General features: G+C 34.6%; 2 protein-coding genes across 2 annotated transcripts; one reads left to right on the top strand and one right to left on the bottom strand.

Moving 5' to 3' along the window:
- The first annotated feature begins 13,791 nt into the window (after positions 1-13,791).
- LOC143251270 (uncharacterized) lies at positions 13,792-62,626 on the top strand. Its single transcript, XM_076502710.1, has 15 exons — positions 13,792-14,398; positions 18,961-19,047; positions 20,050-20,083; positions 20,165-20,201; positions 21,155-21,273; positions 21,751-21,882; positions 27,117-27,304; positions 27,581-27,699; positions 43,104-43,237; positions 43,913-44,169; positions 44,751-44,897; positions 46,830-46,907; positions 47,822-47,878; positions 48,841-48,923; positions 50,608-62,626. Exons 1-15 carry the CDS (start codon positions 14,342-14,344, stop codon positions 50,957-50,959), a joined length of 1,881 nt encoding a protein of 626 aa, XP_076358825.1. The 5' UTR covers positions 13,792-14,341; the 3' UTR covers positions 50,960-62,626.
- On the bottom strand, positions 62,399-65,191 carry LOC143250476 (uncharacterized). Its single transcript, XM_076501065.1, has 2 exons — positions 64,913-65,191; positions 62,399-62,545 (listed from the first exon to the last, which is right to left on the bottom strand). Exons 1-2 carry the CDS (start codon positions 65,081-65,083, stop codon positions 62,399-62,401), a joined length of 318 nt encoding a protein of 105 aa, XP_076357180.1. The 5' UTR covers positions 65,084-65,191.
- Between the last annotated feature and the right edge of the window lie 2,737 nt (positions 65,192-67,928).

The raw sequence follows: 67,928 nt of genomic DNA, 5'->3' as shown, positions 1-67,928 counted from the left end.
TTGTGATATTTTTATTTTTCTTAAAATGCGCTCAACTTGATAGTTTTAATCAAAAGCTAATTACGTCTAGTGTTATAGTCAGTTATTTTTTTAAAATAGCCAGGTGGGTAAGGAACTCGACTTGTAATCCGAGGGTCGCAGGTTCGAATCCCCGTCACACCAAACATACTCGTCCTTACATAATGTTATAATGTGGCAATCAATCCAAATATTCATTGAAAAAAAAAGAGTCGCACAAGAGTTAGCAATGGGTGGTGATGACTAGCTGCCTTCTCTCTAGTCTTACCCTACTAAATTAGCGACGGCTAGCACAGATAGCCCTTGAGTAGCTTTGCGCGAAATTCAAAACAAACAAACCATCGTACATGTTTGCATTGTGATTGATTGCCTCTGCTACAAGCCGGCTAGAATATATGATTAAAATATGAAGAAATAAAGGTACATATTTCCTAATGAAACCATGTACAAAGAAACATATCGACAGTATATACTAGACTATATACTATATACAATAACTATAGTTATTGCAGTTAAATTTCAAAATTCAATCTGAAAACAACAAACTAGTCATTACTAAAAGTATAATTAATATATTGAAAGTATGAATATAATATAATTAATTATAAAAAATAAATTAAATTTGTAATTTCGTTTTCCGGCTTTTGTGGGAAAACCTGACCTGACACTAAAAACTAAAGTCATTTCCGGATTCAGGGTTATTTTTTCTTATATAAAGAACTGTTACTTTCAAGTCAGCAAAACCTATGCAGGGCGATGTTATATATTACACAATATTGTATATATTGCACTTTATAAATTATACTACATTTATCTTGTCTCATGGAACTTTTCAAGAACTTTCCAGTTATAATATAATAAAAATCCACAATTAGTCACAATACAAATGTCTTATGACAAGTTTAATTAATAATTTTGGACTGCGAAGATTTTACAGATTTATAATGCTAAAATTTGAGGTTCGATTTCCAGAGTGGATACTGCAGATAGCCCAATATGGACTATTTTTAAAACAAACAAGGCCCGGCATGGCTAGTTGGTTAACGCACTCGACTCGTAATGCGAGGGTCGCGGGTTCGAATCCCTGTCACACTAAACATGCTCGCCCTTTCAGCCGTGGGGGCGTTATAATGTTACAATCAATCCCCATATTTATTGGAAAAAGGGGAGCCCAACAGTTGGCAGTGGGTTTTGATGACCAGCTGCCTTCCCTCTAGCTTTACACTGCAAAATTAGGGATGGCTAGCGCAGATAGCCCTCAAAATGCGCGAAGTTCAAAACAAAACAAACAAATATATATACATAATATGATTGTAATTCAGTAGCTTGTGTCTCTTGAGCACTAGAAAAAATGCGGTACCTTCAATTCCACTGGCTGTCGGAACGAGGTTCAAAACCAAGCTAAACGCGTTCAAAAGCTTTTCATAAAATAGAGGCCCGGCATGGCCAAGCGTGTTAAGGCGTCCGACTCGTAATCTGAAGGTCGCGGGTTCGCATCTTCGTCGCGCCAAACATGCTTACCCTTTCAGCCGTGGGGGCGTTATAATGTGACGGTCAATCCCACTAATCGTTGGTAAAAAGAGTAGCCCAAGAGTTGACGGTGACTAGCAGCCTTCCCTCTAGTCTTACACTGCTAAATTGGGGACGGCTAGCATAGATAGCTCTCGAGTAGCTTTGTACGAAATTCAAAAACAAACAAACAAAAAAACATAAAATATTTAACACTGAACTCCTAAAAATGGTATTTAGAATGAAGTTCCAAATAAACAATAATATTTTGCTTGGATGAACTTCTACGATATCGTTATTAACTCCTTAGTAATTCAAAGTATACTCATAGGTTTTAACCTTTTATGGTACATCAATGACAGTATAACTGTAACCTCCCAAGAATGGGCTGGATAAAACTCAGAATCATCAGATCTTCAAAAGAATAATGTTAAATTTCTCAAAACACGGTAAAATTATTTGTTTTTTTTTCTGAATTTCGATATACGAGTGTTATTTGTGCTAACCGTCCCTAATTTAGTAGTGTAAAATTAGAGGTAAGATACAAGGGCGTAGATCCTGGAGGGATGGGAGATACACCCCCTTCATTTTAGATGGAGGGTATGGTGCATACAATCATCCCCCTGCAGCTTGGTCTGTTGAATTGTTCTATTGCATCACAGGCCTACAAATTGTGTGTTTGTTCTTGTGATTCTCGTGTTCTTACCAATCGAATTACATAATTAGGCCTAGATGTAGGCTTTTTCAGAGGCCGAAATGTACATCTTTAACATAGGAGTGCTTCTAAGCTTTTCGATCTAAGCGATATTTCGGAAGTATCAGTCAGTAGGCCTATGTATTCATGCAAAGCTTGCAAGCACTATCACAGAATCTACCTACGTCTTGTACGTAGTGAAAAATTAAGTAAAATTTTCATCATAACAGATTGAACAGAGCATGAAATTCGAAAATATTACTCCCAAGCGAAAACTCCTATGATCTGGATCTGGCAGGCCATTTGTAGCTTGTAGCAGCATCAGTCTTATGTGTATATTGTGCGGTTTTCCTACGCCATTTGTTCTTATGCATGTCTAGCTGGTTTTATTGTCGAACGCCTTACTCACCTTAGCTGCCAAATCCGCTGACCATAGTTTACCTTTAGTGTACAATTAACGACAGGTTCGGGCCGCTCGGATCCAGACGCGCCCTACTTCACACCCCTCCGCTCCTTTTAGTTTGAGCCTCAATTTTACAACATGGCTCATCAGACCTGTGTTTGTGGCCCTCATTAATCCATGAAATTTCAGATTATCACCGCCCTCTAATAAAGTGCTGCTGCTTTATGGTAAAAGAACAATATGTTCTCTTATCATAGATAGTAAAAATATTGTATTTTCTTGTATAATTAGAACACAAAAGAAGCGATTTCTACGGCCTGAAGCCTCTACTCGAATTGTATTGCTAGTTTTTTATAGGTGTTTTTATTTAATAGACGTGCCTATAGACATCATATCACAACGTGTTTGCTTTTTGATGAGCTTTAACAGGAATATAATATATTTGTGATTGTTTAAGTATTTTTCGAGAAACTTGCAATTACTTGTGTTGTAACTAGCACACATTATTGTCCCAGCGATGCCCAGGCGGTCAGTCGGCTCGGTTAGTGACTGTGAGGTTTGTGCGTTCGACTTAAATACATTGCACAGTTCAGTCCTACTTCCATTCTGTTCTATCTTCGTTCGTTGTACGTTAGAGTTTTTCAATAAAGACTGTATTTTAGCCTGTTAAATCATCTGGGAAACAGATTTCAATTATGACAAGCAAGCGTCTGAAACTTTCCGATATTAGACAGTTCTGCAAGCCAGTACTACAAGTGAAAATGCAGATGCAGATAATCCAACAACCTAAAGCAAAGGCAAAAAAACTTACCATTATAGGAAATACCATGTTCATCAGAGGTTGAGTCTGAAAATGCTTGTGCAACTATTGCACATCATGAACCACCAGATAGTTGTGAAACAAGTTTGTGCAGTAATGAAAAATCTGACACTCCACAGATACAGTGTGGAAAGCCATATCATCCAGACGCACAATTAATACCACGACAGAAAGCAAAATCCCAAAATATCAACATCCAGGGCAAGTGGTTTGATGAGTTCCCATAGCTGCACTTCGACAGTCAGACTCAAAAAGTCATATGCTTTCATTGTGCCAAAGCAGAAAATAGAGGCCTTTTTAGAGGGAAATTGGAGAGGCCAGTGGAGTATACCTTTATATCCACCGGTTTTTATAACTGAAAAAAGGCAAAAGAGAAATTCAACGAACACCAATTCTCCTCTCAGCACAGATTCGCTATATCTCCAGAAGGTTTACTTGATGTAACTCCAGTGACTGTTCAGATACATGATGGAAAAAAGAAGCAGCAGGAAGAATGCAAAAGAAGTCTAGCCAAAATATTCCGAAGTTTACGTTTCTTACTGCGTCAAGGCTTAGCATTACGTGGACATACTGATACGAAGGGGATCTTCCTGCAGTTAATGAAGCTCCTGGAAGAGGAAGATCCTGAGTTGACGGCCTAACTAAACAGTGTATTTCAAGCAAAATTAGCGACAGTATCTGCAATGACAGTTGAGCAACTGCGGGTATTGCGAACAGAGGAAAATTACAACAAGATATTTGATAAAGCTGAGAAAAAGGTAACTTCCCTAGATCTGGTGCCTATTGAACTACCACGCATTCGCAGACCCCCAGAAGGGTCACAGGTGATAGCTCAGCACACCATTCTGCAACAGCTAGAGATTACTACAGAAGCCAATATTTTGAATTTGTGGAAACAGTCATAGAATATCTGATCACTAGATTCAATGCAGACAATAATGACTTGAGGCAATATCTGGCACTTGAGAACATGATCACATCTGGCAAAATTGACAACTCGGTTATTAACTTCTATCCAGAAATCTCTACATAACGGCTCGAGTTTCAGTTGCCCATGTTCAAAGGAACAACAAAAGCAGTATCTCTAAAAGGTGCGAAGGATGCTTACTGTAAAATGCATAAAACAAGCCAGCAGATGTTTACTGAAGTGTTTTTTCTCATAAAAATTTTGCTTGTATGTCCAGCATCCAGCTGCAAATGTGAACGCAGCTTTTCTGCATTAAGACTGTTGAAGACGTGGTTAGGGTCAACTATATCTCAGTGCCGCCTCAACCATGTGGCAGTTTGTCACACTCACAAAGATGAGGTCGACAAAATAAATTTAGAAGAGCTTATGAAAGAATTCATAAACAGATCATCACAAAGGAGGTCTAAATGAATCTTACTTCAATGAAAAGTATGAATAATTATGTGCTACATTGTATTGATGTGTAATTTTCAAGAGTTCGCAAAAACATTTTAATTATTTTTATCAAGCAACATGAACAGTTTTTCAGTAGCTATAAACTTATCAAAGGTAATTACTAATTTTATTAATATTTGAAAACGTAATTCATGCATGAAAGTTATTAGTAACCTTGTCAAGTATAATGGCCATCTTTTATACTGTGCAGTGTGCAGGAATAAATTCATGTGGCAGTTAATTTGTGACACATTTGTCTTTATTCTATTAACATTTTGAAAACTGTTCACAACACCTCACTTATACAAACCTACATGAAAACCTTGAAGTATCGTTGCAACGAGATTACTCTGTAACTGCATGTTTACAGCTTTCAGGTTCACGTAATCAGATATTACCAATTTGCAAATTGAAGAGTCCACATAAGTGGTTGCAAAAATCATCCATTCTCACCGGGTGTAAAAAATCTACGCCCCTGGGTAGATTGACCGTCGCTTTATAACGTCCCAACGGCTGAAAGGGCGAACATCTTTGTTGTGACGGGGATTCGATTCGCGATCCTCAGATTACGAACCGAACGTCCTAACCACCTGACTATGCTGAAAAAAAAGTTTAAAATAATCCTAATTAAAAGTCTTACCGACAAGGACTACAGTTTATTTTATTACATCGGAAGATGCAACGCTATGTACAAATACATTTTAATTTTTTACTAATTTCTATTAGTGGCACATTTAACTAGTAAATTCTATTCGAATCTACACAGCGTGCATTCTTTCAACGAACGTTTCAATATTAATATCAAAAGTTAATCTTTGAAACTCTATTAATTTATTACAGACTCCTTGTGTCACGCATTATGATGGTGGATATATACTTTATTTAATGGTATATAACACTTCTTGACACAAACACTCTGCAACGTCGAAATGAATTGTTTACTATTATGATAACCTGGTATGCCAATATTTAAAGTTTCATCCACTTATGTAGTCTTTATGTCATAAATTACAGCACAGCTGTAATACTTTGCTACTCAGCAAACTTTAGCAAGCTGTTTCTAATTTAATGTGATTTCTTACTTATTTAGAATATCTTGACTGTTTTACTTTAATGTAATCTGAAACAAGTTTTCTGTAAATTGGTTGTGGCCCTTTATTTTCTCTTATGGTTTGTAGGGTAGATGATGGAGTACACACGTTTGGTCTTTCCAAATAGATGTGTCTGTTACTATGAAGACACCAAATCACTATCAGAAACAATATACTTTACAAAAAGGAAGCCTTCACAATTCTTGATATCAGTTGATAAAACTTGGTAAGAATATATTTTAAAGTTTTCACAACTCTGTACCTCATGATATTCCTTAATCACGTTTAGTAGTTTGAATGGAAGTTTTTACACACTTTTACACTCATTGAATACCATCACAGCGCCAGTCATTTATTTTACTCCTTACATTAAAAAAAGCCGTTTATTTCACCAAGTTGCGGTGAGTTGGTTGAAATGTTAGTATATTTATTTATTTATTTCTCTAGTTTTAATAATTTCTTTACAAAATCAAAAAGAAAATATTTTTGTTTCAGATAAGAAATACATTCAGCGCTTTGACCTTGAGCACTTACATCCATTTTTGTTCTGTGTTCTGATAAGTGTGACATGTTTTCTCTTATTTCGAAACTTTTCTTGCTCCTTTGACTTATTTTGATGAAATGTATTAAACGGCGTATCTGACCTTATAATATCTTGAATCACATACGCATATTCGCAGTTTGGTTTAAAGTTTGAAACTTAGGAGTTTAGGAATGGGCTTTTTCTTCCTTTATGTTTTTAGTCCTTTTGGTTTTTGTACGAATCCACAACACCTTTTTGTATTTCATTTTCAGGCTATGTGAAACAATTTCCTTTTAGCTGAAGTATTTAATATTTTAGCAGATGATACAAATTTTCCCAAATGAAAATTGCGTTTCAGTGATTTCCTTGTTACAAAAAATATCTTTATGAATTATCACTAAGCAAAATGAGATGCCTTACACACTCTTGTTCACTTGGTTGTTCTTGAACGTTTTATGTCACAGCTAATGTCGAGATTTTATCACCAAGGGAGAGACACCACTAAAGCTAACTCTAAAAAACTAGATTTACAAAACTACAACATCTAGAAGAATGAATTTCCAATAAGAACTATAATTTTGTATGCAAGAGTGCTTGTAAAACAATGTAGGAAACTCTTGATGACGCGAAACCCACTTGAAACAAAAATGTATCTCAGAACGGATGGTATGGGTAATATCACTTTTATTGATAAGGAGAGAACAATACAAGTGTTGTATTCGAATAATCACAGTATTCGAACTTTCTCATTTCAGACGAACAAACACTTGCAAAACATACTCTGCTAACAATATCAGTATTTGTATTTGCTTGAAAGCAGTGGTGGGATTCAAAAAATTTTAAGAAGGGGTTCTCTCAAGGAGATGTTTCCACGACATCAACAATTCGACGGTATAATTGAAGCCATCAACGGGTTCGCTAAGCTCAAAAATATTTAAGAACGGGTTCGCGCGAACCCCTGCGAACCCCCTGAATCCCACCACTGCTTGAAAGCAAGATAAACAATGTAATGTTGCAAAACTATGTCATCGTTTACTTATCAATTGTTTTAATAAGCACGTGAGCTTTATTGTTCCTCATTGGTTAACAACTGGCAGTTCTAAACAATTAAAGGAAGTACCCGGCTAGCATAATTGGAAAACTGTTTTATTATCATATGAACAGAGCGTAATTTGTATGGCCACATTTTCTAATCTAGTTACAGAATACAAAACCTCCACCCCACCTCCCATTTTTATGAGCATATGTCCAAGCACGGCCATGTTTGGTAGTAATAGAAACCTCAATATAGAAAAAAATATAAATCGCCATAAAATAAAGAAATCATTATTAATTATACATTTTCAAAATAAGACCATAAACATTTTTTATGGATTTCTATCCCACCTAACTACAGAACTAACGCTTATACGTATGTTGTTTTACGTGGTGATATCTCAAAATAATGACACGGAAGTAGATGATTTGAAATAGGTAACGTTTTCAATCAAAAGAAGGATCGTGTTAATAATTTTTGACTTATCGAAAACCGTTATCTACCCTACATAGTATTGCTCTTCTGTTCTTTATTATTAAATTTAAAACTTCGTTTTTAACGCTAAAAAGTTACTTGTTAAACTTTGTGGTAAGAGAACGAAAGGCCCGGCATGGCCTAGCGCGTAAGGCGTGCGACTCGTAATCTGACGGTCGCGGGTTCGCGCCCGCGTCGCGCTAAACATGCTCGCCCTCCCAGCCGTGGGGGTGTATAATGTTACGGTCAATCCCACTATTCGTTGGTAAAGAGTAGCCCAAGAGTTGGCGGTGGGTGGTGATGACTAGCTGCCGCCTTCCCTCTAGTCTTACACTGCTAAATTAGGGACGGCTAGCACAGATAGCCCTCGAGTAGCTTTGTGCGAAATTTCCAAACAAAAAAAAAAAGAAAAAGAGAACGAAACAAAGAAAATAATAAAGTCTTGGTAACAAGCGTTAAAATACTTCAGTGATTCGTTGAACTCCGGAGTAAAGAAGAAGTAGTAAATTTCGCTTCAGTACAGATTAGTGTACTGACAGTAAATTTACAAACAACAATTTATATGAATAATTAAAAGTTCTTATATAGAGAACATACCCATGTTTGAAAAGAACATGAGATGTTGAAGCACTGAAACATGTTGTGTAGTTAAGACTGTGAACTGTTCAAATAAAATGAGTTTTATTGTGTAAACAAGAAAAAAACAGTTTATTGTTTTTAGTTTTATTTATTTATGAGTAAACCTAAGTGTCTGAGAAGTATTTTATTGATTCAAGATTAATATAATACTTTGTACATAATACATATCGTACATACATTATAAAAAGAGATTTGTGATGTTGTCCGTCAATCTAGAACCAGATCAGGATTACTCTGTAGGATCAATTATTTGTTTGGAATTAAGCACAAAGCTACAGAATGGGTTACTTGTGCTCTGCCCGCCACATATATCGAAGCCTGATTTCTAGTGGTGTGAGTCTGCAGACCTACCACTACGCCACTTGGGGAATTTAATTATCAAGACATCTATATTAAGCGTTGCTAATATTATAAGCTAGCAATAAAAAAATAAACTATTACTTAGTTTTATTAAAGTATTTGTTTCAACATTTTATTGTGTGTTGATATTACAATATGCAATAAGATTTACTGGTTCTTTCCTTCTCTTGTAATTACCGACGAACAACTTTATTATTCTAAATTTGGCCTAGAAATATCTCAGATATACTTGTAACAACGATCACAGTATTTTAAAGATTGAAAGTTTACGATACTTTATTTTATAGCCAAAAGAGTTGTTATTAGTATCATTTGTGAAGCTAACAGTGCATGTTTTGACTTTTAGCAAAAGTAAAAAAATCCATACTTTCTGGTTCCTGCTTTCACTGCTTATCTGAGACTGTTTGTTTTGTTTTGGAATTTCGCACAAAGCTACTCGAGGGCTATCTGTGCTAGCCGTCCCTAATTTAGCAGTGTAAGACTAGAGGGAAGGCAGCTAGTCATCACCACCCACCGCCAACTATTGGGCTACTCTTTTACCAACGAATAGTGGGATTGACCGCCACATTATACACCCCCACGGCTGGGAGGGCGAGCATGTTTAGCGCGACGCGGGCGCGAACCCGCGACCCACAGATTACGAGTCGCGCGCCTTACGCGCTCGGCCATGCCAGGCCTATCTGAGACTGAGAGAACAAATATGAAAATTTGAACACTGTTACGAAAGTAAACACAGAAATTACAGTATCAATGAAAAAGGAACTTAAGTGAATATATATCAAACATTTTAAACACATAAGATCAACGAGATAAATTCTAAGACGGCGAAAATTATATTAAGAAATAGCAGAGAAAATGGTTTCACAACAAAATTTCCGAAAATGGTGCAAACCCACAGACATGTTCTTAAACTTTTAAAGAATACAACCAACTCATTTCATAAACATGAACATATGTCAAAGCACTGTCATTTGTTTCAAAAACTGAGATATCAACATCAATAAGTTTCCTCCACAAACCGTAGAAAACATTATACGCACACACCTAGACAGAAAGCAAAATCAACCAACAAAAGTAAATATATCTCACGAATCAAAAAATCACGAAACCATATACTGCTGCATGCCATATATTCCCGACATCATCAGACAAATAACCAACATTTGGCAAAAACTAGTAACAAAATATGACATTCCAGTTAATACCAAATTTATTCAAAAACCAGGCACAAAACTGAGGTCTATACTATATAAAAACTACATTGACAAACACCACACCAACATTATTTATAAAACACAATGTGATAACTGCCACGACTTCTATATTGGAGAAACAAGTAGACAAATGGAAACCAGATTTAAATAACATAAAAAGTCACCTTCACACGTTTTCGAACACTGCAAGTAAAATAAACACAAAATAACCATAGAAAACACTCAAATACTAAATAAAGAAACAAACATAAACAAACGCAAAATTAAAGAAGCCTTACTTATACAACAACTTAAACCCAAAATAAACCAATATAAAGGAACGCCTTTATACCTATATTAATATAATAAAATATATAAAATTATATATTCAAACATCTAACACCGCCCTCTACATTCCAACACTCAGTTACACAACCCCTTTCAAACATGTGGTCAGCTTCCGGTCAGTTACCTCTTTCTTTGTGAACCTGACGATGATTGAACAAGGTCGAAACGTTGTTCGCTCTTCTATGTAAAATATTTTCTTAACCCAAACGAGCCATTTTTGCATATAAAAGAGAATTTTTGTTTAATTGTTTCTTTGAAATTTAGGACAAAGCTACACACGAGTATCGAAACTCGGTTTCTAACGGTTTGAGTTTGTAGACAATCCGCTGTGCCTCTGAAGGACACCAATAGAGAAATTAACATAAACCGCCGCAAAATAAAAGAAGCCTTAATAACTGAGTATTTTGAGCCAAATATTTAATAATAATGAATTCTCGTTTTCAGTTGTTTTTTTCCTGCGACAGGCCCGGTATGGCCAAGCGTGTCAAGGCGTGCGACTTGTAATCTGAAGGTGGCGAGTTCGCATCCCCGTCGCGCCAAACATGCTCGCCCTTTCAGCCGTGGGGGCGTTATAATGTGCCGGTCAATCCCACTATTCGTTGTTAAAAGAGTAGCCCAACAGTTGGTGATGGATGGTATTGACTAGTTACCTTCCATCTAGTCTTACACTGCTAAATTAGGGACGGCTAGCACAGATAGCCCTCGAGTAGCTTTGTGCAAAATTCCAAAAACAAACAAACTTTTACTACTTCCACAGCATCCAAAGGCAACCCGCTCCAAAGACCAACCACCTTGTTAGAAAAATAAAACTTGTTTAGTTGGAGATGACTTCTACCTCGCCAAAATTTATATTTTCATCCGCTAGTACTGTGACTCTCATCATTAAGTGCGATAAAAAGATTATGCTTCAACACTATCAGTTCCCCTAAAATATCAAACCTTAAACACTATAATCTGATCTTTTCTAGCTCTTAAACTATCCTCCTGTCACAAACTCTCTACGTCAAGTACCATTAAAGTAGTACTCTTCTGAATCCTTTCCAACAATTTAGTGCACTTTCTAATAAAAAGAACCCCAAAAGGAACCTAATACTCCAAATGTGACGTAACCAGTGATCTATACAGTGGAAAATATAACCTTTTTACACTTGTATTTAATACTTCTTTAGATACAGCTTAAAGTCCTATTTGTTCTACCACTAGCAATATCACTTTGCTTGGATGGCTGATCAATCATTGTACTAGGATCCCTTTTTTCCTGACACTGTAAAAGTTATTCCTCTCCAAAGAGTCCTTAACATGTTAATGCAGTTTCAAATACTAACTAATGAATGTGTATTTAATGTTGAATATCGGTACTGGAGGCTGTTTGTGTCAAGATGTGTTATATACCATGGGGTAGAGCATTTAAGACTTTCACAAATATGTTTTGCTTTGTGACATAAAGCGTCCGTAATAGGTTAATACAGTTTGAAAGATTTGCGGAACATATGTATTTATTAGATTCTCCAGAAATAAATGTCGGAATTCTCCCGATGACATTTAGAAGTTGAATTTTGAGTAACTTATCGTTGGTTGGTTGGTTTAATCCAACGTTTGTCTCTTACAAGGTGTCTTAATTCTCTGCTGTTTCAACTACGCTCAGAGTACGTTTCATGGCAGCATAGACAAGAAGAGCTTTCGTCTGATTTTCTTCTACTACTTCAACTTGAACATAAAACTACTGAAACTACACAGAACATCAACCAGGCATTCGGCTATTACTGAACATACAGTTGAGCGTTGGTTCCAAAGGTTTCGGCATGGAAATAAAGTCTTGAGGAAGGTCGTGGAAGGAAGTCGACCTTAGATGAAAACGCATAAAGGAACGCAGTTAAGACAGACCCTTACACAACAGTACGTGAGTTTGCAGAAAAGCTAGGCACAAGCAAATCAAGCATTGCCAACCACCTGAGTGCGATTGGAAAGACGAAAAAGTTGGATAAGTGGGCTCTGCGTGAGTTGACTGAAGATCATCCATTGTAAAGAATGTTTTTTTTTGAGGTCAACATGGTTGGCCTCTGGAATTATAGGAGTAAACGTTCGTATGTAATTTATGCATTTAATTAAGAGATAGATAAATATTTAAATGATAATGGCTGATTTTGAAATTTATTTTAGGAGTAATTTAATTTAGTGGATAAGGCAGCCTAGATAAATCAAAATTGATGACCTTGATGTTTCTGTGATTTAGTTTTCTTTTTCTGTGTTAATTAATTAGGAAAGAAACTCCTAAGTTGTAAGACTAAGAGACATTAACTTAAAGTTTATTCTGTTTTCTTGACCTTAATTTTAATGTTTACTTATGTTTATTATATTGCATAATGCTAAAACCAATTCATTTAATTTGATTTTAAATTAATGGCTGAAATAATTGCATACTGTAACCTGATTTGTAAGTATGGTTATGTAAACCATAATTAATTATTAAAAAGGAAATTAAAAAACAACCCTTTCAAACACGTATTGGAGAGTGTGCAAGCACTCTCTGAATAGAGATGGCGTAGATGCTTGTATTAAACTTTTATTAAAGTAGTACCAAAAGTCACTTGGATTTTCTTCTGCACAGATCATCTAAAGCTTGCATGTGGAGAATAAATTCCCTACAATACTGGCAAAATAAATTAAACAAGAATTTCATATTATAGAATGTTACTCTGTTGTAAAATAGTCAGGAAAGTAGTATTCTGAAGTTAACTCAAGCAAAGGTGAAATAATGAAAGTTGAGATTCTATGTAAGCACCAGGCTTTCAGTATACAAAGTGATATGTCCACTACTATCCCTACTTGTTTGATTCCTTTTTTTCAAGTTCGGTAGTCAGCTATCAGTAGCCTTTTTCTTTGGCGATCATTTTCTTCTTAATACCTGTTTGCTCACTATTGCTGCGAAACAATAAGTAACAGTCTAAGAAGATAAGATTAGCCAGGGTTCGAAATTTTCTAGTTAAAGCCGGACATGTCTGTTAAAAAATCAAGTGTGACTGGCACTTTCCCATCTATCACCGGTGGTCATATTTCTAACATATCGGACACAAATACACCGTCCCCTCAAAAATAAGTGAGACAAAAGCTGTGTAAGCACAGCCCAAAGATTTTGCTTAAAAGTATATTCTATAAAGAGTGGAAAATAACTTGCAAAATTTAAGATTTAATTTAAGACAAAAAAAAAGCAAATTTTAAAAAACGGTATGAACGCTTACAAAATGCGCTTTTTAGGTCGCCTTATCCGTGTCGTCCCGGATAGTCACGTGACTACTAAACATTCACGACGATCTGTGACCATGGCGTCTGATAGTAAAAAAACGGGAAAGTTTCACGATCTATTTCAGTTTGGTTTCACGAGCAAGACTAATGAATCAGAAAACAATACTATGGAACCCCAAGTGAAAAAAAACCCAAGCTTGTTGACCCAAGCCTAAGTGTTAAAGCAAAAACTGTTACCGCTGGTACTGGCGCTAAGCCTACTCGTCGTTTCCAGGATGAATGGAATAGAGGTCGACCATGGCTGGAGTATAATAACGCTACCGGACTGATGTTTTGCTCAATTAGCCAGGAATAAGACCAAAATAGTGGAAGGCAGAAGAATACCTTCATAATAGGATCTTCCAACCTGAGAGCAAGTGCTGTTAAGGAGCATGAAAACAGTCGCGCCCACAGTCTAAAGTTGTCAAGCTAAGACAGCAAAAGAAACACCTAATTTAACTCCCATGATGAAAGAATTGAGCAAACTTAACCAGACGAAAAAAGATCGTTTGCTTGTGCTGTTCAGGACTGCCCTTTATATGGCTTTGAATGCGAACCCATTCAGCGATTTTCAAGAGCTTCTGTTGCTGCAGGAGCACAACTTTGGTATGAACTTAACAGAACATTATGACAATGACAAACAAGCAATTATCTTTACGAAGTATATTGCAGAAACAATTAGAATTAATGTCAGATCTCGTCTGCACACCTCATTATTCTTTGGCATTATGACTGACAGATCAACAGATACTGCCAACACTGAGCAGGAGATAGTCTATGTAAGATACTTGGACAGTGAATGTTACCCTGTAACTCACTTCCTGTGTCTTCAGTCAGTTGAGAAGGCTGATTCTGAACATTTGCTACAGGCACTTAGTTCAGGTACAGGTTTCTTAGTTACCTGGGATGAGAATTTTCTGGATTTATCCTGAATTCCTAATTAAGAAAAATTAAAATGGACAATATTTGATGTACTTTTGTGTTTTAATTCAGGTTTATGTAGTCATTCCATTTATATGCAAAAACGGCTCGTTTGGGCTGAGAAAACACTTTACATAGAAGAGCGAACAACGTTTCGACCTTCTATGTAAAGTGTTTCAACCCAAACGAGCCGTTTTGCATATAAAAACTCAACAAGTGGGTTTCTCGTCATCAAGTGGGTTTCATTCATCACTGATAGTCATTCAAAAACTCAAGCATTTTTCAATTGATTTAAACCAAGAAGAACCATGTATTTACCACTTCCAGAATTGGAGCTTAACCTAGCACAACTTGCGTAATAGATAATGGAGCAATTGAATTTTCCAAAGTACAGATTTACTTCTTTTTTTTTTTTTTTACAGAAAGTAACTAATATTGGGTACTAATTTTTTGTACTTGCAGCATTGTCCATATATGGCAAGTTTCCCGACTGGCTTGAACAATTGTATGCCTGACAGCTGATGGGGCAGCTGTCAATTTTTGCACAAATAAAGGGCTAGTCAATAGATTGAAGGCATAAAAACGTTATTTGATAAGGATCCACTATGTTAGTCACAGATTGGAACTTACAATTAAGAAGACCATCAAGGACATCCCTTACCTTGATTGTATCCAAACCTTTTTAGAAAACCTATGGAAGTTTTATGACAACTCACCACAGAACTGGGCTAGCTTCAAAGAAGATGGTAAAGCCAACAAAAGGGACAGGAACCCAGTGGATGGCTTACAAAGAACATGCTCTGGAGTCAGTTTCTCATAACTAGCCAGCTTTAGCAGAGCATTTGTATCAAGTAAAGCTGCATGACAAAGGGGAACGTGGACAGAAAGCTGCAGGATTATACAGTACTTTGACAAGCCTTAAATTCATCCTGTACATGGACATACTCTTGGCAGTTCTGGCTGTTTTGACATCTCTTAGTCTCAAAATGTAAGACAATTCTGCTACTGTGAACATTGTTTCTGACAAACTTGCTGTTTGCAAAGAAAAGCTGGGCAATCTGAATCATGTTGAGAGATCCCAGAAAATTGTTAAAGAGCTCACAACATGTGAACAAATTGGCAAGTTGTTACTTAGAGGAAAGATGAATTCTATTAGTGGTCAGACAAAGGCCATAGGCTCAAAAAGTGCCACAAAAGAGACAGTTGCTCAATCCGTGGCTGAAGAAACTGAATGAGAGATTTGAAGAATTTGATAAGGATTTTATTGGTGCCTTTCAAATTTTTGAACCAAGCAAGGAGGCATTGTCATCTTATGGCCATAATGAACTCTAGACACTTTTGGACCACTTTGGTGCTCTGCTAGAAGCTAAGGGTTTCAACATTGCAGTTGATATTTGCCAAGCTGACTTACACGAGACACTGCTCAAAGCTGCAAGATTTGCCAAATCAGAGGAGTCCCTGGCTATTAGTGCAAGTGGATTGTGGGCTCACATATTAAGTCAAATTACTGTTGAGGATGGTAAACCTTTCCCTGGATCAATAGTGTTGGCCTTGGTATGCCTCATGCAGGTGATTTCCATGTCATCTGCTGAACCAGAATGTGGATTTTCCCAGATGGCAGTTATTAAGGATGACTGGTGGTCCAAACTAATAAATGATTCTCTTAATGACTTGATGACAATAAAATTAACTAAGTATAAGAGCTGTGATCTTGCAAGCACAGAATTACTGTGCAAGTCTGTAGAAGGACAGTAAAAAAAACATGATTTGTGAGTCCACATGGAACTCACACACGTAGAGACAAAAGAGATACTGATGTCTTAGTGCTGGATGACCAAATCTACCAGTCTGATTGATGTGTCATTTTTAATGGATACAAGGCTTGTTGCCACTTGCTTTGAAATAATGTTTCAGTGCCATAAATAAAATGATTCTGTTTTATATAATAATTGTCTCTACTTGATTTCTTGTTTTCGGTAATGTCCAGTGACAATTTTGAGGTGTCCTGCTAAAATTTCAAATGTCCGGCAAGTTTCACTGTCCAGCCGGATGTGTCCTGCTGAAAATTTAGAATATTTCTACCCCTGCTAGCAATTGACTTTTAGGTTATTGCTATATTATATTTGCAAGTAGAACTGCTTTTCCAATTTCTACTTTAATGGTATAAAGTGTACTGAAATACATATCTCAGAAATCCATCATTTTCAGGGCAATGCTATTTGGCTTTGGGCCTAACTCGTTTTTCTGGGGTATAAACAAGGACATTGTCATTTTTGCTTAAGGAGCATCAAGGCTATTTGGAAGGAAAAATGACAGACTACAAACATACTTTGAAAAACATTGTCTATACAGCTATTTAAACATCAGTGGTAGTAAGATAAAATGAACAAAACATTTTTAAGTCCTGGAAAAGTATGTTGCAACCTTCTAAATGGATCAACAATATAAACAGATATTTAAGATAGAGACTAGATGCCATATGCATAATTAGAAAATCTTCTGTTCACTTTAAAACTTAGCTTTATATTCAAATGTAGCTGGGTAATTTGTCTTTTTGTAATCAATTATCGATATGTATTTCAGAAACTGTTTTTTGGTGTGCTGTGTTGGCTTATCCTTATGAGTTGTTTATAAATATAAAATATAATTGTTTTTCACACAATATGTATGTATCAGAGAGGAAGTTTTAAGTTATGATTTAAAACTACATTAACAAAGCATAGTATGGTGTATTTTAATAATGTAAAGATTGTATGTTCTGCACTATTAAAATTAATTAAATACAACTAGGTATATAACAAAATAATTCACTCTTTCTGTAGTTTTCGGAGGTAGGTTTTATTATGTTTATGATACCTTAACAAAGTATGTAAAATATTTTGATTAAATTTTAGGCTTATGTTGGTATTCCAAATGGATTCATTGCCATGCTGTAAAATATTTACTTATCTGGCAGCTATTATTAATTGGTTTAAGTTTTACATGGTAAGTTTTTCTCTCAAATGCATATTATTCTAAGTTAACCTATCATTGAAACTGTGTTCTGTCTTAAACATTATGGTTTGTAATTGAAGTTAACATGAAAATGCTTACGTGCAGTAATATCAAATATTAGAGAGTGAAAAAAAATATTCTTTTGCTAACCATTCATCTGAATAAAAAGAAATTACTGCTTAGTGTTTACTGATAGATATTTAGAAGCACAGTTAATTAATATGTATTTTGATAGCTATATTTTCTCTCCTTGTATTTTTGTACTGAATATAAATGGCTTTTTTTATAATTCTAAAGAAAACTAAATATATTTACAGAAATATGTTTACAAAAATAATAACATACAATTCTACATTGCTAACAAGCTAGAATATACATTGTATACAATATACTAGGCATATGTACATGATTACTGGCATGTTATAATGCTAGTTGACCAGCTATTGTAAGATATACTGTGAGGACATTTCATAGAATCAACACAGAGTAGACTCAGTAAGGCCAACAAATATCACCCATCCAGCTTGATGTGAACCTTGCATATTAAGAGGTTGCAGCCTTAAAGAGATTGAGTTTCCAAGGATAATGTTTGAGAATTTAAGATTTGTAAAATTTCTAAAAGAGTTTTGGTTTCACAATTATTTTACCAATTTTAAAGTTCAAGGCTTGTTTTCAGAAATTTGTAACTGAAGCAACTGTGTGGCATAAATGAAGCATATTATTCTAAACAGAATTTAATTATATGTGGTGGACCTTGCATATTGTGTAACCTTTACATGCTTTTCACTTTGAATGCAGAACTGGAACAGTAACTTTGTAGTTATTAAGCTTTCATAATCGCTTTTCACAATTTATTCTATTAATGATGTTACAGGGGCTATGTTTTGTGACACAGCTTTTGTTAATTTGTTTTCAGTGAATACCAGTTCCACTAGTTCAAAACATTCTCTCCTTTTATTCACCAGTACAGTGGTTATGATATCAATGCATGTGATTGTTTTTTTATTATCCCCCCTACAGTCATTAAGGAAAACTTGGCAACAATGATTGTCATGCTAATATAGATACTTCCTTCATTTTTGAAAAATGGACTAATGAAGAATTATTTAACATTTACCTTATTAATCCTTTTATATTTCTAAATGGTTTAAAACAACTATAAATGAATGGTTAGGTATATTATTATAAATGTTTGTAGTTTAATAAACTTGAAATTTCTGTCATGCCTAAGTCCAACAATACACATATTACAGATGACCCTGCTCTTCCCAGATGTTGTAGTTGATCAGTATGGAAACGAGGGGTTTTGGACAGTTGTTTATAATCAAGGCTTTGAGATGGTAATTAACTATCAAAAGTCTTATGCATTTTTGGCATATAAGAACAGTCATGGAAATGTCACCAGTATGCATGATCGCACCCTGCCTGGTTGGTCACATGATGTTTTTGGCAACAACTGGGCTTGTTATGTAGGAAAAAAAATAACTTCATTACCACCAAAGCACTGTGTAGAAAAACTAATTAAGTCCCCAGAAATCTATCATGTATGGAAATGAATATTTACTTAATAGTATTGAAATAAAGTAAAACTCTCACTACTCTCAAACCCTTTAAAAGTGAAATCCTGACATGTAAAGTTATTATTTAAAGTACTTGAAACATTCTTTATATGTTTTATGTTATACATCAAAAAAATGAATTTATATCCTGTTGTCATATTAAATAAATGGTATTGGATTTACTTAACATATATCTTAGTGTTGGTTTTTTAACTTTAAAAAGTAATGTTCAGTTTCTAATGGTGAAATGTCCTTTCAAAGACAATTTCTAGCACAGATAGCCCTTGCGTAGGTTTGCACGAAATTCAAAAACAAAACAAAAATAAAAAATTTTGATTTGGGTGTTTAAAATATGAAACGCTTGGTTATAATCAAGATGGGTAATTAAATGTTGGACTGATAAGAGGGGAAATAGAAATGTGAGTAAGAAAGTAAAGTTTGGAAGTCCACATCCTGACTTGGTCTTCACAATTATATCTCTACTAATTACAAAATTGTGGGATATCGTCCTTGATAATTTAGTGTATAGATTATTTATTTAATTTTTTTCAAATTGGTATTTATACAGAAAGGTTGCATATTGTTTGGGTTAATTTCTTTGAGTATTTTTGGTGAGTGGAATAACATACTTAACCTTGCTTATCCTTATATGAAAAAGTGTATGTTGAACACATACACATGTAGTGATAAATGTTGTTCAGTTACTTTACTCTTTGAATTAAATAGTTTGTGAAAAAAAAATGTTGAATATTAATTTCCATTATGTTTTTTGGCAAAATATAGGTTGGAGAAAAGTTTGCACAAGACAAACTTTGCCTTTCTGCATAAAATCAACAGTAAGTCATCCTCCTGGAAAGCACATTGGTATCCAGAGTATGATAATTTAACCATATCCCAGCTTTTGAAGCAAAGAGGTGGAAGAAAATCTTGTGTTAGTAAGTAATGTATTTTTTTTCTCACAAAGATGAAACTAATTTGTTAGAGTTTGCTTGAAATAAATAAAGCTTTGCTTTGTAAATAAAACTGTATTATTACATTTGGTAGTGTATGCAATAATAAGGAAAGATTTTGAAAAAAATTGTGTGAATGATAAATTTAAAAAAACAACATCCTCAGTGATATCTTGTTTTGTAAATTTTTACAAATTCATGAATGAATCATAATTATAGGAAGTTTTATCACTCTTTGAATTTCCTTGTTTAAAAAAATAAGATTATTTGAGATGCTGATTAAAGCTTGGCAGAGAAAAAGGTAACAGATGATTTTATTCAAGTTTACAAGATTAATTAGTAGAAGTGTAGAAATGCCTCTCATTTCTTTGTGTTGTATTCTGAAAACAACAGAATGAGAGGACAAAAGTTTAATCTTTGAAGTAAGAGACTGTGCTTTAGTCAAGATGTATTTAATTTTTAAATAAATTGCTGTTGGCAAAAGTAGGGACTAACACTTTACAGGAGTTTAACAATGGAATAGATGATTTTCTGAAAAAGTAACAATACTTTTTATTGGTCATTTTGTATTGTTATAATGTTAGGATTAATAACAACAAAATAAATTAGTTCAAGACTCAGTTTGTTACAGAAAACTAATATAATGAAAAATACTAAACTCTATGAGACTGAAAATCTTGATAACAAAAATTTAAATTCCACGTTAACGAGCCAATTTTTAACTATTATATGTAGCATTACTTGCTTAACTTACTATTCAATTAAAATATGTTGTCAGGAAGGATGAAATGTTTTAGGCTGCAAATCAGAAATCATAAAATTTTTTTAAAAGAGTGTTGATGATGTGTAATAGAAGTTCTCAGTGTCTGCTTCTTAAGATAGCCATGATAACACATTTTTCTATACTGTTCTTTGACTATGTAATAATCCTAATATAGCAGGCCTAAGGCAGCTCATGTAACAATTGGAATAAAGATGCTTGCTGCTCAACTATCAGAAGAGTTTGATTGGAGGAACATTAATGGTGTTAATTATGTTTCTTCAGTGAGAAACCAAGGTTTGTCCAAAGTTATATTACTGTAAATTTTTGAAAGTTTTTGACAGAATTGACAGAACAGTTCTGTCTTCCTCAGGTATCGATGTTCTGTTGAAACATACTGTGTAACTCACTATTATGCTTATAAATTGTTTGCCAGTGTATTATTATAGAAGCATAATGTTTCCATACTTGAGAAAGTGTTTTTATTGTGCTATGTGCTTATTGATTTTTACTTATTGACAGAACAGTTCTGTCTTCCTCAGGTATCAATGTTGTGTTGAAACATACTGTGTAACTCACTATTATGCTTATAAATTGTTGCCAGTGTATTATTATAGAAGCATAATGCTTCCATACTCGAGAAAGTGCTATGTGTTTATTGTTTTACAAATTATAAACTGCATGTCATTAACTCACTGAGTCCATACTGGATTATGTACTTCTGTGAGGAGCAAACATTTAGGTACATCACCTTTATGCATTATATTTATACAGGAAGCTGTGGAAGTTGCCACTCCTTTGCTTCACTAGCAATGATTGAATCTCGACTACAAATTATGACAAACAACAGTGTTCAAGTACAGTTGTCTCCACAAGATATTATCAGCTGTTCTGAGTATTCACAGGGTAAGCTAGTTGATTATAGTATTGAGATCTTAATTTTGGTTTTGACTGGTAAAATTATATGATACAAATGTTGAACTTTGATTTGTTATAACACAACTTTGTTACAAAACTAAAGCTTTATGTGAATGTTAACCGGTTTTTTTCTGTTCTGTAAGGAAAATGGTATGGACAACAAGGGACCAATAGTCCTTTAAGACTTTCTCAGTATACTACTTCCAAGAAAAAATGTAAACATTAAATCCACTCTGTAGTGTTGGGAATTATCAATTCTTATTTTAATTCCATTAACTCGCACAACACAGCTTGGTCAATTTGACCTACTATGTGACCTCTTTTTACTCATTTAAAGTCTTTATATACTTAATACTTCTAATTTTTAATATGGTGTATATATCTTCACAAAATTTGGCAAGCTTTCAGTTAACAATATGCCTTTCACTTACAAATAATCATATTTTTATTCAAGAAATAAACTAAAATAAAACTTGGTCCATGAATATATTGAGTATGTTTTAAATAAGTCGGTGTGCAAAGTAATTTTTTTTATCAAGATTAAAAATACTTTCCTAATCTCAAAATATCTTTGTGTAATCCCTAAAATCTCCTAAATACATTCAGGTATTTTTTACTCTAAAACTATATTTTGTTAATTTTTCTCTATCTTATTTCAAAGTGAGATAGGTCAGTTTAATCGAACTTGTAACAACCAAAAGAAAATAAAAATAAATCTAAATTACTCTATATACTATACTATACTAATGCTATACTAATTGGTATAGCTTAAAGAAAGAGTAGTTCAATAATATTTTGAACGTAAGATCTAAAACTGTCATATGCAGTAAAGGATATCTGGAGTGAGAAGGTTAAACAATTTTATTATCATTGTAAGTCTGTTAAAGTCGCATCACAATATAGTTTATAATTCAAATTTTAATTTTTTAATATTAATATAAATATATAGATTATATTTATAGATATATTAAAATATATAAAATGATAAAAAAAGCCAAATATATATTTTTGTGGGTCGTGGCATATATCTTCTTGTCTTAATGCTCAGTTTATGTTATTGTATCTCTATTGTACAATGTCTGTAGTAGTTAATGAATTACAAACTCAAACTTCATATACTTAAAACTAGAATACAAAATTAAAACCTACCACTTGTTTTGATTTGCTGAGATATTAATGTATATTACATTCTTTTGAAACCTCTTGTCTACTCACTCTTACTTTTCTTAAGAATGTCTTTATAACCAATAGAAAATGAACATTCTAAGCTATGTAAATCTGAGTGTTGTTTGTAAGTGCCTTGATGGGAAAACTTCTGTTTGACTGGAAAATTTGAAATCTGTTGACTAAGTCATTACTCTGAATAGAAATTTTAATCCACATGTAACTTACTTAGAAAGCCAGATAATTTGCATTAATCTTATATACCAGTATAATAATTTGATACTTTTTTGGATTTATATGATTTACATTTGAAATTTTCAAAAATTAACCCATTTGCAATGAGTTTGTATATACATTAAATATTTACACTCTAACTTTTGTATATGTATCTTCAAAAAATATGGCAGACTTTTAGTAAAGATTACATATTTTTTGTAAACAAAAAATCAGATTTTTTAATGAAATATTTTTACTAAAGATTTGTTTGAAAATATCTAGTTTGTTTGGTTACTAGAACGAGTGTGAAGTGATTTCATGTTATGATTAAAAACTGTTCTTTGTGTCCAAAACCTGGAATATTAGTATAATCTCTAAAACCTCCTAAATACATTTCAAATGTCTGTTTTCAGTAAGACTTTATATTTTATTATTTTCTATACCCTAACTATTTGGGGTCTGTCAATTGACTGAACTCATAACCATAAAAAAAACAAAAACGAAATATATATAAATTACATTTTTTCATGCTAGAATGACTACATATTATAACATGAAGAAACAAATGTTCGGTCTAAGTAGCTTAAGTCTCATAACATTATATATTTATAATTTTTCATTACATTGACCTTCTAGTCATGCCTAGCTAATATTGCACAATTTGTATTGACATGCACATACACACACATTACCATATCCAACAGTACAAAACTGAAATTTAGTCTCAACATAGTGGCCCATAAGTCCCTCCCCATCCATATGTTGTTATGTTATATTCAATTACACATGTATTATAAATTTGTTTCTTTTTTTTTCTTCAGAGAAATATGGTCAATGTAAGCCCATTTTCACTTGAAGATCATATTGTGACAAGTACGCATAACATTATGCAGCAAGAATGAGGGACAGCAGACAGATACAGTGGATACATAAGATATATGGATGGGTGGGGACTTACAGGCCACCCTGTACATAGTTACCCTGTCTTGGCTGTATTTTAGTGGACTAGTATTTTGTAATATACAGTAACATTTAAATTATTATACAATATATAATTATTGCAAATTATAATAAGTTATTAAACAAAATAAAGAAGTGAAGCGAATGATTATCTCTTCCAGCTGTAACCTTTATACTTGGTTGCTGTTGGGCATAGGTTGCTAAGCTTTTTAAATCTCACAGGTGGGAGATATCAACAATTGTTTTAGGTTGTATATACATTTGAATAACCAAAAATTCATAAATAACTATACTGATACTATAGAATTCCACTATAATTAATTAAGTTTAGTGACTACGTTGTGGCTAGGTCTAATAAAAAGTATGAAACTGCAAGCAGACAAAAGACACAACCAACCTTCTTAAAATCTTGGTTTGAAAGAATGATAGCCTTTTCACAGTTTAAAGTGGCTGAAAAACATATCAGGGAATACATTCTAAGCTGTCAGTTGGTTATTCAGATGTTATATATTGAAGTAAGTGTATGTAAGGGACTGTTTCTAAAAATGGAAAAGGGTGAATAAGGCAACTGTGTTTGATTCAGTACATAAGCCATATCTCAGCAACATAAAAAGATGTTTTTTATTTTATATTCTAGTTTGTCAATATTTGTAGCTTGAGTTCCTAATTGGTACGAAATTATAGATTTAATATTTTGACATAACAAACATTAATTTTAACCAGTGCTGCATTCAGTATATCACACGACTCACTAAAATCTATATTTAGGTGTGTTCTTTTAATATTTACTTTCAAATTAAGAAATTAACTCCAGTATTAAAGTTTGAATTATAATCTGCAATTTGTTTCTAAACTTACTGACATAAATTCATAAAATAATAGATTAATAAAATTTGGAATTTAAGTCAACAAATGCAGTGACATGTCCTTCAACCTGTGGCCCATCACAAAATGGTTAATTTGTCTTTTCTCTTTACTTGAGAGAATAAACAATGCTTATGGTGAGACATGTATGATGTGCAAATACAAATCAATTTTGTAACACTGCATTTACTAGAAGTAATTACTTTTCTATTTTTAGAAAACATGAATAAAAATTAAGTATTTATATCTAAATAATAATATATACACTATTTACCAAAATCTTAAGGCTAATGAACATAAAGAAAAAATTTGCATTTTGCATTGCTAGACTCAACCACTTATTTGAGTAGAACTTCAAAAGATGAAAATAAGTAAAAGGAAAATAAAGATAAAAGTTTTTAGCATTTAATAAGGAAAATGTGAACACTATGAAATTAGTCTAAATACAAGCTGGTCAAAAGTTTTAGACCATAATGAAATGAAGCATTAATCAGTAAACACATAACGAAATTTAGTCATTTGTGTTCAAGCATTAGCATTGTCAACATCTCCCACTGAAATCTCCTGTGTTACATTGGATAAAAACATGGCAAAGGCTAAAAAGTTGGCAGAATTTGAACGGGGCCAGAATTGTCGAGCTGCAAAAGCAAGGTCTCTCTCAACGTGCCATCGTTGGTGAGATTGGGCGTAGTAAAACTGCTGTTGCAAATTTCTTAAAAGACACTGACGGATATGGAATGAGAATTTTAAGTGGTCTGCCCAAGAAAATTTCGCCGGTGTTGAGCAGGAGGATTCGACAGGTTGTCCGGCAAGACACCAGCTGATTGTCAAACCAGATTTAGGCCCTTACGGATGCAGAATGCAGCTCAAGAACAATAAGATAGCATCTTCAAGAGAAAGGCTTTAAAAACTGTAAACATTTTTAAAGGCTACACCTCCTTCCACACCACGAAACAGCTCAGTTAAACTTTTCTGAGAAGCACCAAACATGGGATGTAGAAAAGTGAATGAAGGTTTTGTGTCTCTGCTGAGAAAAAATTTAACCTGGATGGTCCAGATGGCTTCCAACGTTACTGACACGATAAGGATATCCCACCGGAGACATTTTCTACACGACACAGTGATTTGGGGTCCTTTCTCCCTCTATGGAACAATGGAGCTTCAGGTTATACAGGGTTGTCAAACAGCAGCTGGCTACATTGATATGTTGGAGAGAGCATCTTTATTGACTGAAGGCTCTTGCTTGTGTGGAAATGACTGGATCTTTCAGCTAGACAATGCTGCAATCCACAATGTCCACAGGACAAATGACTTTTTCATGGCGAAAAACGTGATTCTTTTGAATCATCCAGCGTGTTTGCCCGAGCTGAACCCCATTGAAAATGTTTGGGGGTGGATGGCAAGGGAAGTCTATAGAAATCTATGTCAATTCCAAACAGTGCATGATCTTCGTGAAGCCATTCCAACCAGCTGTCTGCAAACGCTTATATCAAACATGCCAAAGCAAATGTTTGAAGTTATTTGCAATGATGGCTGTGCGACTACTGAGACCTCTTGTTGGGCATTTCCTACCCTGTTTAGGACTTCTCTTTGGTATGGTCTTAAACTTTTGACCAGCTAGTATTTAGGCTAATTTCATAGTGTTCACATATTCCCTATTAAATGATAAAAATGTTTTTTTATTTTTAAATTCCCTTTTCTTATTTTCATCTTTTGAAGCTATAGTCAAATAAATGGTTGAGTCTAATAATGAGTTACTTAATTATTCTAAATTTCAATTTCTGAATTTAAAAGATGTGTGAAGTGAAAGTCCATTTTGTAGACATTTCTCTGTTAAAGTATGGCTTTAAAATGCAAAGAAATTTATACCTTTATAAGGATATATTTGCTAAAGTTTTGATTAATGTTACAATTGTTCATTCCTTTTGTAACCTATGTTGCTGATTTGTTCATCTCATCATTTTAGAAGAATCAGTGTGAAAGTTACCTCTTAATTCTTTTTTAATTTTAACTTGCAGGCTGTGAAGGAGGATTTCCATACTTGGTAGCAGGAAAATATGCCCAGGAGTTTGGCCTTATACCAGAAAAATGTAACCCTTATAAAGGAAAAGATGAACCATGCAGTGAAAAAAAATGTGCTCGATACTATATAGCTGATTATAGTTACATTGGAGGATTTTATGGAGCGTACGTATTGAAACATTACCAAATCATTTAATACTTTGAGCATTTTTTACAAAGTGAAATTACTGCTTTGGTAAAATATTTTACTTGAATTTTATTAAATGTTTAAAGGCCTTGCTTTTGCTTATTTCAAAGATATTAAAGTCATTTTCCTTTACCTTTCTTTTGTACAGATTTAACTATTTCTAAACTAGTCCAGCAGCATCAGACTGCCTTCAGTTATTTCCTACATTGGACAATCACACATGGGTTTTCTTTTACATTTTTGAAAACCATATGCATGTACTTTTGCCACAAGCAGAGATTGCATCCTGTTCCTGAGCTTTTGCTCAGTGACAGTGTTCTTCACATAATGCCAGAAACAGAGTTCTTGGGACTTGTTTTTGACTGCAAACTGGCTTTTATTCCACATATCAAGTAGCTTCATATCAGGTGTACCAGGGTGATGAAACTTCTTTGCATCCTCTCCTCCATCTTTTGGAACACCTTTATGCTAAAGACCTATCATGCCCTTATAAGATCAAAACTAAGTTACAAGTCTCTGGTCTGTGGTTCAGCCAGGTCTTCAGCACTTAACATTCTGGACCATGTTTGCCATCATGAGCTCTGGCTCTACCTGGGGACATTCTGCACTTTGCCTGTCCAAAGTTTATACACTGAGTCTCATGAACCACCTCTCCATCTTCGACATCTGAGATTTTGTTTTCCATCTTCAGTGGGCTGTTCTATTCAGTAACAGATAATCCATTATTCCCCCTTTTGGTCTCTGCACCTGGATACACATAACCAATTTGAGTTCAGCACTGGATGACATTTCTGAGTCCAGTGTTCAGCCCATTCCTTCATGGTATGTTACCATTTCTACATGTGATGTTTTTCTAAGTCATCTAGAGAAAGTGGATATTCTAGAGTGGAAGTACCACCTTCTCTTATTCAAACATTTCTTGAACTAGTCCTCTGTAGCTATTAATATGGATGGTTCGAAATCACCTGCCCTTGTGGGCTGCCATGGTTTGCCATGGCTTTGTGGTTGCACACAGACTCCCCTTTACAGTATCTGTGTTCTCTACCAAGTTGTATGTTACCTCTCTTGCCCTTGATCATGTAGCAGCTAACCAACGCTTTGACTGTACTGTTTGTACAGATTCTCTTAGCTGTTGTTGCCTTGTGCCATTAAACACCAAACAACCAAATCTAAACTAGTCCATCTTATTGAATATATTGTTACCTGTGGACATGCAATTTAAGAGATATTTAGAAAAATATTTGTTTTTAACTAATCAAATGTTTTTCTGTTATAAAAGATGTAAAATATTGGTTTGTTTTAGAATAATAGCCTCATCCAAAATTTGAGTTTTCAGATGGAGTAAAGTATTTTCAATCTTAAAATCAAAGTTACTTTCACAAATAATCAACATCCCAAAAGAAAACATTTACAAGCAAATCTAATTGGAAAAAAACTGACAGTTGTCTACAAAATCTTTGGAATGTTTACTGACACAGTAAGTGATATAGGGTATTAACAGTAATTTAATTTTTATTGTGCATGTATAGCAACTGATGTTGGAAAGGATAGATCTGAAGAACTAATTCATAAGTACAGAGGCAATTAAGAAAAGGTCTATAAATCATATGCATCAAGGATACTACTGAGGCTTTGTTGTGGGGATATGGTTATAAGTAAGAGCAAGCAGATTGGCTATTTGGACTTGTGGATAAACTTAGTGGTATAAGAAACTCTGTTTCCTAAATGAATGGTTTATATTTAAATATGGTATAGGCTATTTTGTCCAAAAAAGTACTTATCTCCACTGAAAATACAGCTATTTCTCAATCTCCAGGATATCCACTCTGCTTATCCAAGCATTGAAAATACTTGCTTCAGTCTTCTATACCCCACTCAAATTCAGTTGACAAATTTGAAATTTCAAATTTCTCCATCAATTTCAGTCTGCCCCCTCTGTCTCTTGGTATTATATATAATCACATCATTCAGATAATGTAATCACTTAACAAATCATTCAGTACTGGTTTCTATCAGCAGGAGTGTTCTGCTTTTTCACTGTGACTTTCAACACAGTTGGCATTTCTTTTCATCTGTATTTATAAATTACTTAACAACAAAAAAATAGGTATACCCAAAGGTATGAATTACAATGTTAATGTTTCTACTATAGAGATCAACCAGACCTCTTTTCTTTCACTTCTACTGTTTGGGGTTTGTCAGTCCAAGCTATTTGTGATATGATCCATTATGAGAAGGAGATGTATATGTAGTCCAAGGGTGTGTCTCTTGGAGATTCTAAGGTGGCTTTTGCAAGTAAGCCAGAAACGACTGGCAAAAATGTGCAGTCACTTTTTTCTGGCTCCTTCTTTTATTATGTTGGCATCAACTGAGGATCATTCTGATCAGCCTCTTCCATCCTCTTTACTTTAATTGGTTACTTGAATTTGTGAGGTTTTGGGTCTCTCCTGTTGCATTTGACTCCACTACTTGCTTGTTAGCAGAAAATGCAGCAAGTGACTACTTGGATTTTCCTTCTCCTCCTCATTTTGCTGTTCATGCTGGGAGATTTGCTGCTTAGTTACATGACAGGATAGCCATACCTAGTTTCCACATTTATCAAATCAGCTTATCACTGCTAGGAGATTTTACATTCTCAATGGTTGGACCACCTTTTGGACCTGTGAGGCTCTAGATTGGAACCTGTAAGCTCTCTAAACAGATAAGTTTTCTCATGACTCTCTTGAGGTACTTATCTTCAATCCAACACTTGACTGAAGCCTATCAACATTCTCATCAGCCATTTGAGAGTGAGTTGAGGATTTTGTTGATGTATACCTCAGTCATATTCTCTGCTTCATTTTTTTCTTTGGTTTTCTGGCTGGTATGTTGTTGTTTGTAACGTTAGGCAGGCCGAGTGGTTGGTTTGGCTTAACTGTTGGAGCTTCAGCTAATACTACCTGTTACAATATTTATTTAAGTGAGGATACAGTGGACGAATGGAGCACACAGGCACTATCTCAAGGCTTTACAGTTAAAATAAATAAGTTCAAAGCTAAGATTTCATGAATAATTCTTGTATTAACTTTTCATATAATTAAAAGTTACATCCAATATACATCTTTTCAAATAGATTAACTTTTTTTTTTACTTCAATTAACACTTTTACTTAATATTCATTTAACCCTATACTACTCAATATGATAACTGATTCTTAGGAATAATGGCATTAGAATATTTACAAAGAGTTCAGACAAGAAACAGTTGATGGTCTCATTATGGTGATGGAAATGTCAAGATATTGTAGAGAAGTTGCATGAAGTTTAGAGGCAACGCCTTCCTAAGAAGAATTTCTTGGATTCTGGAAACAACTTCTGTTGTTCTGGGAGACGTCTTCACATGTTGGCTGTTCCCTGAGGTTTTTATATGGATTTTTTCTAGCATCCTCATGATCTACTAATAGTGTGCACTTTACCTGTAATTAGTTCTGATACTGGATTCTATTTTAATTGTATGCAACTGCTAACAACTAAAACAATCCCACTATTCCATTGTTCACAAGTGCCGACAATAAATCTCCAGCCTCTTACCTTGTATCTATAGTTGCATTCTTGTCATGGATAGTTAATCAAAGAGCCAGCTGGCTTCCATTTCAGGAACTTTTAAGATTGTTAGTTATCGATGCTTCTTAATTTTAGCCCATACTGTAGCATTGTGAAACTGTCAAAGATTCTTCCTGGTTCCACTTGTTAATGGAGCAGAAAGTTTCTCAACATGTTTTCTTTAGTCATTGTCATTCTACAGGGTGTTCAGAAAGTTACTGTGCACTCATGTATGTTTATTAACAGACAAAACTGCACATTGACTCTCCGAACACCCTGTATAATCATCGTTTTATACAGGTGTGTACTTATACTTCACTATATCCAGTGTCACACTTATTATATAAGGCATCTAAAATATCTAGCGATGCCTAACTCCTGCCTTCCTTAACATTTTTTTTATCTCTGATAAAAATTTCATCGCTAAAGCTCTTTCTTTCCATCCTTCTATCTTACATTGATCATCATTTACATCCTTCTATGAATAATGTATATATATGCCATGTATTCATTATAAACTTGTTCATAGTTATAGTAATGGTTAGTAAACACATTCAATGATACTAAATTGTACACACAGTATTCATTAGCTCTATAACACTTAACTATATACTATTTCATAGTAAAAAAGAAATTCCATAAGAAAAAAGGATTAATATTAGTATACCTTATATTAAGTTCAATCAATACATCGAATTGCAGGCCATTTGTAACAATCAAACAATGTCTTTTACTATTAGTTCTCGCCTGGTCTTTTAAAACTCGTACCAGAATGTCTTCACAGACTAGAGAAGTAATTACTTGTGCACTTCTATTTTACACACACTTTGTTTTCTCACCTAACACTTCTCCACTCATGTTGTCTTGTACTTGAATCTTAATGTCATAATATTGGTTTTCTTTTTATCTGTTATTAACTAACTGTTTTGTGGTAATATTTCATAGCTTCTCTTGTTATAGTCTGTAGGTAATTAATCTTGTTCTTTGCACATTGGTTCACAAACTTTTCATTTCTGGATTCTTCAACATTTTACACAAAAATAAATCCTATTAATTTTCCCAATAATTTTGATCTATATGTTTATTTTATGATTGACTTACCTCGCCAATATGTTAAACTAATTTAATTTTGACATCCAGCTATCATAAATCACTCGACATCCTAATTAGAGAGGTTATCAACACACTATTCAACCACTTCAGTGGCCTCTGAATAAAACAACTCTATATTGTTGCCTGGCTATGTTCTGGTTTCCGTTTTGAATTTACATAGCCCATTTAACTTCCAAAATGTTATTAGAGCCAATCTTTCACGTACTATATATAACATTATACTTTACTAGTATTACTACCAAGCATAATGTTACCATCACTGAATTAGTCCAACTTCCATTTATCTAACCTAATTTCTTCTGCTGTAGCTCTCAAGTCGCCTATATGCTGTTGAACTTCCTTGATACTTAATCCTGCTCTTGAATGGTGTAAGTTCTGGATAGTGTCTAATATGTTTGACAGTTCTTTAAGATTTTAATCTACATTTATATTCTGAATTAACTGTGACTCTTTCATAGTCAGTAGCTCTTGCCAATTGGGTATTCTTATGTTTAATGGGATTCCTGTCTATTTAATTTTACTTCTTTGGCCATGAGCAGAACAATTTGTAGCCAATTATGATTTCCACTATTCTGTAATTTAATTACTTTTGTTCGATAATCAAAGTGATTTAAATTTGATTTAGGGCATACTACCAATAAGGTAAGTTTATCTTTTACGTTAAGTAAACAAGTTCCTGGTTTAGGAACTAAATGGTTTAGGGATAATTTTAATCTTTTTACAAAATTCAGCTAACCTGTTTTTTTATTCCTGCAAATATTGCATAACTACAATAATAACAGGTCATAATAAGTGCTGAATAAATTTCTGAATTAGGGTGACATACTCTAATAGGACCTTTTATACATTTTAGCATTCTAAATAAGTTTGCTGGTCACTTGAAACAACAATATAGAGGTTATTATTTTCTATAGTTAGAGCTAATGAATGGTTTAATGTTAAAGGTAAGGGTACAATCCTATATAACTTAAATATTCTATCTCGTGCTTTCAAAGATATCAATAATATTTCTCAGTTTATCCCTCGCTGCAGCTGTCTTCACATCAGCCCACGTATAATACATGTAAATCTCTTTACTATGTGTTGGAATTACAAATTGTAAATGAGGAGGTAATTTCCTTTCATTTTTGTCTAATACGTTTTGTAATTTACTTAGAGGTACAAAGTATGAACTCAGTGATGTCGAGAAAATCCACTTGTAGAGAAATATATATGCAGAAACGGCTCGTTTGGGTTGAGAAAATATTTTACATAGAAGAGCGAACAACGTTTCGACCTTCTTCGGCCATCGTCAGGTTCACAAAGAAAGAGGTAACTGACCGAAAGCTGACCACATGTTTGAAAGGGGGTTGTGTAACTGAGTGTCGGAATGTAGAGGGCGGTGTTAGATGTTTGAATATATAATTCACCTATATCTTATTATATATTCAAACCCCCTTTCAAACATGTGGTCAGCTTCCGGTCAGTTACCTCTTTATTTGTGAACCTGACGATGACCGAAGAAGGTCGAAACGTTGTTCGCTCTTCTATGTAAAATATTTTCTCAACCCAAACGAGCCGTTTCTGCACATATATAGTATGAACTCATCCTTCTGTCTGCAGCTACATACAATGCTTGTACTAATTTAGCTAACTCAGTTCTACTATTTCCAACTGTAAATGATAATTATTGTGAATTATTTTGAATTCCATAATTGAAAACTAACATTTCATTTCCTGCCTTATGAAGTTGTCTGTCTTATTCTGGTATGTATCAAAGCATTAGTAATATTAACTTGTGCTTCAGACATTTTTCTAACTTCCTGGTCATGTAATTCAAGTGTCTGGTTTAATGAATTCATTATAGTTGCCTGTTCACCTATTAAATGAACCATTTCTTTAGATACTTGTCTTTGATGTTCTACTTTCTTATTTAATTCACATAAATTGTCTATGGGTGAGGTTTTGAAAAAAAATTTCAAGACATTTCCACCTGCATCTATTAACCCACCTTTTTGTTGAGGCCGATCAGAAATCAAAACAATATCTTTAATATCCTTTAATTAATTCTAATAAATCTTCTATCTCAACAAGACATTGTCTGACTAAGGTCTTATAGTTCTTAATTAATCCTTCCTGTAAGATCTTAACTAAACGTAAGATAGCTGTTTCTTGATTTGTCATATGAAATGACATTATATTTTCCAAAACGATTTCATTGAAACTTACATGAGTATTTATGTCAAATGATTTCTTGAATGATATTAATTTTTCTTATAATCAAACATACTGCAGAAATGGTATATCTTCAACAATTATCCACTTATCTCTGAATAATATAAAATTTCCTTTTTCAATAAAAATCATACATATCTTGTTTCTTACTGGTATAATACTCACATTTTGTGCTGCAATGTTTCCAGTCATCCATAGGGTAATGATCCTGGTAAACCTGCAGATATGTCTACTACTAATACATATAAATATAAATGTCTAATACACACACATACACACAACATATACGACGTTTACACACATCCTATATTATCCACTTAAATTTTAATTACAACCAAGTGAGTAACCTAACATATTAAAAGCTTCTAGCACTACATTTTTCTTCACTGGAGCTAACAGTAATGTTATTAATAGGCCCGGCATGGCCAAGTGGGTTAAGGCATGCGACTTGTAATCTAAAGGTTGATGGTTCGCATCCACGTCGCACCAAACGTGCTCGTCTTTTCAGCCGTATATTTTTAATGGTGGCCCAGCATGGCCAAGCATGTTAAGGCGTGCAAGTCGTAATTTGAGGGTTGTGGGTTCGCATCTCCGTCACGCCAAACATGTTCACCCTTTCAGCCGTGGGGGTGTTATAATGTGACAGTCAATCCCACTATTTGTTGGTAAAAGAGTAGCCCAAGAGTTGGCGGTGGGTGGTGATGACTAGTGCCTTCCCTTTAGTCTTACACTGCTAAATTAGGGATGGCTAGCACAGATAGCCCTCGAGTAGCTTTGTGCGAAATTCAAAAGACAAACAATTTTATTAATGTCATTTTGGGCCTACATACAACTACTTGTGGACAGAATCCCTTGTAGGTGTACAGGTTACTTCTGGTTGAATTGGTACAGGACCACGTGATCTAAGGTCACTGTATCAGCTTGCATTGTTATAGGGGGTATTTGACTTACTGTCCTCTCCTATAGGAATGTTGACGTCACTAGCCACGATATTTGTAGGGTCATCTGTGTCAACACTTTCATCATCTAATATGGGATCAGTGTCCTCTAACTCTTAAGTTTTCTATCTCAGCTTCACTTATCTTTTCTTCATCATAAGATAAATCAAGTTCATTTGAATCATCAGATTCCTCTTCGATATTTTCCTTTTTGTCAGCCATGTGGTTTTCATCAGTCATATATTCGAACTGATAGTGTTTACTTTCTTTTAGTTCTTTTAATCTATTAACATGTACCAACTGTTTTCTTTTTCCATAAATTTCTTGAATCTCAAAATTAACTGGACTTGTTTGTTTAAGGATTCTAAAAGGACCTTTTTATAATTTTACTAGTTTCTAAGTATTTCATTTCTTGACTATAGGGGTATATAACAGTACTTTATCTCCTAATTTTATATCATTAGTTTTTTTACCTTTTTATTTGCTTATTTCTCTCTATGTTCAGCAGCTTTTGTTAAATGCTTATTAGCTAACTCAAATGGTAACTGCATTCACTGTAATAGCTCTGCCTAGTAATCATAGTCTACTGCATGATTAAATCTTTTAGGGGTCATTATCTCTGGGCATAGGTCTACCATGTAATAGAAAAAAATGGACTTTCCTGAATACTCATTTTCAGCACTTAGAATGCTAACAGTAATAAAGGAACCTGCTCATCCCAAAGTTTCTGATATTTCTCACAGTATTGAGAGATTATATCCAGTAAAGTTCTATTGAATATTTCTACTAATCCATTAGCAGCTGGATGAAAAGCAGTTGCTTCAATTTTGTTGACACCTAACAACTTACAAATATATTTTATTAACTTAAAAACGAAATAAGTCAGTAAGTATTGTGTCTATTTACTATGTTATTTACAAATGCTTTAGCTATTGTTTCTGCTTTTTGATCAGGTAAGCATAATTGCTTTTGGATATCTAGTTACAGTTAAGACAGAAAGTGTTTGTACCCCTGCGTCCCGATTTGTTTTTTGCTCATAACTTAAAAAGTATCACGATTAGGCTAATAGACGTATGGTATATTATAAATATTATACTAACACACATCTACATAAATTTTTATGTAAATTAAACAACAAATTTAACTGTTTATAAACAAATAACCAAAAATAGGAGGAGCAGAAAGTGTTCGTACATTTCAGAACCTGTGAAAAAACTGATATTCCCATGAAAATTTTGCTTAGTATGGTGAATAAACTACATTATACCATTCCAGGACTAGACACTGGGTTCATAATTATTGGAATTTAGCTAGGAAAAAATGTACTTCTGGCAATTTAGCACTGTCTCCATTATTATCTGCTTGGTCATCATGGTGAACAGGAAACAACTGTCCAGTGATTTAAAAAACTGAACTATTGTAAAATACAAGTCTCATGTGTCTCTTTCTGGTATTGCTACACAACTTAAGAGGCCGAAATCTACTGTTCAAAGTATAATTGCAAAGCTTAAGCTTACAGGATCAACTGTTAATCTCCCTCGTTCCAGACGCCCCACCAAACTTCCAAAGAGAACCAAGAGGAAGGTTCTCAGAGAAGTTAGTAGGAACCCTCGTTTAACACATAATGACATGCAGAAACTGGGGTTGAAGTAAGCACCTCTACAGTTACGAACATGTTATGCTATTCTGAGTTCAAAGCATGCCATCCTCGTAGAACTCCATATTTAAAGACTCTTCATTTAGAAGCACGATTGAGGTATGCAAGAAAGGATGTAGATAAACCCTTTACGTACTGGAAGAGTATTCTTTGGTCAGATGAGACTAAAATTGAGCTTTTCGGTCACAATGATGTTTGCTATATTTTCCATAAGAAGGGGGGGGGGACGAAATCTTCCAAAGAACAACGTTCCTACAGTTAAACACAGAGGTGGCTCAATCATACTATGGGTTCCTTCAGCTCTTCTGGTGTAAGCAGCCTTCACCGCGTCAATGGAATCATGAAAAAAGAAGAGTATGTTGATATATTAGGCATTTATATCAAGAATGATGCTCAGAACTTGCGTCTTGGGCATCGTTGGATTTTCCAGCACAACAATGACCCTAAGCACACATTAAAATATGTGCACTCCTGGTTGCAGAAGAACCATATAAACGTTCTAGAGTGGCCATTGCAGTCACCCGATCTCAACCCAATTGAAAACTTTTGGCATGAGTTGAAGACCAGAGTTCATTAGCGTCATTTGAAAAACTTGCAAGAGTTGGAGGCCTTCTGTAAAGGAGAATGGAAGAAAATACCAGTCGGGTACTGTCAAATGATCATGGAGGGCTATGAGGAGAGATTGCGTCAAGTAATTCACCTGAAATGTTACACAACTGACCATTAAAGTAGATGCACGAACACGTTCTGCCCCTTCTATTTTTGGTTATTTGTTTATAAATACTTTATTTGCTGTTCAATTTACATAAAAATGTATGTAGATGTGTGTTAGTATAATATTTATAATATATCATACGTCTATTAGCTTAATCGTGATACTTTTTAAGTTATGAGCAAAAAAACCAATCAGGATGCAGGGGTACGAACACTTTCTGTCATAACTGTAAGTAGTCTGCATCTAATAACATATTTATTTCATGCATATGATGTAGGTAATGAGCTTAAAATATCCATAGTTACTAATTGAAATAGTGTGGTTAAACTTGGCATTCATTGCAAGGGAGCTTTTTAAAAGTGCAGACTTGTCATTAATTTTGACATTCCATGCATGAATCACTATAATCTTTAATATCTTTGCACATATTTAGTAAAAAGAACAATTTCATTTATTCTACTATATGTTTTTGCAAAAGGTAAATGTACTGCAAAAGGCATAATTTTTTCATAATTTTAAACTGTGGTACAACTATCTGTAATGATTTGTCATTATCAGTTCTTTTACAAAAGATATCTGATCCTTGTGTGAATGCTGTTTCTTCTTCTATGATATCTACTGACTAATAGAAATAATAAAAATGTTTAGAGTAAAGTGAGTGATAACAAAGTAAAGCAGGTTATTATTTACTAACACAAAATACTGTCCATATGGTGTCATTTATGTGCTTGTATTATATAATATACAGTGCCAACAACAAACTTTTAATGCAAAATTCCAATTTATTCAAAATAATATAAATTTTTAACTGGCTAAAAAAAACCCTCAGCCACTTTAATAAAAAGGTTAAGAGTAAAGTAAGCGATAACAAAGTAAAGCAGGCTAAGATAGAGAATAAAACATTTAAACAGGGAAATAATTCAAACCCCTCAGATGACTCTACACTTATGCCTAATGCAAGCAACAGAGCATCCCAACAGGTGTGTTTGAAAGAAAGAGTACCTGTAAGACTAGTTAACCCTTTCGGCGCTGAATAACATCTTTTAATGTATGGCATGGCGCTGAATATATATGTTTGATACTAACTAATTACGATATCAGTACTAAAAGCATGATATCTTGGCAATAACTCAACAAAAGTCCCTGAAATATTCAGTGATTGTACCCAATACTATACATGTTAAATTCAGTACATAAGAATAACAGGAATAAAAGAAGGTCGCCTGCCCCGCTGAGCCTTCAAGTCGACTGCGATTGCCAACTGTGCTGAAAGGGTTAAAGTAACTGAAGTACCTGCAAGAAGTCAATTTATTGTCGAAGCTAAGTTAGATGATTTAAATTTAATGAAGAAGTGTTGATTGAACCTTTTACTGCAAGGCTTAGAACTTCTACAACTATTCTCATTTACTGGATTTCATTTTTAAACACTTCTTATTCCTACCTCTCCAGCTTTGTCGTGTATCGTTACGCTTTGGGAAATCAGTGCCTGTATGTGTTGACAGTTGATCCTTGGCCTGGGTAACATTAGTGTTAGGTATCTGATTATCAGCTTAAGTCAGCAGGAAGATATCATTTGCCTCAACTTTTGCACATAAGCTTGGAAACTTAAGATTTCAGTTTCTATGTATATCTTTTCCAAGTAATTAATATCTCATATCATAAGCCTGTAAGAAATCCTGTCCTATAATACCACCTGTGTCCAGATCTATCTGCTTACAGATGTGAAATGAGTGTTGTAGCTCCAAATCTCCTACTCTTGTTTGAACACTATGTTTACCTAGCATCTTAACAGGATGTTCTGAGAAACTTCCTTCCAAGCATTATTCAACAATGTCAGATTTTTATGCAAAATCTATGAATTTAATAGGAAAGATTATCAACCAATAACTGACATGCTCTACCTTCTGTTTCTACTACAACTACTGATGACACATCATTAACACTATAGACACTCAATCTTTTATTCCATACTGCTGCAACTACAGTCAAACATCGATATAAGGCGCTAGTTGGGGTCCAAAAAATTCGACCGCGTTGTATCTGATTGCGCCTTATACCGATTTGATTATATATTTTTTTTACCCTCGGGGTGAGCGATAAGCAAAATTTACGCGTTTTGTAGTGAAATAAAGAAAAACAAACAAAACTACTTACACCAATGATATAGCATTTTTTCTTATTTATTTTTATTTATTAAACTCAATTTTAAGACTGAAATTAAATGTAAAAAGCAGAATTCTAAAGAAATTTATCGAATTCATTACTTTGATGGGGGCTGATATTCTAAAAGTAGTTCCGTCAGAGCAATCATGTGATCGTTTTTATGATTAGACGCTGATTAAAATTAGTTCAATTTTAAAAGTTAATACATATAGTAATTAATTTTGATAATTTATTTACTAATTATTAAAATCTAAGTACAAACTGAAGTCAAATAATTACCAGATAAAAAAATGTCATGGCAAAGTTTAAAATACGAATTCAGTACTGAAACAAAAGCGGGCAGGCCAGGGTTTGATCACAATATGCGGCATGAAAACCATACAAAAAGATTGAAGTGGATTTGGTTTTTGATTTTTGATCACATTAACCGGCTGATTACATTAAGCAGTGGTAATATTAAGCGGTGGCCTCTGTAGAAACCCCAAAAAATTTGGGGCCATCGCGCCCAACTGATTATCGCGCTTTATCGATGTGTTTTATATCGATGTTTACCTGTACTTCTACTTTTGTTCCATAATCCCAACAGGGATTATATTTTTTTTATCCTGATGCCAAAGTATTATCCTTTTTTGGGACTTTTCTGTTTTCAGCCAGCTTTGAAAGTTTACAGTTTCAAGCTGTGTGGCCTTTAATACCACAATTAAAACAAGTTACAGGTTCTTTTCTTTATCGTGTAATGCAATTTTTAGCTATAACTTTATAGCACTTAAAACACTGCAAGCCCTCGTGCTTATTTTATCTGCTTTGTCAGTTTTCTTTTTCATTTGTATTCTTATTTATCATACTTATTACAGACTGATTGTGCTTGTATATCTGTTGCTCTCTTATTTCCTCTCTAGTAGCTACCTCAGTTAAATCTAACAAGGTTCATGGGGTGTTGGCTTATTTAACATTACTGCAAGCTCTATCACTGAGCAACCCTCATTCATACTCAGACTTTAGTGTATCTTGGATCATCATCTCATCTGGGTGCAGATAAGCTTTACATAATCTATTACCTGGCTCTAGTACCTTAGGCCCAAACACTTGAACAGACTTGCCTATTTCATAGTTGTGCCATGATTATTCTTGGCATTTCTTGTTTAACATATTCCTCTATTAACCTACATGTTAAAAACTGGAAATCTACAGTTTCTCACAATATGTCGTAAGCCCTAATGAAATGTTTTGCTACACCTACTGTTCTTAGTCTCAAAATGTCCAATTTTTGTGTGTCAGTTCAATCAGACATTCTAGCAGCTTCATTTAACGTGTCTATAAAACTCTCGACATCTTTGTTGAGCTTACTATGAAAAAGCAGAATTGTGCCCATTAAGTGTGTAGTATTTCACAAACCTGCTTGAGTGGGTGAATCTGCTGCAGCCTTGGCATTATTTTCAGCGATTGTAGTGGTAGTGTCTATGCTAGTAGTAGCCATAGTTACTTAATCTTATTTTCTACTTACACTACTTATAGTACCTTAACTAACTTCTTTACCTTAACTTCTTTCCTAACTTCAACCTACATGTTGTTAGTTACCCCAAAATTCCTTGAGACATGCATTAATCATGTAATGTTAGGCAGGCCTAGTGGTTGGTTTGGGTTAGCCTTTGGAACTTCGACTAATACTACCTGTTACAGGGCTTATTTATTTTAAGTGAGAATGCAGTGGATGAATGGAGCACACAGGCATTAACTCAAGACTTTATAGTTAAAATAAAGAAGTTTGAGACAAAGATTTCATGAATATTTCTTTTATTATCTTTTCATATACTTAATACTTACATCCAACATGCATCTTTTCAAATAGATTAACTTTTTTTTTTTTTTACTTTAACACTTTTACTAAATATGCATTTAACTCTCTACTACTCAATATGATAACTGATGCTTAGGAATAATGGCACTGGAATACTTGCAAAGAGTTCAGACAAGAAACAGTCGATGGTCTCATTATGGTGAGGGACATGTTGAGATATTGTAGAGAATTTGCTTGGAGTCTAGAGTCGACTTCTTTCTGAGGAGAGCTCCTTGGATTCTGGAAAAAACTTCTGTTGTTGTGGGAAAGATCCTCACATTTTGGCTGTTACATGAGGTTTTTATATGAATTTCTCCTAGCATCCTTATGATCTACTTTAGTGTGCATATTACCTACAAGTAGTTCCAACACTGGATTTTATTATGATTGTATGCAACAGCTAAAACCAAAAACAATCCCATTAATCCATCATTCACAAGTGCAGACAATAAATTGCCAGCCTCTTCCCTTGTATCTATACTTACATTCTTGTTATTGACATTTGATCAAAGAGCTGGCTGGTTTCCATTTCAGGAAGTTTTAAGTTTGTAAGGGATCAATCCTTCATAACTTTAGCCAATACTGTAGTGTAGTGAAACTGTCAAAGATTCTTCCTGGTTCCACTCATTAATGCAGTTTCTATAGCTTGCATAACCCCTTTACTGACCTTGATAGTGTCAACACATAAACTAAACGTGCAGCAGAAAGTTTCTCAACATATTTTCTTGAGTCATTGTCGTTCTGTAATCCTCCTTGTTTTATACAAATGTACTTATACTTCGCTGTACCCTGTTTCACACTTATTCTAATTACATATAATTATACGAGGCATCTAAAATATCTAGTGATGCCTCATGGGATGTATCCATATCGCTACATATCATTTACTGCATGACACAAGGTTTTAGTGGCTTACATTCAAACTTTTATCAAACTACTTTTTATTTATATCAATGAGAATACATTAAAATCTTAGCTAATAATACGTATAGTTCATAATTCTACAAGGTAATATTTTAAAAAAATCCTTATTTTCCCCTAATGTGACACATGACAATTTTTCTGTTAACATGTCATCTTCTATATTTTATCCACCACTGCTCGTATAAAATTAAACAAATTACTCTCTATAAATTGTCATCAGTTAGACAAACCACATTTATTGTCTTCAATTTCCTTTGATTACATAGCTGTCAAATAAAAAGTTGGACCCCTCCTGCTGCACCTACCTTATCACATCCTCTCTTTTATAATTCATTATAGTTTTCTCTCTTACATTTAATTACATATTGCCTGTAACCAATAGAAAGTGAAGGTTTCTATCTATCAAGTGATGTGTTGTATACTATTATGTTCTGAACAGTTAAATGTCACTTAGAATACCAATGTCCTTCCCATGGGAAAGGTAACAATTAGTTTGAATAAATTTGTAACAACTCTTGTCACATAAGGAAGAAAACATTTGAGGTAAAAGGTAATTTGTCTACTTTTCATGTTATTAGTCTATATTGTTTGATGTGTTGCTTAATTAGATAAAAATTAAGTGCAATAATTAAGAATGATTCTATTACTTCCCAGATATCTGGAGTTCTATCACCAGGGGTACATAGTTACCCCATGTTCTGGCTTCAGGGTTGGTCATTCAATTTACAGTACCTCCACCATTGTCTGTCTGTTAAACCTGTTATCTTCTCACCTCCAACAGATCCATGGTGAGTGGAGCTTTGTTCCCAGAACATAGGAGAGTTGTTACTCAAAAGAGAAGTAGAGAGGGTTGACTCTATTCATCCAGTATTGTATTCATGTTTATTTGTTGTACAGAAGAAAACAGAAAATTGACATACTTTCTTCGTTCTGTGTTGACTCAACTAATTATTAGATCCTTCTCACTTTTCAATGAAATTATTTCCAACCTACAATGACACTTTGTACTAGTGCTCTATATGATCAGTTTTGATGTTACCAATGTTTATTTCCATTTTCCCATAAAGTCTTCTCAGCAGTTTCTCAGGTTTGTGCACAAGGATCAGGTTCTGCAGTTCAGAGCTTTATCTTTTGGTCTTACGTCAGCACCTTATGTATTGTACAGAGTTGTTTGAGCCTTTTCTTTTCACTTCCATCCTTGAGCCTGTACACACATTGTTATTTGAACAACTGACTACATCCCATCAGTTAGCACAACAAAATGCTCAGCTGCTCCTTTCAGAAGCCAGAAAAGTGGGCTTACTTATCAGACTTGAGAAATTTATTTTGTTACTGATGCAATATCTCATCCACTTGGGTGTGTTTTTAGTACTCACTTAAGTCACACTCAACCAACCCCTATAAAGTTACAAGCCATGGAAAGAACTATCAGGTTTCTACTTGTGTCTCTTTATACTACATAGATGGTTCTCTCTCTTTTGGAGATGTTGCATCCCTTGAGCCTCTCATTCCTTTGGGACAAGCAGATATAAAGTCTCTTCAGTGGTTACTATGCAACCATTGGATCATGCAATCCAATACTTTGGATAATCTTGTCTCATTACTCAGGAACAACTTCACTGATTGCAAATTGTGGTTGGATCTGAACAACACTACTATTGAGGTACCCATTCCTCCACCTCATCCCACTGGATCCCACGTTGTGACAAGTGTTGCCGAGGTAGATATGCTTTCTCTTTTCAATTTTGCACCAGTAACCACTTTCACTGTAATTACTACAGGTTGCAATATGTCTGTTGAAATGGGGTGTTCCATAAGACTATCTAGGTGCCTGCCAGGTGGTATTACTTTTTTATTATGAGCCACCACTCATGGACTATCATGAGTATAGCTAAAAAGGGATTCTTGCTCTTTCTGATAATTTTCAGGTTGAATAAATCAGAATTGGTTTGCTTTCAAAAGTGTAAAGAACCTGGTTCACCTATTACAGTTTCCAGAGCACTATTCCTCAGGGCTTACCAGTGCATATTGACCCCCAGACTATTAGTAGAGCTTGAGAGTCCTTACTACCCCTGCTTGGGTGGCAAACAGGGGCTTTTCCTCCAGAATGTTTAAGAATGTTCCTCCACTCTTGGAGAAGAGGGTGAAGTTGGTGTTTTTCCAAGATGTAAATAGGAATGGCACCAGCCTCCACAGGAGCGTACTCATAATTTCATTTCAGATTTGACATGGAGCTCTCTGGTTGGGAGTGCATGGTCCTTTTCTTTAAACAGTGTCAGTTTCATATATTGTTCATGGAAGGAAGTCCACTACCTTCTCATAATTCAGAATGTGAAGTGGTCCCATCCTACATCTTTGGTTGAGAACAAGTTCCACATTCTCTCCGTAATTCCAGGGGGCTTGTTCACTTGGTTGAGGATGAGTGCTCACAATTCCAGATTGGATAAGGTCTGTTCTTTTGAGTATAGCATACACAATCCAGTCATTCAGAGCATGGGATGTTGCCTTTTGGACCTCTTCAGTGGAGGAAAAAGTTTGTCCACTTAAGTGTTGCTTATTTCCAGTGGTGCAAAACACATCATTCTGTGGCTATAGGGTGGGATCCAGTCAAAAGTATATACAGGGTTAGCCAAAAGTAGGTGGACAGTAAAAAAACATTTATTTAGAGATCACGTATACGTACAACTATATGTAATAAGACAATTATATTAATGAAAATAAAATGTTATTTATTAACGCAAATGCTCAAATTGATTTCCTTCTTGATTTACACAGCTTTGAAGTCTATTTCTTACCCTTCGACAAACATTTTTGCACATGTCACTCTGGGCATTAATTTCTTGAAATGCATCTCTTATGTAATTTTTTAAATCACCGACACTTCTTGGTTTTTTGACTATAAACTTTTTCCTTGAGTACTAAAATCCATAGGGGTCAAGTCTGGTGAACGTGACGGCCAATCGATTGGACCTCTTCAACCAATCCATTTCAATGGAAATGTTTCATCAAGATACTCACGAACTCCTTTGGAATAATGTGGAGGGGCCCCATCTTGTTGAAAATAAAAGTCATGTAAATTAGGTTGTTGCTGTAACTGGGGAACAACTTGATTCCTTAGAATTTCGAGATACTTATCTCCTGTAATTGTTCCGTCCAAAAAAAATGGTCCATAAACACCAGAACTTGAAATACCACCCCAAACATTGACACCAGGCTGATTTAGCTGTTGTTCTAATGTTAAATGCATGTTCTCACTATACCAGTAAACACAATTATGTCTATTGACATGACCGGATAATTTAAAAGAAGCTTCATCACTCCACACAATGTTATGTAAAATTCCTGGGTTTTCTTCAATCTTGTTCAGCATAATTTCACTAAATTGCAGTCGCCTGTCTGGATCATCCTCCAATAAGCCATGAATTAGTTGTGGTCAATAGGGTTTCAACCCAATTTGCATTATAATTCACCTAATAGAGGTTTGTGGTATGTTCAATTCCATAGAAGCTCTTCTGGTGGATTTTTTTGGACTTTGAACAAATGCATCGGCAACACGTTGCTTATTATTCTCTGTACAGACTGTTTTGGGTCGACCAGTTTTAGCAGCATTGAGGATTGAGCCAGTGGCGTCGAATTTGTCACGGATACGGTAAATGGTTTGTCTTTTTGGAGCTGGAGTATCAAATGTTTCAACCCACTTTCTCCTTACGGTTTCAGTATTTTGAGATTTCCAATACTCTTTTAACACCCATATTTTTTTATCTGTATTTAAAGTATTTGACATTATGGGTTCTATTAACAATCTAAAAAAAAAAAGAAAACATTAAATTAAAACAAATGTAATTATACAATTGTAATTATATAACACAAATAATATAGTTGCAACATAGTTATAATATACAATTGCATTAATATAACCAATACATAAACCTATTCCAAATGCTGTCCACCTACTTTTGGCTCACCCTGTATATGTATATAACACTGTGATCCAATAGCCTGAGCCACAAACATGAGATACAGGTACTGTGATCCTTAAATTCCAATCCTGAGTTATGGAACCTCAACTGTCTAGTTGGCATTGGCCTATACTGAGAAATACTCATATTCTATTCCATCTATGATTTTGGAAGTTCCAGCTTAAAAGCATACTTGTTCTGGATGTTAAACCTCCAACAGATCCATGGTGAGTGGAGCTTTGTTCCCAGGACATAGGAGAGTTGTTACTCAAAAGAGAAGTAGAGAGGGTTGATTTTATTCATCCAGTATTGTATTCATGTTTATTTGTTGTACCAAAGAAAACAGAAAATTGACATACTTTCTTTGTTCTCTACTAGTTCTTGTACTATTTTTATCTTGGTACATTCCTATTCTGTGTAGACACTTTCTGTATGGATCATGCCTGCATTGACCCCTCCACCTTCTCAATCTGGGATTCTTGCTATATTGTCAGAAGAGGTAAGTATGTTTTGGAAATAAAAATTTTCCTAGACTAAAACTGTGTTCCTAATAGTACTTACCTCAGCTGACACTCTCCCATCCTTCCTCCACACTGAAAGCCAGTTTATCTCTTAAAAAATGATTACACTATCTGAATTGGGGTACTTGTATACAATAGGTAGATAGGGGGTGCATTAAAGTTGGCAGAGAAATTTGCAAATCAGAATTTGCCCAAAGCATTTGAATGAGATTGGAGATTGGAGCAAGCATTTTCAATGGTTAGATGGGCTGAGAGTAGAAACCCTGGAGATTGAAATATAGCTACATTGTTAACATAGGTAAGTATCTTGGTAAATACATTTTCAGTTTAAGAAAATGTTAAAGTTTGCAAGGATATTTAACTCAGCATTAAGCAGTATTAAACTAGTACTAGATAATGATGAAGACCATTACAAATTAAATGCACAAAAAGTAAAATAAAAAAGTGTAGTTTAGGAATAATGGACAGAAACAGTTTCAAGGATAGCCTAAATTGTTACTTTTGTAATCATCAAAGTACATGAAATAGATAACTTTAGAAGACTAATAAGAAGTGTAGGATTCTGATATTATGAAAATAAGTAGAATTTAGAAATAAGTACTTGATGTCAGAAATTTTTTTGAACAAAAGAGTTAAGTTATTTTAGTAAGGAGAGAGTACTAAAAAAAATGAGAAGAGGCTTTTCATATAAAATATGAGTTACTTCCTGTTGAAGTTGAGGATATCAAAGCCAGTAACATGAATGTTGAGTCTTAAGTGGGATTCTGTCAATTAATGTAAGGGGGAGAAGGTATTTGCTGAAATATGTTTTTGACCTTCTGGTGAAATTAATCTGAAATTTTATAGTGAGATTAATATTTTGGGTCATAATTATGATTAATTTTTATTTCAGGCATATAAATTGGGAGCTTTTAAAGAGATAAACTGTGATGGAGACTTTTCTCATAAAGTAAGGGTGTTTTGTTTTTCACAATTAGTCAGGGAATCTATTAGGAATGTTATCTTCCAATACAGAATTGAGATTGAGAAACATCTGTATGAAAGTGATCATTGCTTAGTTAGTTTTGGTGTTTTATTGCATATTGAGATCAAGGGAAAAAACATTTAGGCTACAAATGTCAAATAGCAAATTTTTGCAAGGGATGTGACAAGAATTATATATTGTGAATTTGGCAACTGAATTAGTTGGAGATACTGATAAAAAGTGAAAAATTCTGAAAATATTTAAGTATTTAAAACAGACATGCTTATTATTTGGAAAAAAAAATAAAGCTGCAAATAAAAGGTAGGTTGGCTCACAAATAATATAAGGAATAACATTAAAGTAAGGTATTAAATTTAGGAAGTTTTTTAAGTTGAGTGCTATGATAGGAAACTTATAAAGTTTAGAGTCACTCAAAGACAGCAGTGAGCAATTAAAATTGATAATATGAAAAAAACAAACTGTAAATATAAAATTGAACAGTATATACTTCTATAAATATATTAATGGTGAGCAAAATGTTAGGATTGGAGTATGGCATCTGAGGAATGATAACGAAGGCTCCTTTCCAATTTTTGTAAGATGTTGTGGTTACTAAATTTTACTTTTCATTCCATATCTATTAATAAAGATTGCATTATTCATAATCCTAAACAACTACTAATGAAAACAAGATGGTAGCATTGATTAAAAGCTCATTAAGAAAAATGGGAAATTTGAAGATTAAGGTTCATGATAATATTTCTCAAAGTTTTGAAAAAAAATTGTAAGGATTGGATATGTAAGCCACTTTGGTGATATCTTTTGTAAGTCCTTAAATTGCTTGCAAGTATTTAAGGATTGAAAGCTGGCAAGCATTACTTCTTTTCAAGGGGAATCATATAAATTGTGTAGATAATTTTGGCCCTGAATGGTTTCATTAATGTCAGGAAAGAGGGGCATTGAAATGTTGGCAGGGTTCACAAAAAGGTTACTATGATGTTGTTCGGGAAGGTAGTAATATGGGGAGCAGGTTCATACGATCAGAATAATGCCATTTTTAAACCCCCTTACTCTGCATGTTACTGCATTACATTCAAAATTTAATTAAAGCTTAAGTAACAATGTATTTAATGAAATTATAACTGTATGGTACATTATAATTCAAAGTTTTATATTATCTGGGTTTTGTTCATTTATTAAAAAAAACATCTAAGAGTAATTAAAACTGTACTGTTTGTTGTCATGTAATGAGCATTTGGATACAGATCTCAACTTTAAGAGCTAATGTAGAAGAAACTATGTGTATAATGTTGATGCTGCTCTGCAGCCATTCAAATTACACTATATATAGGTTGTTTACCAGTAATATGAGTACATTCCAGAACTTTTCCTTGAAGAAACCTTTGTAAAAATTCCTCAGTTCAAGATAAGCCATACACTCTTGCAGAATAGAAGATGTGTTGCTAAATGTCAGTTTTACTTAAATGGCATTATTATAACCAATGAAAAGACCAGTTTTTCACACTATATGTTGTAGCTAGGGCATTAAAGTTAAGCAAAGTATGCCTTTTACAAAGAAAGTCAAACTGCTGCTTAGTCCATTGTTGAGATCAGTGTACATAGCTCTTGACAGTTTTTCTAACCGTATACATATTAGTTTGATGGATAGTTAATTTTTACTTTTAAACATTTATCTATGTATTTTTATGTTTTAATGTTCATGTGTGAAAGGTTTAATTATTCTGTAACTTTATTTTATGCTTTGCCTTGATCAGTCTGCTCTCATAAGGTTAACAAATCCAAACATTTTGCAAGATGCTGAATCATACCTACTCATGTTAATGTTATATCATTGATGTGAGTTGACATAAGTAATCAAAGGTAAAGAACTTGAAAGGAAAATAAAACACGTTAAATTATGCATATAACCCAAAGAAGATATTTTAAGATTATTCGACAAAGAGCTAAAAGGTATGTACATATTTCAGTTTCTTATATTTAAACATTTTAATACACTGTTTACTGATAACAATAGCTAGTTAATGATATTGTAGAGAAAATGGAAAATAAATTATAAACATTAACCTTAAAAAAACTGTAAATACTTAACATAAAAATCATCTTGCAGGTGAACTATTCAGAGACTGTGCAAATAATTAAATTAAATAACGAATGTATAGTAGGAATAGAAAAAAATCAAAATTGAATATTTCATTTATTAGTTTCATTTCTGAGAAGACATTTCACTAGAATTATGTAGCTCTCTTAAAATAGAAGTGGGTCATAATGATAGGGAAAAATAGCAACTGCTAAATCTTTGTGTCATAAAACAATTTGTATCAGTCTGTTTCCATAAAGAAAATGTGATTTATTAGTATACATGTGCAATATCTAAAGCTATAAAACAGGCTGAAGTTAGTTTTTACCACAGCTACTAGTGGCAGTTCTGTACCCAAAAATGGTTATTATGGATAAATGTATAATTGCACCTAGTTTCATACTTTTAACTCAAAGTTTGCAATTTGACAAATTCTGCTTTAACCACCCCACTCTATTGTGAGTTTATACTTGGGAAAATTAGCTATACATGATTAAGGAATATGAATGTTGGTATAATTAAATGGAAATTACAGCATAAACTATTCAATTCATAAAAGTTTATTAATATTTGAGAAGGAAAAAAATGAATAAAACTTTTTTTAGATGTAATGAAGAATAAATGTGAATACAACTAGTGGAGAATGGACCATTAGCTGCGAGTTCAAAATGACTATGTATTACAGTAGTGGTATATACCACCATACAGGTCTTAAAGACACCTTGAATTTCTTTGAAGAAACTAATCATGCTATTGTGCTGGTTGGATATGGTGTTTCTAATGGAGAAAAGTTTTGGATTGTAAAAAACAGTTGTGGATCTAAATGGGGAGAGAATGGGTTCTTCCGTATTTGTACCCCTCGGTGTGGATTCCTGTACGTGGTGAGGGGACCTCCCAGGGAAGGTTCTGTTCTATCTGGTTACCTTCTCTGGGATCTAAACATCCACCCACGTGTTTGCTGTGCGTGACGACCCGTGAAGGGGAGGAGAGGATCCTGGTGGTTGAGGGGTCCAACTCTAACACACCACTTTGGCCTCGAATTCCTGTAGACGGGCGGCCTTTGGGTGGCCCCCCTTGGGTCAATCGGCTGGTCCACTTGGGCTAGAGTCAACCAAGTACCAGTGTTGGAAGTTCTCAACGGGTGTTGTGGACATTGTGCCTGATGCTGGTGTTTGGGTATAGTGCTCACGAAACCCTGGCGTTGCTGCATTATCCTTGCATGACTTTGTAGGGCTCCATGGTGGGTGGGGTCAGTGGGTACCAAAATTTTTCCTTTTTCCTATGGATCCTCCAAAGAATTTAAATAAAATTGTAAAAAAACAGTCAATGGGTAAGCGACCATGTCTTGAATACTCAGAACAGCAATCTTCAACATCAGTAACACACTCGCAAAGATGGAGTTACACTGCCAACAAATACCCTCGTTTTAACATTTACTTCACCACGTGCACCTGCCACCATCAAGGCAGGTTATCTCATTTGCAGGGTTCGGCCATACATACCAAACCCTCTTCGATGTTTCCAATGTCAGAGATTCGGCCATTCAAAGACATCTTGTCGTGGTTCCCTGACATTTGCTCGTTGTGGAGGCAAGGACCACGATGCCTATGACTGTGACATGAACCCACATTGCGTAAACTGCAATGGTTCTCACCCCTCTTACTTTCATTCTTGCCCAAAATGTTTGGAAAAAAAAGAGGTGCAGCATTTGAAAACGACACATAACATTAGTTATTCTGAGGCTTGGAAATTGCTGTCCACAACTCCATCTCGGACATATGCTGCTGCACTTCATTCCACAACTACAGTGGGAATGCAGACAGATCTCTCTGTGCCTCCAAGAGAATCGTTTCAAAACAAATGAAAAGCCTTTTGACCTCCGTGGTTAAAAAGGTTGATGAATCGACTTCCACACCCATCTCTGTTCCTCCAATACAAACCTCAAGATCCACGTCCTTCAGTTTCAAATACAGGCATTTCTTCTGATACATCTTTTTCTCCCACCACAAGAGACAAAACAATTATTCATTCGCGTCCTCAGTCACTGGATTCCCCTTCCAATAACAAAAACCTGCCCACCCGACCCAGAGCAGGATCCATGGAGGTTGATAGACCTCCTCCGACTAAAGACAGTAAAGAAAAAAGGACGTGGTCGTAAACCGAAGGGTTCTTAAAATGGCCACCTTGATACAATGGAACTGTCGAGGTTTACGTTCTAATCTGGATGATATCAAAACGCTGATTGCTTCCTACCATCCTGTTTGTCTTTCTTTACAAGAAACATTTCTCAAAACTGCTGATACTGTCTCCATTTGGCAGTTTTCTCTGTACAGAAATGACAGGTTGTGTGATGGTCGAGTACATGGAGGGGTGGCACTGTTGGTTGATCAACACGTGCCCACCCAACACACCCTTGGAGGCTGTAGCCATCCGTCTTTCCTTGGGTCATACCATCACTGTTTGTTCTCTGTACCTGTCCCCTGGAGAGATATATGATCAATCAGATCTTGATGCTCTTGTTGAACAGTTGCCATCTCCATTTCTAATCCTATGGGATTTTAATGGACATCATCCCTTCTGGGGAAGTGCTATTATTGATGGGAGGGGCAGATCTGTAGAGCGGATGCTCTCTGATCACAATCTTTCTCCTTTCAATACTGGTTCTTCCACTTACTTTCATGCACCTAGTCAGTCCTTTACCGCTATTGATCTCTTGGTTTGCTCCCCTTCATTATTATCCCATTTTTCATGGAGGGTTGACAGTAATCCACTAGGCAGTGATCATTTTCCGATCCTTTTGAGAGAGACTGACCGTGGTCGATGCCACCCTACCCACGTGCCCCGGTGGAAGCTGGATCAGGCAGACTGGTCCACTTTCATTGCTCTCGCAGAACTTGATTCTGCCATCAATAGACGACTGTGTAGCAGCAGTAACTGACTGTATTACACATGCAGCTGCTCAGTGTATTCCTGAACCCTCGACACATTTTCCACGATATCCTCGTCCGTGGTGGAATCCTGCTTGCCACTTAGCACGGAAGGCTCAAAAGCGGGCCTGGGATACTTTTCGTAGATATCCCACACTTTCAAACCGGGTTGCTTTCCAACAGGCCCGTGCACATGCTAGGTGGGTAAGACATCAAAGCCAGAAGGAATCTTGGATTAAGTTCACAACCAGCATATCTTCTATCACCAGTTCCAAGATCATATGGGACAGGATTCGGAAAGGTTAATGGGCAGTACAATTCTGTCCCCCTCTCGATCTTACTCTCTGATGGTCAGGAGGTGACTGATGTTCGGAACATCGCTAACACTCTAGGTGAAAGCTTTTGCCGGGTATCTAGCACTTCTGCTTGTTCCTCCACCTTCCTGGCCATCAAGACTCGGGCAGAGCGATCACCTCTTTCCTTTCGAACTGACTGTTTCTTAGACTATAATTGTCCCTTTACCCTGGTGGAACTGAAAATGGCCCTTCATGGGGCTGCCAGTACGTCTGTTGGACCTGATGATATTCATTATGACATGCTGCACCATCTATCTCCTGCTTCTCTTGATGTCCTTCTGATTGTTTTCAACCGGATCTGGCAGGAGAATGTTTTTCCTGATGCCTGGTGCCAGGCTATTATTTTACCTTTCTCTAAGCCAGGGAAAGATCCCAAGATTCCTTCAAACTACCGTCTAATTGCTTTGACGAGCTGTCTCTGTAAGACATTAGAAAGGATGGTTAATGCTCGTCTTGTTTGGTTCCTTGAATCAAACAACCTCCTCTCGCCCACCCTGTGTGGGTTCCGTCGACAGCACTCCACCACAGACCACCTAATTCGTCTTGAAACATCTATCAGAGAAGCCTTTCTCAACCACCAACATCTTGTATCAATATTCTTTGACATAGAGAAGGCTTGCGAGACCTCCATACATATGGGTTACGTGTCCATGTTTATTAGAAATTTTTAATGGACAGGAGATTCCAAGTTCATGTGGGTTCGACACTTTCCCCGTTCTTTTGTACAGGAACTTGGAGTCCCTCAAGGCTGTGTATTGAGTGTTACACTCTTCAGTATAAAGATAAATGCCATCACTGAACAACTCCCTCTCACTGTTGCAAATGGGCTGTATGTCCCATTGTTGATGGACAATATATTTGACATGTATATCTCATGTCAGTCGTCAAACATAAGATGTATTGAGCGGCAACTACAAACCGCCCTCAATCGTGTACGGAAGTGGACTCTGCCGAACCGCTTTAATTTCTCTCTCTCTCTAAAACCGTATGCATGCACTTTTGCCATCGACTGGGTATTCACCCTGATCCTGAACTTCATATCGATGAAGTTTTGCTGCCAGTGGTCTCGGAGACCAAGTTCTTGGGGCTTATCTTTGATCGTAAACTGACCTTTATACCACACTTAAAGCAGCTTCGGGTGAAATGCACAATAGCACTGAACATCCTCCGAGTTCTCTCTTCTACCAGTTGGGGGGGGCAGATATCTGTTCAATGTTAAAGGTATATCGTGCTCTTATTAGATCGAAACTCGAGTATGGATCAATGGTCTATGTCTCTGTGAGACCCTCGGCCTTAAAGATGCTGGACCCCATTCATCACCAAGGACTTCGACTCTGCACTGGGGCTTTCCTTACCTCTCCAGTTCAAAGTGTATACATTGAATCTCATGAACCTTCTCTACACCTTCGCCGTTTGCAACTATCTTTACAATATACTTCGAAACTTCATTCCTCACCAAAGCATCCCACCTGGAAATGTGTTTTCCTTCCTCGGTGGGCAGTACTTTTTCAGAACAGACGATCTGTCATTGCTCCGTTTGGCCTTCGCATCTGGGCGCAATTGGATGAATTGGGTCTGTCCTTGGATAACATTGCAGATTCCACAGGTCAGCCCATCCCACCATGGCTTATTACAGCCCCCAAATGTGACCTTTCTTTCAGTCACCTAAAAAAGGCAGATACTCCAGATTGGAAGTACCGTCTTTTATTCAATGAATATCTTTCAAACAATCATTCAGTTCCCATTTATACAGATGGTTTCAAATCAGGTAATTCAGTGGGCTCTGCTGTGGGTCAGTAGTTGCACGCAGAATCCCTTCTACAGCTTCTGTGTTCACTGCTGAACTGTATGCCATATCTCTTGCCCTGGATCATATTGCAGCTGAGCAGTACTCCAACTGCACTATTTATACTGATTCGTTTAGTTCTATACTTGCCTTGGAATCACTACACGTTAGCTCACACCCTGTTCTCACTGATATTCGAAACCGACTGGCCCATTTCTCATTAGCAGCTACTTCAATCCAGTTTTTCTGGATACCAGACCATGTTGGTATTCGCGGGAACGAGCTTGCAGACATGGCAGCTAAATCTGTCTGCTCCAGCACCATTACCCCTGTGCCTATTCCGTACATGGACTATGGTCTTGTCTTCAAGGCTCAGCTCCGTGCCAGCTGGCAGTCCACTTGGAGTGAGCAACGTGACAACAAACTTTTTCAAATCAAACCCTATATTGGACTTTGGCCATCTAGCTTCCATAAAGTTCGGAAGGAGGAAGTTATTCTCACTAGGCTACGCATTGGTCACAGTTTTTTAACTCATCATTTTGTTTTATCTGGAACTGATGTACCAATGTGTTGTTTGTGTAACACTCAAATCACTATCAGCCAAGTTTTACTTTCTTGCCATCGTTACAATTCTCAACGACAGCAATATTTTAAACATATTTTTTCCCAGGGTCAATCTGTAACATTGGACAGTGTTATTGGTGATGGTGACTCTGTCCACCTTGATAACGTTTTTTAATTTTTTAATGGCCATTAATCTTTTTAATCTCATTTAAGTGTTGCATATTTATTCATTACACCTTTTTAATTGTGGTTCCTTTTTTACAGTTTTAATCTCTCTCATTCAATTTGACATTGGACAATGGCCAGAACATTAAATAACTCGACACCAGGACTGGAAAGGCCAACTTCAGGTGACTAACGCTACTGTTTGAACTACTCGTTAGCCGTCCTGGCATATCATTTCACACTTTTACTACTTTACTTTTTAGTACTGGCCATATTGACTCATAACCCGGAACCAGGACTGGAAAGACCAACTTCAGGTGACTGACGGTGGTTTTTATACTTACCTGTTAGTCTTCCTGGTGGATTATGATCAATACCATTCTGCTATAGGTAGTCCTTTACAACTTTGTTGACTGGATGTCAACATTGGTTTTTACGCCATTTTCTGTTTTAATTGTCGTTTTACTTTTATCTTCATTTACTTTTATTTTTTTACTGAACATTTGGCTACTCATTGTTACAATTTTGCTATGTATCTTTTAAAACTTCTATTCTTTTACATTTTGATACTGGTTGCTATGACACATAACCCGGAACCAGGACTGGAAAGACCAACTTCAGGTGGCTGACGGTGGTTCTTGAACTTACCTGTTAGTCTTCCTGGCGGGTTATGATCATTACCTTTTTTGCTGGAGTAAATACCTTACAACTTCTTATACTCTGCCTTCTATCTTAACATTGTAGACTAGGTGTCAACATTGGTTTTATACTTTGTTTTACCTTCATTTCCATTTATGTCTATTACTACATTTATTTTTTACATTTTTTACCCAATGTCTGGCGCAGATAGCCTTGCTGCTTTGTGCCATAAAACACTAAATCAATCAATCAACAAACCGTATTTGTAGAGGTACAAATGGCAATGAAAGCTACCCCTGTCCCATAGTTATAGAGCTCAAGTGATAGTCTTTACTACATTTAAATATAGTGGGTGCTGTGTTATCAGTAAACTTTTGTTCTCTCTTGCTATTCAGAAACTTTTAACTCCATTCTGATAATTTTCTTATACATAGATTTTAACATTTGCTTGTCTCTTTCATGTGGTAGTAGGTATCACTTTCTTTAACATGGAAGACATGCTTCTTAGTATCCCAAAAGGTTAATGAAGCAACTGTTTAGCACAACTATTATGTAGAGGCTAACCAGTTGTATACTATATAATGGTTGGAAAATTACATTACAATAACATTGATAACAATTTCAAGCATAACATTCATTATCAGTTTTATTATGATGTATTGCTGCTTAAACTGGAATGTTCTTGTAACCTACAAATCAGTTTCTACTATTAATTTTTGAAATATAGCTATTTTTTGTAAAAAAAATTGTATTTGTGGTTGTTCAATACTAAGGCAATACAGAAGAAATATAATAACTCAGCATCTGGTAATGTTTATAGATTGACTGTTTAATTCTTATGCCACTGCTACCTGTAACAGTATTTCATAGTGAAAGATAACTTGTAATTCAATTATGAGAATCTTTATTTGTATCAATCTGACTTTAAGTTCCCAAGACTGATTTAACAGATACTTTTTTCCTAGTGAAGCCTAACTGAGGGAATATCTTTAGAGATACTTTGGCTTTATATCAATTTACTAAGCAGTGTAAAGTTTTCAAGTAGTAACTCACCCTGACATATACATGGTATATTTTACATTATATATTTGTATGCAGTCTACTTAATGAGTCTTTAAACTTGTCAAAATATTGGCTATTGCACACATGAAGTCCTTGATTGTTACACAGGATAATATTTCATCACTTCAAATTGACTTTTCATAAATAGGCACCACCAATGGTAGCACAATATTAATTCTGTATTAATATACTTTGCACTAATTTCTCCAACATCATTTAACCCTTTCCCAACCAAACTAAGCATTTGTTGACTTGCATTCAAAATTTTATTCAACTACTATTTTATGAATTTTTGTCAGTAAGTTTGGAATCAAAGTGTAGATTATAATTCAGACTTTAATATTAAAGTTTGAACGTATAACTTGTATATATGTATGAGTTAAGTTCTTAATTTAAAATTAAATATTAGGAAAGCACATCCAAATATAGATTTTAGTGAGTCAAGTGGTATGCAGCACTGTTTAAAATTAGATGTTTGTGATGCCAAAATACTAATCCTATAATTTTATATAGATTAGGAACTCAAGTTACTAATATTTTTAAGTTAAAAAAATAAACAGGTCAGTTTTATACTACTGGATACGTGACCTGAGTTGCATGTGTACCATGTCAATGCAAGTTATGTAATGATAGGTAGGCATGACTGGAAGGTCAATATAATAATAAATGTATGTGTTTATATATAATATTATGAGACTTAAGCTCCTTAGACTAAAAATTTGTATTTTTGTGTTATATGTCTTTCTAGCATGAAAAAAATTTATTTTTTTATGATGGTTATGAGTTTGAAGTGACAGACCCCACATAGCTAGAGTATAGAAAATAACATAAAATATAGTCTTACTGAAAACAAACATTTGAAACGTATTTAGGAGATTTTAGAGGTTATGCAAATATTTGAGATTTTCGGACAAAGAAATAGTTTATTTTAACCATAACATTAAATAACTTTGCACTTAAACTAGTAACAAAACATACTATTTTCAGAAATAAATCTTTAGTAAAAATATTTCATTAAAAAAACTGATAATCTTTACTAATAGTTTACCAAATTTTGTGAATATGCAAATATTTGATTTGTGCAAGTGTGTGGACAAACTCATGAATATTGTACTAAGCCCATTTTGAAAGGGGTAATGAATTTTGGGGACTAGGATTTATTTTGTATGAAATGCAAATTTTCTCAACATACATTACACTAATAGAAAAGTTCTCTTAATTTCAGATAGTAAGTTTATTTCAATATGAATCACCTAAAGACTTAGCTTACTTTTTGTACAAGTCTGCAACATGTTATAATTATTACAATAAATTCTGTCTACAGTATGTTATCCTTCAGTTACTATAAACCACAGGGGGTATGCATATTTATTTTGCAGTATTAGAGGAACAACTAACAGACAAGACATTTCAGGTTTTGAATAATAAATACTGTGATCACCAAGTAGCCAATATGTATTTATATAAAAAGTTCAGTGTGGTAAAACATTATCATTAAGCTAAGCATGCATCATCATCATTCAGTTGTGTAAAAAAAGCTTCTTGTGGAAGATAATTACATTTAGTTTTGTGCAAAAACTTACTAAAACCACTACAAAAATATGCTGAACATATAAGTAAGCAGAGGTAGTTGACCTAATGTTTTTGGTTGAAATGTATATGATATAACTGCATTTTAACCATTCCATGAACGACAGTGAGGGAGAAAAAAATGTTTACCCTTTTGTAACAGAACAACACTATATCCTTTAACTACAGTATTCACACATTTCTTATTCAATAATGAAGTTATATTTAGATAAGTGAACATCTAACCCATTAACTACTGATTTATCATGTAGGGAATGATTCACCTCCTGCAGTTGAATACATACAGTGTACAGCTCACACAGAACTAATATATATCATAGTATTAAAGTGAACCAAAAAATCTACTGCACAGTTGTTAAGTATAAATGCTAATAGTACATGTAATAAAAGGAAACCAAGAGTGAAATAAAAATTATACCATGTTAATCACTAGTAGAGCTGGTTTAATGTTTCAGTAAATACAGATTTTTTTAAAACAAACTTAATACAGCTATTTCATTTGTTTTGTATTACATACTAACATTGCCTGGAAGTTAGGGTTTTGACCCAAACACTATTACTGAACATACTCACCTTTTCGCCTATAAATGTAACAATGAGTCCCATAGGTAAAGAGTGGCCCAAAAGTTAGTGTGGGTAATGTTGACTAGTTGCTTTCCCTCTAGCTAATCACTTCAAGATTAAAAATCCAGCTTGGATAGCCTTCAAGTTGTTTTATGTGAAATTCAACAAACCAAATTTGTCAGTATGTCCAGATGATATTTTAACAATTTTTTAATTTTTGTAAAACACTGAGTTTATAAGTTCAAAAAACTAAAGTTTTATGAAATCTTAAAGTCAATGAACATAAAGAAAAAAATATGCATTTTGCATTGTTAGACTCAACCACTTATATGAGTAGAGCATCGAAAGATGAAAATAAGAAAAGAGAAAATAAAAATAAAAACTATTTTAGCATTTAATAGGGAAAATGTGAACATTATGAAATTAGCCTTGAAATGCAGTTTGGAACCATGGATGCAGTTTAGAATGATAGTCACTCTCCCATTATTTAGCCAAACAAAAGTTCTTGGTGGATACTTTGATTAGCTGACTTCTTGTCATTAGTTTTATTTCAATCATGTGATGGTTGCAAAGTTACCCCTAAGTGAAAGGCCAATAGGATACAATGCAACTACTCCATGAAACAGTAGATAAGTTCCCTAACTGTGCTATAAAAAGTAACACCTCAGGCCAAAATTAGCACATTGTAGTATTTTCAGATTAAACTGATTTGATGGAGAAGCATATACATAAAATTGGTTTTCACTAAGTAAGATTGAAAATTGCATATAGCTATTCACAGTAAAGTGAATATGGGAGTGATGAGCTTGGCAAACCTTTCCTTGTCTCACAAATTTGTCCAAAGTCATATAAATGTCAAAAAATTATGATTTTTTTCTTTTTTAATATAAAGTATATAGTTAGTAAAATGCTATACTAGATAGTTGATTTTTGAAGATTTCTTAGGGGAATGATATAGTATGTTAGACTTCTACTTTAATCACTAAATATTAAAAAAAATTGCAAAGCAGTGCAAATAATATGCCTTTAGGGTCAAATCTTTTCTACATTTAGATAGTCCAATGTAATGACCATAGCATAATATGACAGCCATAACATCCTTTAACACAAATATAGTCAAATAAAACTTTTCCAAAAAGATGCTGCAGTTATCTGAATATTCATATCTTCACATCAGAGTGTACTATCATCTTCAGCATATATCAAATTATTTATCCATTTTGCTGACATATCCAACAACATAAGAAAGTTGGTCATGTTGGTCAAGTATTGCATCTAGGCAGATAGAAGAATAATGACATGAATAATTTTATTTTGAGGTGAGGATGATATGTAACTACATTTTGTAAATGTCAACCAAATCTAGATTACAGCACTAGAAACCCCAAGAAAAATATTTTGTGGATGTGTATTCAATTTTTCTGTGTCCTCAGAGAGGAAGGTTTAGATGAGTAAAGATATTTATAACATCAAGTAATAATTATGAAGTATCATATTACTAAAGCTTTTCCTTTTTTCTTACAAAATATTTTTCCTGTCTTTGTTATTTAGCATTTTATCTACAGGACACTTTTGTTATAATTGTTCCAAGCTTTTATACATTCAACATTGTGGCTTTTGACATGTTTTTCATAGCCTTACTAGGCTTCTAGTACCTTTAGCCATTGTTTATAACCATATTGTTGAAATGTCTCTTTGTAATGAGATTTGACACAGAGGCTAAAATATCTCTTCATACAATTGACGTTAGTCTTAGGATAACAGCATTTTCAGTTAAATAGGCCCAAGCCTGGTACAGGCATCTTGATAAAGTCAGTTCACATCACAAATCATCTAGTTTTTCCCTTGCATCATGAACCTAGAATTATGTGAGATAACATAAAACATGCAGCTGCTGGAGAACAAACTTATTAGACAAAGATAAAGCAGAAATTTTACCTAAGTCAAAAGCTGAATTTGGAGATAAAGCAAAGAGTTTCCCTATATTTGTTAAGTATACTTTTGAAAATACAATACAGTACAAATATCCAAATTCAGTGTTGCATATGAACTAAAGGCATTTTATTATCATTATTGTTAATGCATAAAAGTAATATTTTATACAATTAACAGAAAAGTGAGAAAAATAAATAAAATATTACAAAATAAGAATAATAATAATTAAAACAGAAGTGTTTTGCAGGTGAAGTTTGTAGTCAAATATATTTATAATTGGATGAAAGGAAACTGCATTTGATAAAAAATGTCTACTCTAAGTTTCTTCCACAAGTAGAACATGACTTATAAATCTTGCATCATAATGACTTTATTGAAGTCAATTTATGTACGTCTTTCTTAATATAATCTGCCCAAGAATGAATATCTGTGGTGTAGAAATGTTACAGTATTACATGATTCTAATGCAATAAGTGGAGAAACTTTAAAACAAAAGAATCATAAATGAACACAACAAAAAGAATGGAAGTTATAGATTTTTCTTTTCAGTGATGTAGATGAAGTGTGGGATTCAAAACGTAATTTTGAACCATTTACCCTAACCAGCAATACAGTAGCACTTATTTAAACTAGGCCGGTCAACGAATGTCAGAACGGCACTCGAATATTCGTGGGCGAAAATTCGTGAATATCCGAATATTCGTGCATATACTTGTTAGATCGTTTTAGAATTATTAATTAATAATTAACTTACCTTAAATTGCAATATTTATGCCAGTAAAGAGTAGAAATAACTTGTTTTTCATCATTTACTGAAGTTTACATTCTTTTCTTGAACTTCCTGTCACAGTGCACCATGGGTAATGTATTACTGTAAACCATATTGTTGCTGCTCTGTTCAATGTGAGCCCTCTGTACAAAAGCTGACTTCTGGCACCTGTGACCTGTTTTTTTCTTATTTTGATGCTGTAAAATTGTTGTCCATTATTATTTTATTTATGTAATTATATTACTATACTGTGTTGAATAAAATACTTGTCAAAATAATTATTGTTGTTTGTTTTCTTTTATTCTACACACTGGGGAAACAACATTATCAATAAACATGAACTTTATTAATGAACATAAAAAAACATCAGAAAACAATTAACACTAAACAAGTTAAAATAGACATAAAATACTGAGTTTATGCTGCAGCCACATAGACCTGTTCCACATCCTGGTCAATTATTAATGCTCTGTCCATTGTTACTTGGAAAATATTAAAAGTTAAACACTAACAATAAAAAACATTTGTAAAAAAACCTCATAAAACAACTTTCACTGAAAATACTGAGTGTATGCACATTCCTGTTCATGGTGTTTCCTCCTTTACATTTGAGGATGGAAGCCCAGGAAGTTGGGGATAAACTGGATTAGAGACCTGTGAGCTAGTACTGGCAGCACTCGAAGGGGTACAGGTAACTGTAACTGCAGGGAGAAAATCAGAAGGGACTGTCATGTTGGCTTTGACTGCTGACTTCAAGTTCTTGTTCAGGAACACCAATTGATCCACATGTTCAGGGTTAAGGGAAGCCCTTAGCTTGCTGACGGTCAAACCTGCTGTGCTGAATGTACGTTCGCTTGGTACTGATGTACCAGGTATAGACAGGTATTTCCTAGCAACTGAAGCAATTGATGGAAACCTTGACCTGTACACAGACCACCACTGAAGAGGGTTTGGTGGCCTTAGAGGCTCTCTGACAAAATCAGCCAACTCTTCCTCAACTGAAGAAACATCACTGCCTTCTGTCAAGTCTACTGTATCACCCATTACATAACTCAAAACTTTTGACATAATGGGTTTTTTTACAGGTGGTTCTGTTACCTCATCTGCCTCAGGTTCCTTCTTGACTTCTGCAGTGTTGCTTGATCTCCTGATTTCTTCTGCTATGTTGGCATGAAGTTCCTTTCTCTGACTTTCGGTCAAAAAATTTTAGACTTTTATATCTAGGATCAAGTGCTGAAGCTTTCAGCAGGGAACTATTCAGACCTTCATTAATGATTCCTCCATCTTCTGACAAGAATTTAAATCTTTTCACCAATCCCATACTGATTGTTTTTTCAACTGCTTAGCTAGTGCTTTGTCTTCCTCTGTGGTCTTAAGGTCCTCCATCATATCTGTCAGCAGAGGGTAAATTGAGGACCCTGTGGGAAGATCTTCCTTCCCAAGAATTTCAGTGGCTTCTGCAAAAGGATGAAGTATTGGGATTATTGTATGCATCGTGTCCCAAAGACATCATCAATGTCAAATCTTTCTCCACTTTTACAATGGTAGCGTCTACCAACACTGCATATATGGGCACTCTGAGCTCTACCAGTCGCTGCACCATCTCCAGCAGAGAGTTCCATCTTGTAGGGCAATCCTGTATAAGGTTCTTTGCAATGATGGGACCCTTCTTTACTTGTTCCTTCTGGGCTTCAGTAGCCATATGAACTTGTTTTTGTTTTAGGGCACTTGTGGCCAGAACAGAATGGTTGAAGAATGTAACCAACCTTCTCCCTGCCCCAAGGGCTTTTGCAATGGGTGCAAGCTTAGCCCATCTTGCAGAGCTAACTGAAGGCTGTGGGCAAAACAGCCAGAGTGAGAAATGCCTAACTTTTCTGCTGCCACAAGCATATTTGCAGCATTATCAGTAGTTAAGTGGACAATATTGTTGGTGTTTAGAAATTCAGAACACAGATTGTGAATTTCAGAAGCAATATTTTGACCTGTGTGTCTATCAGAAAAGAGTCTGGTGCCCAGAACATTTGAGTGCATTTTCCATTGCAAGTCAATGTGTTGTTCTGTGATAGTAATGTAACCTTGCATTGCTAGTCCACAAATCAGTGGTCAGTGAAACATGCTGGTCTCTCAGTTCTCCAATCATCTCTGTCTTGGCATCATTGTACAGTTTTGTAAGGTAGTTACCAACAGTATTTCTACAAGGAACTTTGTATGATGGGTTTAACTGGTTTGCAAAATATCTAAATCCTACACCCTCAACAAAACTGAGTGGTCTAAGATCTACAGCACACATAAGAGCCAGGCTCCTGTTTATTCTCTCAGTGCTGTGTACATTCATTTTGGTAGCACAGGGATTCAGCTGCAGGAGTGTTGTTTGTCTCAGTGTAGGTGCAGCAGTAACATTTTAGAGTCCTGCAAATGCAGGTGAATAATTAATTATATATTTGCTAGCTATACATAAAATAAATATAAAACATATATTTAAAAAAAATGGGATAATATAATTTTAAACACAGAATATTCCTGCAGGTTCAGAAATGTCAAACAGCCATGTGCTCACTGCTCACCTGTTTGTTGGAAGTTAGGGAAATTCCACTATGCCTGTTACTCATATGATTTCTTAGGTTTGTTGTACCTCCACAAAATGACAGGTTTGCTTTGCAGAGCTGACACTCTGCCTTCTTTCCATCTAGTTTAAAATACTTCCAAACAGCAGACTTTCTGCCTTGATCCTCCATATTTAAAGTCTTTTGGCACCAAAGTAGCAACTTTAAGAAGGTTTACTGTAATCTTGTACCCACAATGCAATGTTCACAAAAGTTGGATTTCCTTTTCCTCTTTAGCAGACAACTACCAAAAAAAGTTAAATAAAGTGTTATTTATTCAGATTTGACTTCATTTTTCTACAATGGTAAGTTAATATTTATTAATATTAATTAGGCGAATTTCCGAATATTATTGCATTCGAATATTCGCGGAAAAAGATCCATATACGAAGCTTCGATTACTCTTGCCGGCTGTAATTTAAACATCAGAGTTCTGGCTGTCTGGCATTTAGAAGTGGGAAAGCACATAATAAATTTGTAATTGAAGGAATAGCAGGTGATAGTAATATTGCACTTATGATTGTGCCTCAAACAAAAAAAGAAAAAAGTCTGTTATAGAATATCCATTCTATTTACTTATTTTGTCAAGATTGCCAGAGATGACAAAAATAATGAAAGTGTTGCCTCATTGAAAAAAGTTAATTTTTGACACATGATGAAAAATTTTCTAAGTAATATTCATTCTGATGTTTATTTAAAGTTTCTCTTATAAAATAGATGCATGTAAAATCAGTTAATGAATTTTGTAATAAAAATTTCATGACATTCAGTTTTTGTTGTAAAAAAATTAATGTAATCATCCTAAATTCTGAAAGGAATATCACTGCAGCAAAAGTAAAAAATCTACTGTTATGAAAATAGTCCAGCAACAACAAGGATTCATTTTAGCTTCCAGAGTTTCTAAGAGTTAATTTGCATGGACATGTGACATATCTATCTGCAAAATTAAAATCTCCATCAGAATCAAATATTTTCATACCAATTTTTAGTATACATGCTATATAACATGTTATTGTAATTAAAGATATTGGGTTCATTTTTTTGTATTTTAAAATACGTAAGGTAATGAATCAACTCTAAGCGATGCAAAGGATCTTTCTACTAAAAGTTGAATGGCTGAGAAACAGTGATTAAAAGGTTTCTTTTTTCAGTGTTAAAAATAAAGAAGGTTTAGGTAGGCTGCAACTTCTAAAAGATAATTATTGGGAAATAAAGAATATGACATGTCAGACATATTACAAAAAAGATACACCTTTCTGGACACACTGGCATTGTGCACAGAAGCTGGTAGCCCAAGAAATGCATTCTGTGAAAATCATTGTTATCTTCTAAGAAGACTATAATTAAAGTTATAGTTTGGCTTAGAGGATAGAACAGCCAAACTAAAACTTAAAAAAAAAAAAAGCCAGTCCTTATCATTCATGTGTCTCAAGCTTTTTTTTCTTTAACTCTTGCAAGTTTATTACCTCTACAACACCTAAAGGCAACCCATCTCCATAGGCCAACCACCCTATTTAAAAGAAAATTGTCTTTACAGGAGACAGCTTCTTCTTCCTTGTCAAGATCAATATTTGTGTACCTTAGTTCTCTAATTCTCACTGTTAAGTATGAAAAATGTTGATGCATCAATTGCTTTTCCAGTCTTAAACACTATAATCACATCTCCTTTAACTTCTTTTCTCAACAGAAAGAAATTTTAAGGAACTTAATCTTTCCTCTTTTTACAACCCCTCCATCCCAGGTATGAAATTAGTAACCCTCCTCTGAACATTTTCCAAAATTCAGTGTTTTTTTTTTAAGATAAGATACTTATCTTATCTCACAATACTCAGAGGTAACCAGTGACCTCTACAATGAAATAACTTTTTTAAACTGGTATTTGATATTTCTGAAGATACAACCTAAAATCTTATTTGCCTTACCACTAGCAACAGTGCACTGCTTCAATGGCTTAAGAGACTGATCAACCATTAAACCAAAATCATTTTCTCTCATGACTTTCTTAAGGTTATTCCCATCCAAATTATACTTGTAATTCAAATTATTATAATCTACATGCAGTATATTGCATTTAACATAAAACCCATCTGTCATTTATTTACCCAACTCACTAAATGATCTAAATCCTTTTGTAAATCAGCAGCATCCTCTTCACAGCCAGAAACACCCAATACCTTGATAGTATCAGCAAAATTAAATAACTTATTGGCCATTCCTTCATCTATGTTAATGGCTCCAAGACTGACACCTAAGGTGTGCCACTTGCAACATTAATCCTGTTTAACTGAACTTCATTTATAACAACCCTCTGCTTTTTTCCATAAAGACACTATTCTATCCAATTAGTTAACTTATCCTCCACACCTACAGAGATAAGTTTCTTTGCAAGCTTTCTGAAAATAGATACACCAAATCTATGCCCTTACCATCATCCACATATGCAGTAACATTTTTAAAGCATGTCAAAATATTTATAGGACAAGATTTTCCCTTGGTGAAACCATGTTGAATATTCAATAAAATTCTAAACTTTAAGTGCCAATGCAAAGTATCTTTTTTTCAGTCTTTCCAAAATTTTTCCCAGAACTGTAATAGGGCTATAAATAGTGGGACAACTTATGATACATCCTTTTTAGATAGGAGTGACATTAGTTGATTTCCACTCTGTTGGTATTTCTCTACAATGCAAGGACTCAAAATAATTTGTGGCAAGTGGCTCATGTATCCTGTGTTTCTTTCACTTCCTTTAAAATCCTCAGAGAAATATTACCTGGCTGATGCCTCCATTTACCTATTTTATCAACTTTAGTTAGGATAGCCTCCAGCCTGCAAGCTCTACATAGAAACTGAACATTCTCACTACTACCTTCCTTAATAGTATGACACAGGATTGCCCATACGTAAGGGAATGAATAAGAGATAATTGTATATAACAGCCATGTTTGACACAGACTACAGTATATAATAGACAAGCATT

Source organism: Tachypleus tridentatus, chromosome 5, assembly GCF_004210375.1.
Source record: "Tachypleus tridentatus isolate NWPU-2018 chromosome 5, ASM421037v1, whole genome shotgun sequence".
In the NCBI taxonomy this organism is placed as follows: Eukaryota; Metazoa; Arthropoda; class Merostomata; order Xiphosura; family Limulidae; genus Tachypleus; species Tachypleus tridentatus.
The sequence above is the reverse complement of the archived record's forward strand: the minus strand, read 5'-3'. Positions and strand labels throughout refer to the sequence as shown.

Excerpts from the sequence above, each read along its gene's own strand:
- LOC143250476 (XM_076501065.1), bottom strand. The coding sequence starts at position 65,083 with ATGGAGGATCAAGGCAGAAAGTCTGCTGTTTGGAAGTATTTTAAACTA. Across the intron at positions 62,546-64,912 it reads CCCTAACTTCCAACAAACAG|CATCAAAATAAGAAAAAAAC; the intron begins GTGAGCAGTGAG and ends ACAATTTTACAG.
- LOC143251270 (XM_076502710.1), top strand. The coding sequence starts at position 14,342 with ATGCGAACCCATTCAGCGATTTTCAAGAGCTTCTGTTGCTGCAGGAGC. Across the intron at positions 27,305-27,580 it reads CGTACGTATTGAAACATTAC|CAGAGATTGCATCCTGTTCC; the intron begins CAAATCATTTAA and ends TTTTGCCACAAG. Across the intron at positions 47,879-48,840 it reads ATGGAGACTTTTCTCATAAA|GAAAGAGGGGCATTGAAATG; the intron begins GTAAGGGTGTTT and ends CATTAATGTCAG.